This window comes from Delphinus delphis, chromosome 9 (assembly GCF_949987515.2).
Source record: "Delphinus delphis chromosome 9, mDelDel1.2, whole genome shotgun sequence".
Lineage (NCBI taxonomy): Eukaryota > Metazoa > Chordata > Mammalia > Artiodactyla > Delphinidae > Delphinus > Delphinus delphis.
The window spans coordinates 64,639,509-64,711,597 of NC_082691.1; positions in this window are offsets into that span (position 1 = coordinate 64,639,509).

Sequence of the window (72,089 nt, forward strand, 5' to 3'; positions counted from 1 at the left end):
GCCAATTTTGCCCCCTGGAAGATAGTTGCCGGTATCTGGAGACATTTATGGTTGTCAAAAGCTGGGGAGAGGGGATGCTAATGACATCTAGTGAACGGAGGTCAGGGATGCTGCTAAACATCCTACAATGCACAGGATGGTCCCCCACAACAAAGAATTATCCAGCATCTAACGTCAACAGTGCAGAGGCTGAGAAACCCTGATCTAGTTAAGCCTTTTTATCTTGCATATGAGGAGTTTAAGACTCACAGATGTGAAGTGTCTTGTTCAGATTCAGTTAGCTACTTAGTACTGGAATTAAGGCAATAACCTGACTAAGCCTTTTCCACTGCAGCACCCTACCTCCTTAGCAGATGTTCATTTAAAACAAGCCACTGCCTGTATATGTCAGAAAACTTTGCACAGGGCACTCTTTTTCACTGAAGGATGGCAGCAATAGCTTCTTTGCTAGTAAATGTGAGACCACAACTGCTTATTCAACTTTCTGGTTGAATAAGACTAGCTAAAATGTGGGTAGTACTACGAAGCTTCAGTAAATTAGAACAACCACGTGGGCACCAAGCACTTTTGTTTTTCTGCATGATATGAAACGTGAAATACACAGAATTTGAGAGGAGAAAGCTGGCTTAGAGGTCATCTCATTCCACCTCTCATCCATCATAGTGATCTAGACTGTCTCTGCTTAGACGATTTCAGGGAAGCTTAAGATACTCAGATGTAATGGTGATTACTGGAAATGCAAGGTATAATAGAAATCGCAACTGTGATTATGATGACCATAAGGTAACGACTGAATTTATGGTCCTAAATCAATCAGGGAAGAGTTTGTCAAACAGAACGATGTGAGTAATGTTGAGAAAGTGATCCTGAGAGAGTAAGGAGGAAGGTATGAGGTTGGCAAGTGCTTTGGCATGACAGGTGATACAATCAACTTTCCAGGTCCTAAATAGGGTCTCTGTTTCGAAAGACAAAGGAGTCAACCCATTATGAGGACCTAAGTTTCTGGATCAGAATGATTATTCCTTCAGGGAAAACTGTAGGGATAATTTCAAGATTTAAGTCATGACGGCTGACTTCACTGCTGAGTTAATCAATGGCTGCAAGAGGGAGAAGAAAAATTCAAAAGGTTTCTTAGAAAAAGTCAAGCTGATAAGATCTCTGGGAAATTTCTGTCTCCTGTGTGGCAAAGGAAGAGGAGGAGAAAATATTCTTTACTTGGATCAACATTTTGGATGTGGACAGAGATAAGGAAATCACCAAAATTAACATCAAAATCTGCATTTTGGTTTTAAAAATTGTACTATTAATTTCTAAAGGTGGACTTTTCTTCTGTAATTCAATTTTTTCTTTTACTCCCACCTCCAACCTGACCTCCTTCCTTTAGTCTTCCCCAACTCAATTAATGGTACTACCATCTACCCAGATGCTTAAGCCAGAGACCTAGAGGTGATTCTTGATTCCTTGCTCTTCCACATCCTCTCATAACCAGTCTAATACCATATTATATGGATTCTATATCCTAAAGTCATCTCAACTGTAGACACTTGAAACATCTTCACTGCTCTGATCCAGGTACAGGCCACCATAGTCTCCTATTTGGAAAACTGCCATCATTTTTCTGGTTACCCACCTCTTGAGTCCTTTTAATCTATTCTCTACACAGCAGGAAGAGGTTACTGTTTGTTTGTTTGAAAAAAAATGACATCACAGCCCTCTTCCAGGATATGGCCAGATGTCCCATGAGGAAATAGTTTCAGTAATAATAATAAAAATAATAATGCCCTTAATTTATGTACCATTATCAATTGGTCCTGAAACAACACTATGATGCAGTTTTTATTGATCCTCAATCTATGAATGAGGATACTGATGTTCAAAAATGCTAAGTAAGTTGTCCAAGATCACAAAATTAGGGAGTGCCTCAACCTGCAAAGATTGAATCAGGAAGAAATAGAAAATATGAACAGACCAATCACAAGCACTGAAATTGAAACAGTGATTAAAAATCTTCCAACATACAAAAGCCCAGGACCAGATGGCTTCATAGGTGAATTCTATCAAACATTTAGAGAAGAGCTAAAACCTATCTTTCTCAAACTCTTCCAAAATATAGCAGAGGGAGGAACACTCCCAAACTCATTTTACGAGGCCACCATCACCCTGATACCAAAACCAGACAAGGGTGTCACAAAGAAAGAACACGACAGGCCAATATCACTGATGAACATAGATGCAAAAATCCTCAACAAAATACTAGCAAATAGAATCCAACAGCACATTAAAAGCATCATACACCATGATCAAGTGGGGTTTATCCCAGGAATGCAAGGATTCTTCAATATAAGCAAATCAATCAATGTGATACACCATATTAACAAAATGAAGAAGAAAGACCATATGATCATCTCAATAGATGCAGAGAAAGCTTTTGACAAAATTCAGCACCCATTTATGATAAAAAACCCTGCAGAAAGTAGGCATAGAGGGAACTTTCCTCAACATAATAAAGGCCATATATGACAAACCCACAGCCAACATTGTCCTCAGTGGTGAAAAACTGAAAGCATTTCCACTAAGATCAGGAACAAGACAAGGTAACCCACTCTCACCACTCTTATTCAACATAGTTTTGGAAGTTTTAGCCACAGCAATCAGAGAAGAAAAGGAAATAAAGGAATCCAAAGCGGAAAGGAAGTAGTAAAGCTGTCACTGTTTGCAGATGACATGATACTATACATAGAGAATCCTAAAGATGCTACCAGAAAACTACTAGAGCTAATCAATGAATTTGGTAAAGTAGCAGGATACAAAATTAATGCACAGAAATCTCTGGCATTCCTATACACAAATGATGAAAAATCTGAAAGTGAAATGAAGAAAACACTCCCATTTACCATTGCAACAAAAAGAATAAAATATCTAGGAATAAACCTACCTAAGGAGACAAAAAACCTGTATGCAGAAAATTATAAGACACTGATGAAAGAAATTAAAGATGATACAAATAGATGGAGCGATATACCATTTTCTTGGATTGGAAGAATCAACATTGTGAAAATGACTATACTACCCAAAGCAATCTACAGATTCAATGCAATCCCTATCAAACTACCACTGACATTTTTCACAGAACTAGAGTAAAAAATGTCACAATTCGTATGGAAACACAAAAGACCCCGAATAGCCAAAGCAATCTTGAGAACGAAAAACGGAGCTGGAGGAATCAGGCTCCCTGACTTCAGACTATACTACAAAGCTACAGTAAGCACGACAGTACGGTACTGGCACAAAAACAGAAAGACAGATCAATGGAACAGGATAGAAAGCCCAGAGATAAACCCACACACATATGGTCACTTTTTCTTTGATAAAGGTGGCAGGAATGTACAGTGGAGAAAGGACAGCCTCTTCAATAAGTGGTGCTGGGAAAACTGGACAGGTACATGGAGAAGTATGAGATTAGATCACTCCCTAACACCATACACAAAAATAAGCTCAAAATGGAATAAAGACCTAAATGTAAGGCCAGACACTATAAAACTCTTAGAGGAAAACATAGGCAGAACACTCTGACATAAATCACAGCAAGATCCTTTTTGACCCATGTCCTAGAGAAATGGAAATAAAAACAAAAATAAACAAATGGGACCTAATGAAACTTCAAAGCTTTTGCACAGCAAAGGAAACCATAAACAAGACCAAAAGACAACCCTCAGAATGGGAGAAAATATTTGCAAATGAAGCAACTGACAAAGGATTAACCTCCAAAATTTACAAGCAGCTCATGCAGCTCAATAACAAAAAAACAAACAACCCAATCCAAAAATGGGCAGAAGACCTAAACAGATATTTCTCCAAAGAAGATATACAGACTGCCAACAAACACACGAAAGAATGCTCAACATCATTAATCATTAGAGAAATGCAAATCAAAACTACAATGAGATATCATCTCACACCAGTCAGAATGGCCATCATCAAAAAATCTACAAACAATAAATGCTGGAGAGGGTGTGGAGAAAAGGGAACACTCTTGCACTGCTGGTGGGAATGTGAAGTGGTACAGCCACTATGGAGAACGGTATGGAGGTTCCTTAAAAAACTGCAAATAGAACTACCATATGACCCAGCAATCACACTACTGGGCATATACCCTGAGAAAACCATAATTCAAAAAGAGTCATGTACCAAAATGTTCATTGCAGCTCTATTTACAATAGCCTCGAGATGGAAACAAGCTAAGTGTCCATCATCAGATGAATGGATAAAGAAATGTGGCACATATATACAATGGAATATTACTCAGCCATAAAAAGAAACGAAACTGAGCTATTTGTAATGAGGTGGATGGACCTAGAGTCTGTCATACAGAGTGAAGTAAGTCAGAAAGAAAAAAAAAATACCATATGCTATCACATATATATGGAATTTAAGAAAAGAAAAATGTCATGAAGAGCCTAGGGGTAAGACAGGAATAAAGACACAGACCTAGTAGAGAATGGACTTGAGGATATGGGGAGGGGGAAGGGTAAGCTGTGAGAAAGCGAGAGAGTGGCATGGACATATATACACTAACAAACGTAAGGTAGATAGTTAGTGGGAAGCAGCTGCATAGCACAGGGAGATCAGCTCCGTGCTTTGTGACCGCCTGGAGGGGTGAGATAGGGAGGGTGGGAGGGAGGGAGACGCAAGAGGGAAGAGATATGGGAACATATGTATATGTATAACTGATTCACTTTGTTATAAAGCAGAAACTAACACACCATTGTAAAGCAATTATACTCCAATAAAGATGTAAAAAAAAAAAAAAAAATTAGGGAGTGCCTGAACTGTGATTCAGCTCTGTTTGATTTCAAGATTATACTGGCTCTTCTTGCTCTTTGTGTTTGAGAACTGTCCTGTCCTCTTCCTTACAAGGACATGTTTTTAAATGTTTTTAATAGCTGACTCTTCCCACAGGCAGAAGGGAGAATTCTATTTCTTATAGTTTAATACTTTGAATGTAAACTGGATGCTGTGGTTAAATTTTCAGTAGTTCTACGTTATTATTTAAGAAAATAACAGAAGGAACAAGAGAAATAATCATGGCATTTCTGAGGCGAATCTTCAATGATTATTTTCTCACAATGAAACATAATCCTAATTTTTCTTAAACAAATGGGGTTTAACAAAGAATATCAGCTGAGTAATGAAAATGTGAATTTTAAAATACTTTAGCTTGTTTTTCACATACATTTGGGATTTTACTATCAAGAATATTCAGTTTTGAGTGGTATTTTGCATTTCACCTTCAATTAAATTCAATAAAATGTATTCAATAGGTAGATGGGGAGGGCAGGATGTAGAGAAAAGGAAGCTGATGTTCAATGATAGACCAGATTTGGGCCAAAGACCCATGTTTACCACCTACTAAATGTATGAGAGTATAGATCTAAACTACTCTCTCTAAATCTCAGTTAAACTCATCTGAAGAATGGAGGCTAATTTCTACTTCAAAAGGTTATCGTAATGATTAACTGAGACAAAGTATGCTAAAAGGGCTTACCATTGTGCCCAAGCCATGGAAGGTTTCAAAAGAATTGATTTTATCTGAACTGTAAGAGATGTACAAGAAATGTGGGGTTATGGATTGGAGGACATCGTAGTAAATGGGTGATATAGAAAAGAGTTCATGGAGTAGGTTACATTTAAGTTGGCATTTAAAGAATAGATAGAATTTCCAGGAGGTCAAGTGGATTAAACAAGGCAGAAAATTACCGCTCTGATTCAGGAATCACTAGTGGTAAGGACTGGCTTGGGATAAAAGGTTAACAGGGGGAGAGATGAGGAATTAATATGATGATTAGATTGATATGTTCCATTTCAATCAAATCTAAAAACACCATCCACCGTAGGATACACTATTATTTGGAGAAAAAAAAACCCAGCCAACTAAAGAGTGACACAAAATGCTTATTTTGTTGAAAGAGCTCTTTTAGAATTAGTTATACATCATTCTCATGCATACGTAGGGAAGAAAAAGAAATAGAAAAACTAGTTGGTTCAAGAATGACCAAAGCATCTTCACTTTCAGCATCCTGAGTCACGTGTGCATTCAGAACAGTATCGTCCTCTGTGGCACCAAGAGCTCTGAGGACATGGTGTTTCCTAAACAGGTCCTCTGAAATTGTCTCTGGGGTTTCCTCCAAGCTGCTGGCATCTGTTCTGCAAATTCTGATGTGTGTTCTTGGGCAGTGGCAACCACATCCCTCCCTCCCCGCGGCTGCCAGTGATTTTAAGGCACAAACTGATTTCAGAGATGTTAAAATGTGAGGCGAGAGGCGGGTAATGTGCTTTTTAGAAAATCTTTGCAAGTTGGTGCTGTGAAAAGTCTTGGAAATACATTACGCTTAGACTTTAATCTGTAGCCAATTGAGAAGCACAAAATGCTTTTGAATCAGATGGGTGTCTGGGGTGATTCGTTCTGGCAGCAGGATACAGAAGGACGGGAGAATGGGGAGCTCTGAGGTCTGTGGGCTGCTGAGAGAGGAAGATGGTCTCAACTAGGGGAACAGCTGAGACAATGGGAAGAAGACAAAAGAGTTTCCTTGGGAAGGCCACTCTCAAGCAAGTTCATAATATTTCCCTGTGTTATTTATACATAAAATCTAATCTTTAAGTTAAATTTTGTTTTTCAGCAATCATATGTCTGGGTCCTAAAAAAAATGAGAAGATTTACAAAAGAAATGTGGGAAACTTCAGTTATCCAGACTGACAACAAATTGTTTCCACCATTTAAGTTTTTAGTACGTTGCTAGGCCCTAAGCTGGGTATGGAATAGGCAAAGATGGGTATGACTCAATCCCTGCCCTTGAGGAACCCACATTCTTGCAGGGAATCCAGAGAAAACAAGAGTGAGAATACCATGTGATGCATCCTGTGTGGAGTGACTCGGGGAGGAAGAGTGGGCACAGAGGAGAGAGAGGGCATCTAATGCCTCAGGAGCCTGTGGGGACATAAAGGGAGCCTCAGAACTGCTTTTGATCAAGATACATAAAAGCAGAAGCAGAGGCAGGATGGGGGGGGGCTTTCTGCCCAGAATTCACATATTTTTCAGTGGGTAGCTTTATTCCTTCAGGATAGGGTGTGCATACCGTTTCCGAGGTCTATCAGGTCCCATGGAGACAAGCGTGACCAGCATATCATTTGTATAACCTGTCTCCTTGTAGGGACTCAGGAAGTGTCAGGAACCCCAAGTCGCCCTGACAGTGGTTCTTCCCTTTTCCTAAGTGTGAACCAAGTTGGGGACAGAGCACCTCCCCTCACCAGCACACCCACTGCTCTGGGAATGTGCATTCCCTATGGAGGAAGAACATTCAGGCTGTTCTTTTTTCAAGCTGATGTGTCTCTGCCTTTTAAGAAAAAAATTGGCCTCTTGCGATTTTTACTCTGACTTAGCGAGGAAGTAGATAGAATTTTCCTCTAGATCAATATGGGTGACTTGTACCCAGAAAAATTTCCAGGGAGGGAATGCAGTGATGAATGTGGCTCTGCTGTCTTGATTCATTATGCCAGTTATTGGTATTTTCTCTGCAGGATTTGTCTGCCTGAAGGAAATCCCAGGTTGGACATAAAGATGCTGCTTGAGGCTAATGTCCTGTCAATTACTTAGAATAGCTCTGCAAATATATATATATATAATGCCAAAATAGAGAGTATGAACACTGAGGACAGAATCTGCTGAAATTCAGCACCCTGCTGATGCCTGGATATTGGTGAAGGAAATAAATCTCTTTGGTGGAGTTATTATCCATATGTTTATGATGTTTTACATTTAATCTATATTTAATGCTGAAGAGATTTCCTAGCTAGGATGTGTCCAACTGTGGTAATAAACAAATGGTAAAATGCAAAATAGCTCGATGCAAATGATGGGAGAAGTCTATTTCTTACTCACACAGAGTTCAACATGAGTATTTATAATTGACAAGCAGCAATCAGCAACCCAGGCTTACTCCTGCTGTTTCTAAATTCACCATGCTCACTTATAAAACCCAACAAGCAGACAAAGGCATCAAGGATGATGCATGGGTGGTTTCTGGGGGACAGGCTTGAAGGGAGTCCGTATCACTTCTGCTCACATTTTATAGGATAGAACTCAGTCACCTGTATACACTTGACAGCAAGAGAGTTTGGGAGATGTAGATTAGGTGTATGTTTAAGAAGAAGAAGAAATAGGTTATAGGTTAGTGAACAGTTAACCAGTCTCTCTTACAGTCTACATTCTGTTCACCAAACACAGTATCTGTCCTGCTTTTCTTCCCACACAGAAAATACACTCAACTTCCTCATCAAGGGAGGAAACTAAAGTTCCACAGTCACCGCATCCAGTTTTCATCTCTGTGTGATGTACAGTCCTTTCCATTACTTCCCAGTGAAAGTTAAACTATGAATAAATCACTTGAGCTTAACAAACACCATAGACAACAGTGGAACATAAAAAGGACAGCAGCAAAACTCTCATTTAGGAAAAGAAGACACTGTCTTCTCCTGGTCCACAGTCATGATGGAACCCTGCTGGGCAGGCACTGTGAAGGCCACCTAATTTGGAGGTTTCTTGATTAAGCCCTGATTCTGCTTGTAGGAGGAACACCATGGTACCTGTTTCCACCCTCAGGGAGATTCTTTTTTACATTTTTCCTCTTTCACTTTTGAAGTGGGCATTGGAGGATACGCCTTCCTTGAGGGATGTAGGACTTTTCATAGCCCATTTTCTGATATGTTAATCTGATTTTGCATGGACTATTCTAAAGCTTAAACTCTCAAAGATGTTTTCATGCCCAGAGCCATGGTTTCTTTGACAATACAAGTCCCTCAAAAACTGTAGGCTTATATTCCCATGCCACTCTCTCACTTTGTCCCAGTTTACCCTTCCCCCTCCCCGTGTCCTCAAGTCCATTCTCTAGTAGGTCTGCGTCTTTATTCCTGTCCTGCCCCTAGGTTCTTCATGACCATGTTGTTTTTTTCTTTTTTAAGATTCCATATATATGTGTTAGCATACGGTATTTTTTTTCTCTTTCTGACTTACTTCAGTCTGTATGACTGACTCTAGGTCCATCCACCCCACTACAAATAACTCAATTTCATTTCTCTTTATGGCTGAGTAATATTCCATTGTATATATGTGCCACATCTTCTTTATCCATTCATCTGTTGATGGACACTTAGGTTGCTTCTATGTCCTGGCTACTGTAAATAGAGCTGCAATGAACATTTTGGTACATGACTTTTTGAATCATGGTTTTCTCAGGGTATATGCCCAGTAGTGGGATTGCTGGGTCATATGGTAGTTCTATTTGTAGTTTTTTAAGGAACCTCCATACTGTTCTCCATACTGGCTGTATCAATTTACATTCTCACCAACAGTGCAGCAGGACTCCCTTTTCTCCACACCCTCTCCAGCATTTATTGTTCGCAGAGTTTTTGATGATGGCCATTCTGACCGGTGTGAGGTGATACCTCATTGCAGTTTTGATTTGTATATCTCTAATTATTAGTGATGTTAAGCATCCTTTCAAGTGTTTGTTGGCAATCTGTATATCTTTTTTGGAGAAATATCTATTTAGATCTTCTGCCCATTTTTGGATTGCGTTGTTTGTTTTTTTTGATATTGAGCTGCATCAGCTGCTTGTATATTTTGGAGGTTAATCCTTTGTCAGTTGCTTCATTTGCAAATATTTTCTCCCATTCTGAGGGTTGTCTTTTGGTCTTGTTTATGGTTTCCTTTGCTGTGCAAAAGTATTAAGTTTCATTAGGTCCCATTTGTTTATTTTTGTTTTTATTTCCATTTCTCTAGAAGGTGGGTCAAAAAGGATCTTCCTGTGATTTATGTCATAGAGTGTTCTGCCTATGTTTTTCTCTAAGAGTTTTATAGTGTCTGGCCTTACATTTAGGTCTTTATTCCATTTTGAGCTTATTTTTGTGTATGGTGTTAGAGAGTGATCTAATCTCATTCTTTTACATGTAGCTGTCCAGTTTTCCCAGCACCACTTATTGAAGAGGCTGTCTTTTCTCCATTGTATATTCTTGCCTCCTTTATCAAAGATAAAGTGACCATATGTGTGTGGGTTTATCTCTGGCCTTTCTATCCTGTTCCATCGATCTATATTTCTGTTTTTGTGGCAGTACCATACTCTCTTGATTACTGTAGCTTTGTAGTATAGTCTGAAGTCAGGGAGCCTGATTCCTCCAGCTCCCTTTTTCTTTCTCAAGATTGCTTTGGCTATTCAGCTATTCAGGGTCTTCTGTGTTTCCATACAAATTGTGAAATTTTTTATTCTAGTTCTGTGAAAAATGCCATTGGTAGTTTGATAGGGATTGCATTGAATCTATAGATTGCTTTGGGTAGTAGAGTCATTTTCACAACGTTGATTCTTCCAATCCATGAATATGGTGTATCTCTCCATCTGTTTGTATCATCTTTCATTTCTTTCATCAGTGTCTTATAGTTTTCTGCATACAGGTCTTTTGTCTCCTTAGGTAGGTTTATTCCTAGGTATTTTATTCTTTTTGTTGCAATGGTAAATGGGATTGTTTCCTTAATTTCTCTTTCAGATTTTTCATCATTAGTGTATAGGAATGCAAGAGATGTCTATGCATTAACTTTGCATCGTGCTACTTTACCAAATTCATTGATCAGCTCTAGTAGTTTTCTGGTAGCATCCTTAGGATTCTCTATGTATAGTATCATGTCATCTGCAAACAGTAACAACTTTACTTCCTCTTTTCCGATTTGGATTCCTTTTGTTTCTTTTTCTTCTCTGATTGCTGTGGCTAAAACTTCCCAAACTATGTTGAATAATAGTTGTGAGAGTGGGCATCCTTGTCTTGTTCCTGATTTTAGAGGAAATGGTTTCAATTTTTCACCATTGAGAATGATGTTGGCTGCAGGTTTGTCATACATGGCCTTTATTATGTTGAGGCAAGTTCCCTCTATGCCCACTTTCTGGAGAGTTTTTAATCATAAATTGGTGTTGAATTTTGTCGATAGCTTTTTCTGCATCTATTGAGATTATCACATGGTTTTTATCCTTCAGTTTGTTAACATGGTGTATCACACTGATTGATTTGCATATACTGAAGAATCCTTGCATTCCTGGGATAAACCCCACTTGATCATGGTGTATGATCCTTTTAATGTGCTGCTGGAATCTGTTTGCTAGTATTTTGTTGAGGATTTTTGCATCTATGTTCATCAGTGATACTGGTCTGTAATTTTCTTTTTTTGTGACATATTTGTCTGGTTTTGGTATCAGGGTGATGGTGGCCTCACAGAATGAGTTTGGGAGTGTTCCTCCCTCTGCTATATTTTGAGAAGGATAGGTGTTAGCTGTTCTCTGAATGTTTGACAGAATTCGCCTGTGAAGCCATCTGGTTCTGGGCTTTTGTTTGTTGGAAGATTTTTAATCACAGTTTCAATTTCAGCGCTTGTGATTGGTTTGTTTATATTTTCTATTTCTTTCTGGTTCAGTCTCAGAAAGTTGTGCTTTTCTAAAGAATTTGTCCATTTCTTCCAGGTTTTCCATTCTATTGGCATATAATTGCTTGCAGTAATCTCTCATGATTCTTTGTATTTCTGCAGTGTTAGTTGTTACTTCTCCTTTTTCATTTCTATTTCTGTTGATTTGAGTCTTCTCCCATTTTTGCTTAATGAGTCTGGCTAGAGGTTTATCAATTTTGTATATCTTCTCAGAGAACAAGCTTTTAGTTTTACTGATCTTTGCTATTGTTTCCTTCATTTTTCATTTATTTCTGATCTGATCTGTATGATTTCTTTCTTTCTGCTAACTTTACCAACCCACCATTTAGATTTAGAACATAAGTCCTTCATATGTAAATTTTCTCTTTTTGAGTTTAATTTTTTAATGATCTCCCGGAGCATGATGAGTTATTACTTTCTTTATGAACTGGGGACAGTGAAAAGTGGGTATAGATCAGAGTATGAGGAGAATTGATTTCCTCTCCTTAAGTAACTTACTCAGGCAAGAGAAACCCCGTCAATAAAGCAGAGGGGCCAGTTCTACAGGCAAAGAAGGGTTACATTTTATGTATAAAGTGAGATTCTTATAGAGAGCATATCATTTGGCCTGCCATTTTATTTCTCTGTTTTTTCTTTTTCCTGACTTCCTGTGAGATGCTACAACCTTTTCTTAGAATTCTATTTTGATTTTTCTTTACTACATTTTAGTACAGCTCTTTGTATAATATTTTAAGTGATTTTTCTAGGTATTATGCTATACATACATAATTTATCAACAGTCTACTAATGTTGACATTTTACTAGTTCATGTAAACTGTAGAAGCCTTATCTCATTTTAAGTTCCTTTACCCTTTCCCATTTATAATATAATGCCTTACATACTTCCCCTCCATACATCAATAATCACATCAAACAGTGCTACAATTTTTTGCTTCAAACATGGCACCCAATTTAGAAAATTCAAGAGAAAGAAAGTGTATGGTACTTAACCATATTTACTCTTTCCATTGTTCTTTATTCTTTCCTGATGTACCTATGTTCCTTGTTTTGCTATTTCCTTTCTGTTTCAAGAACTTCCTTTAGACTTTTTTTTAAGGTAAGTCTGCAGGTGACAAATTCTCTTAGTCTTCCTTCATCTGAGTATGTTGTGATTTGTCTTTCATGCCTGAAGAATATTTTTTCTGGATATAAAATTTGGGGTTGATAGCTTTTTCCTTTCAGTACTTACAAATTATAATGTGATTTCCTCCTGGTTATTTCTGATAGAATTCTGTTGTCATTTGAATTGATTTTCCCCCTGTAGGTAAGGTGTAACTTCTTTTTCACTGCTTTCAATATTTTTGCCTTTAGTCTTTAAAAGTTTGATTATAATGAGTCTTGGTGTACATTTCTTTGAATTCATCTTCATTGGGTTTCACTATTTTCTTGAATCTAGGTTTATGTAGATTGCCATATTTGGGAAATTTTTACGTATTTATTTGAATATACTTGTCAGTCCCATTCTCTTTCTCCTCTTCTTCAGAGACTCTGATAACACAGGTATTAGATATTTTGTTATATCCAAAGACTCTATTTTATTTTGGTCTACCTTTTCTCTGTAATTCAATCTGGGTAATTTCTATTCTTCTATCTTCTGATTCACTGATTCTTTCTTCTGTCCTTTTTATTCTACTATTGAGCTCATCCACTGAGTTTTTCATTTTGGTTTTGTATCATTCAGTTCTAAACTTTCCATTTGGTTCTTCTTTATAGGTTCCATTTGTCTTCTGAGATTTTCTTCTTTTTCATTTATTTCAAGTGTGTTTGTAATTATTCATTAAAGCAAGTTTATAATATCTGCTTGAAAATCCTTGTACTTGTGTGGACTTGGTGTTATTATCTGTTGATTGCCTTTACTCATTCAAATTGTGCTTTTTCTTAGTGTGACAAGCGGTGTTTGATTGTATCTTGGGAATCCTGGGTATTATGTGATGAAACTCTGGATCTTATTTAAATTATTAAATTTTCTGTTTCAGCATGCCTCTTCTGACACCAGACTAGTGAAGGATGGGGGTTTCCCTTTTGTTACTGCCTTATCTGATCTACATTTGACTATGATTTAAATAATAAATTTTTATTGTGTTAGACCACTAAGGTTTCAAGATTGCAAGAGCAGCTAGTATTAGTTAGCCTAATACTTTAGGAAAACATATATTTGTTTATCTGATCTATACAGATCACTGACTCATTTACCCATTTTGTTTTATTAATGGGCACAATATAATGTGTGAGTAGGAGATGTGGGGATGTGGGTGGGGGAATTTGGAGTGAGGAGATAGCAGCTTCTTTCTGTGCTTCTTCAGGGGTATTTAGTAAATTAACATTTTCATACTGGGCCATAAAGCTCAATGCGATTATTTCCCCAGACACTCCCCCTACTTCCCCAGGAGAAAGCAATCTCCAATTGTACCCTGGTGAGTATTTTGCCTTCTGGGATACACTAGGCCAGTGCAACATCCCTTGTGATCTGAAGAGAATATGCTACACCATACACTGAGAAATGTTCTCTCTTCACTGTAGGATCCAGTCTGCTGTTTGTAATAAACTCTGAAATCTGTGTGTGGCAGGTGCTGCTTACCTAGGGAGCCTGTCGTGAAGCGCATTCAGGCTGCCATGGCACAGTAGAGCGGGTGAAGACTTAAATGACATAATCTGCTTCTCTCTTCCACCGAGATCCTGGTTTCAGGAGAAGGGACCAGTGTCTTCTCCCCAAACTAGATTTTCCTCTTATCCCTGGTTAAAGAGAAAGAGTAAGGTGACTGCCCACCTCCTCTACTGAGGCTGGGGTCCTACTATGAGCAGAGGGCCCTGTGCTTCAGATCAGGGTGATGAAAACATCACCCTGTGCTTCAGATCAGGTGAAAACATTCTGTAACCGGTTACTCTTAAATATGCATGTTGTGAGGTGACATCATGCCAGAGTTCTTGAAGTCAGACCTGCTTGTTTTCAAATTCTGTCCTTACTCCCTCCTAGCCAGTTAATGTTGGGAATGTCTCTTGACTTCTCTGTTTCCTCAGTTCTAAAATGGGACCTATAAGACCTATTCCTCAGGGTGAGATTAAAAGAAATAACATGTGAAGCACTTGGCTCTGTGTCTGGCACATAGTTGATATTCAGTTAGTTTTCTTCCTTTTCCTTTCTTACCCACATAATGTCCTCTGGGTAGAACATAGAGACAACTCTTTCTTGTGCCCCTGCCTGCCCCAGCATGTACATTTCTGGATGTACAGCTAGAGACTTCTTCAATTATGATTAAACAAACTGCAGTAAATAACTTTGGCTACCTTCTTAAGTAAACCCCTTGAATGATGTCCCGATCCTCCTTTACCACAGACTCCATTGAAATAAGACAGAAAGAACGCAGTAGAATGAACAAGGCACTAGACTTGGCATCAGAAGCCTGGGTGCAAATCTACTTTCCAGTTGGTGCAGTGTTGGTTAAATTAGAAATCTCTCCAAAACTCAGTTTACTTGTATGGAAAATGTCAGCGATAGTTTCCACAGGAAACATTGTGAAATGTAAAACCTATCATAAGTATAAAATATTTCAGTAAGCTTCCAGGATACCTTTTTTTTTTTTCCTGTTTGCCCTGTTTTTCTATGCTTCCAGGTGGCTTGGGCTACATGCATCTTCCCCAGACCCACTGAGCAGCTGTGCTTTGCACACAAGGGTGGTGCATTGGCTGGACCAGCCATCCATGCCCCTGGATACACATCATCTTTCTTTGCTCACATTAAGAGTGCTTTGGTTTCAATGTATGCTTCTTTAAAACATTCTCATCAAAGCAGAGCATAGTGAGAACAAACTATCTTTCCATAAGATTTTATTTTTTGTACACTTGTTTCCATTCATCCACAGATCCCCGATGTGGTTTTAAAATCTTTGTTAAGGTTTAGTTAAGTCTCACCCCAATTCAGTGCTGGCCATTTTACAAGTAGAAAAGTCTAAAAGTTAACATAGCCAGCAGACATGAAATACAACGTATGGATAAGTTGTCTGAGATATTGTTACCGGGGGAGTCATCAGTTTGAATTTTCTGACTTTACTTAAAAAGCCTAACCACCTTGATGTTTGTTTAAACTTGAATTCAATTCCATTAAGGGGTAATGTTCCCATTGTCTCACTTATATGTTAACAGAATTTTGTACGTTTGAGAATATATTTTCTTACAGTCGGAGGCTTTCGGATCTCTGCTTTATTTCACAGCTGTCTACACTTGAGGCCATGTTTTTAGACATCTACTTTTAATTTTCCTGCCTCTTTGGAACCAATTCAAGTTCTCCTCCAAGGCTATATGGGGACTCACTTGGGGAGCACAGTATCTATTTCCAAGGAAGAATACTGACTTTTGAAAAGAGAGTAAAATAACATTATGGAAATCTCATGTTCCAACTCTGTTCTGACTCATTAATTTTCTCTGGGTGATACCTCAATGATCTGAATCATCTACCTGCCTTCAAATAGGCTTTGATTTCTTGAGTTGAGTTTGGTTCCTCGTATGTTTCCTCTGCTGTCTAGAGAGTTTCCCTCAGTCCCTGGACTTTGACACAATGCAAGCTGATGTTCAACTCCTGCTGCTGCATTGTTGTTTTTTTTTTCCTCACTTGGGTCTCCTGAGTTAAATGGATCTTGCACAATTTACTTCATGCCTTATTGCAGCTGTTACCACTTTGCTCCAAAAATGTTTTCCTCATATTTGATTACTTTGTCACTCAGGCTTACCGTATGTTGACATATTATTCACTCCTGTGTCTCATTAACTTAACATTCTGATGTGCTGCACAAAATAGCAAATATATTTGATGCCTTGAAGCTGCAGTCCTGTGTGGGAAAAAATGTTTATTTGTAAATTTGTCATTCTAATTGAACACTTTGAAAATCTATTCTACCATCATTTCATTTCTTTTGATTCTGTTTAAGAAGCAAAGAATAGTATATTTCTGGGCACTAGTAAAATTATTTTATACAACGATAGATATTCCAGAAAAAAAAAAGTCCATTTATCTCTGTTTCCTTCCTTGACTTTCTTGTTTTCAAAGGCTTTGTTAGGATGCTGATAGTATTTCATATGCCACGAAATTTGTCAGGATTTATTTTTACATTTCTTTAACCAAGGAGGCTTTCAACTCTCCCCTCTAAGAAAAATTCCTTAGTCCATTAAGCTTTTACTAAGGAAAACTATGTTGTATACTACCCTTAATTTTAATTTTCCTAATTTCATCCTGTTGCTCCTGGTTAGAAACTGGAGGAATTTTAACCTTGTTCTTTTTTTTTTTTTTTTTTTTTTGCTGTACGCGGGCCTCTCACTGTTGTGGCCTCTCCTATTGTGGAGCACAGGATCTGGACGCACAGGCTCAGCGGCCATGGCTCACGGGCCCAGCCGCTCCGCAGCATGTGGTATCTTCCCAGACCAGGGCACGAACCCGTGACCCCTGCATCGGCAGGCGGACTCTCAACCACTGCGCCACCAGGGAATTCCTAACCTTGTTCTTTGTTCATAGAATTTTAGAACTGAAAGGAATGGAGAATGCCTCATTCATCTTCTCAATTTTTCCGATACCAAAGTTCACAGTGGCTGAGCGTCACAAAACTGGTCTTAGCAGAACTGAAATCAAAGTTCAGGTTATCAGATTCCCAGACCAGGTCTTTCAGCCTCTACGATGTTCAAGGACACTGAGTATTTTCACTTGTTATTGTCCAGGTTCTGTGAATCTTCTTCTTAGAATGTATCACTTGGACGTGCTTCAGGCTTCTCAATTTGATAATTTAATTTCACTGATTTAAATTTAATTTGGTTTAATTTCCCTTTTCAGGGTTAGGACATTTGGATAGCAAAAGACTGAGAAGGGTATTCATTGATTCTGTTACTTCTTGAGGTCAGGAATGACATCATATTCATTTCGGTAGTTCTAAGCTGAGTGCCATTCTTCATATATAGAAAGTTCTTCATAAATACTTGTTGAAGAAATGAATGAATAAAAAAAAAACTCTTATCTTACAACTCTGTGTGAATGATGAAGCATGTAAAAAAAAAGAAAAAGATTTACCATCATCAGTGAAAATGTAATCTTGAAGCTGAAAGCACAGGTGGAAAGTAACAAAGTTAGAACTACATTTAACTGCCAGAAAGAAAGGGCTATAAAAGTTCAGAAATGAAAAACTAATATAGCTAGAATCTATAAAATTATAAGGAGGTGGATAAAGTAAACATCAATATATGTTGTGGAAAATGGGGATATAGCTCCAGTTTGAAGCGTATATCTTCTTGAAAAATAAAGAAAGGAGAAATAGAGGGGAAAATTCCTTTCAACAGAGAAAATAGAGAAAAACACCTCTAACCTAGGGAAGAGAGAGAGAGAGAAAGAGAGAGAGAGGAAGAAAGCAGAAATTGTGTGACAAATTCATGAATAATAGATCCATAGTTTTTAATTCATAGTTTAAAAGTATAAATCATTTTATTATGTAGGTTTTAAGAGCATCTCATGAATGCACTCCAGGGCCTTTGTCTCACTGCTAAGAACTTCTACTAAGTAGGACAAATAACTTTCTCAATTAACTCATTTATTATAAGTTAAATTCTCATTAATTCTTTGAAGTGGGTTGGGGAGGGGAAAATGTATTTCTTGGCTATTGATTCAAAACATAATGTTAGTACTTAATTTGATAAGTAGTTTAGATATTTTAGTCACAGATGAAGCATCTCCTTATAGGAGACAGAATATTGAATGGCTTCAATACGGAAGTTTTCCACCTTCAGAGTCTGGGGCTATGGGTGATTTCCAAGGATGGTAACAACACCCCTTCTCTACTGGCTTGACTTCCTTGATTACCTCCATCTGAAAAATGAAAATTCTATCCCAAGTCCTGCTTCCCCAATGGAACAGAGGAAAGTCACTGGACTGAAAGAAAGAAAGCCTGGGCTTTGACTCTGGCTATATACCTGAGCAATGAAATTAAACTTCCTAAGGCCTCAGTTTCCTCACCTGCTAAATTAGAGCTATATTCTGAGGTCACCTTCTCTCAGGATTTATGTATAAGTTAAGGCTCTTTGGTTGCAATCATTAAAGGAATTCACTGAAGGATAAAATTGAAATCTTCAAAGAAGTCATATAACCAGGCTTCAGAAAGAAGACCTAGAAAGAGTCAAGGTTCACAGGAGGAGGATGTAATAGCCCATCCCCTCAGGATGCTTCCATAAGGATGCATGCAGCTCCCATGTCACACCACTGAAGGTTCAAGTTCCCAGAACCGAACATTTGATTGTCCAACACTCATTCCTGGGTAAGGGGTGGGTCTCTAACCCTGGCTAAACCTAACCAATGCTCTCCTGAAATGACTGAAATAATACAAAGGTAATGGCTATGCTCCCAGGGAAGCTGAGGCTATAACTTTTAGAGACCAGGTCCAATATTTTGTCTCCCAGTGACTCTAACATATTTTTTCTTCCCCAGGATACACACATTTTTACTAGAAATAGCAAACAGATTTTGCTTTAGAGAATGTTCTTCCCCCATCAAATACAGGTTTTGGAGATGTTTCAGTAATCTATTACTGCAAAAAAGCCACCCTCAAACTTAGTGGCAGGCTGAGACATAGAGAATGGACTTGAGGACACTGGGAGGGGGAAGAGTAAGCTGGGACGAAGTGAGAGAGTGGCATGGACATATATACACTCCCAAATGTAAAATAGATAGCTAGTGGGAAGCAGCCGCATAGCACAGGGAGATCAGCTCGGTACTCTGTGACCACCTAGAGGGGTGGGATTGGGAGGGTGGGAGGGAGACACAAGAGGGAGGATATATGGGGATATATGTATATGTATAGCTGATTCACTTTGTTATACAGCAGAAACTAACACAACATTGTAAAGCAATTACACTCCAATAAAGATGTTAAAAAAGTCAGCATTGATTCATTGTCTGTTCTAAGAATTATGGAATAGTTATAATTATAAACTGAATTTTCTTAAATATTAGATAAAATAAACTTATGTTCATTAAAAAAAAAATAACTTAGTAGCAGGTTGAAAACAAAAACCATGACATTGGCCATGGTATGTTGGGTCAGGATTTTGGGCAGGGAAGAGTGGAGATGGCTTATGTCTACTCTACATGATGGCAGTCAAGGAGGCTCAGCTGAAGCTGGGGCATCTACAATGGCCTTACTCACATGACTGGAAGTTGATGCTGGCTGTCAGCTGGGGAGCTCAAAACTACACCTATGCTTAGCTTCTTCCCTTGACTAGTGGGCTTCCTCACTCCCTTACACAAATCCCCACCTCAGGCCCTGATGCCAGGGAACTAAGTCTAAATCTCTGGGCCTTAATGTCTTCACCTGCACATGAGAGGGATAGGGTTACACTGTGTGTCAAGGCCCTGCAGGCTGGGCTTGGGCAGCAGATCTCCTGCTCCCCTCTGTCTTCCTCCCTGAGTGAAAGGGGAGTTTTCCCTAAATCCTGAAATTCATAATGTCAACAGGCAGTAGAGAGTTCATAGTCTTTCAAGTCACAGAGATCTAAATTTACTTCTGGCTGTGGGGCCTTGGATCTGCTCCTTAATTTTTCTGAGCTCCATTTCTTCATCAGAAAAATGGGATATCCATATCTATCTCAGAGGATTGTTATGAGAATTAATGACAATAAAACGTAGAGAACTAGTAGAGGGCATGGTACATAAAAGGTGCTTAATAAATATTCTTTTTCTTTTTTTTTCCTTTTGCTCAAAGGCTCCATCTTTCTGGGATATTGAATTCCCCTTGGGACGGAACAGATTAAAAAATCCCAGTACAATGCATTTTCCCATGGCATAGTTTGATGAGTAACACTGCTTAAATGGTGTCCTTGGAGAGTACAGTGATTTGGTGTAAAGTGTCAACAGTTGAGATTTGATCCTGACTCCTAACCCAGGGCTATGGTAGGGTTCTGAGACCCACAATTCTCTAGTATGTAAAGGAATAAAAACTATGTAATTTGAGCTGTTTGTTGACAAGGTCACAGAATTCAAAAACGAAACATAGATGAGATAAGACTTTTTTCGTATTCATTAAAGAAACACATGTCTATCAACCCCATACCTGCCTCAATTTAGGCTGTGCAGGATTAAAAGCAAAAGCTATTCAGATTCCAAGTTAGAACCCCATTGAATAATGTACCTATTTGCTCCTGAGTCAATAAAACTTGAGACTAACCTTCAGAAATGAAAACCACAAATTTGTTCATTTATTGTACTACCCGCCTCTCAGCTTTTCTATCCGCTAACTGATAAGATCTCTATAAATTCTTACGTTTTTAATGTTTTGCCAATTAAAAGTGAGCATGACCCCTTTCTTCCTACAGGTAGCAAGCCTCAGCTACATTTAAGTGAAGGTTCAGACTGCATGGCTCCATGGTTGAATTCATCCAAACCCGGTACCATTGCAAAGAATGGCCTTTGAGAGTCATTTTCTATAACATGTCTTCTGGAGACACTGATTTCTCACTCACATGGCTTGCCTGACAATTTGAGTTCCCCTCCTTCACTAGAGAGCCACAAACCCTGACTGTTCAATTAATTTTACACTAAGACTGCATGGGATTCGCAAGAGAGTTCTAGGATCATTTGGTAAGCACCATGCTTCACACACCAGGAAGCAACTAGAACCAACTTTCAAAGCATTTACTTTTATTTACAGACTAGCTCAGCAAGTCAGATAGCATGCAGCAATGGAGATTTCATACAGACAAGAAATAGCCTATTTTATTCTTATAAGTTAAGAGTAAAACACAGAGAATTTACCGACTGGTGCAAGTTTTTGTATATAATTTACATTCTTATATCCACAGTTCAAGGAACCTTCATTCTCCTCAACTCTCTGCTCTACTTCAATGACAATGCACGGAAAAATAAGTTTAAAAGACACTATATATATTTAGCCTCACTAATATTCAAAGAATATATTAATTAAAATAACTTCAGTATTTCTGTCCATTAACTTGGGAAATTTAAATTATAAGGGGAGAGTTTGTGGAAATGGGCACCATCATACACTTCTGACACGGGTATAAATTAGGAAAACCTTTGTGGACGGCAGTTTGACATTCTATATCAAAATCCTTAAAAAAGAAAATATTTGACCACTTCATATAGTTTATTTCTAATAATACCCCTGAAAAAATCATCAGAGACAGCTCAACAACCTCTTGGCAAAGGTATTTTTAAAAGTATCATCTTTAACAAATAAAAAATGCAAAGAAATGACCAACACCAAGAAATTAGTTCAATAAATGGTGACACATCCATTCAATGAAGTACTGTCAAAAGTAATTTTTCCAGGGGCTTCCCTGGCGGCGCAGTGGTTAAGAATCCGCCTGCCAATGCAGGGGACACGGGTTCAAGCCCTGGTCCGGGAAGATCCCCCATGCCGCGGAGCAACTAAGCCCGTGTGCCACAACTACTGAGCCTGCGCTCTAGAGCCCGTGAGCCACAACTACTGAGCCCATGCGCCATATCTACTGAAGCTTGCTCACTCTAGAGCCCGTGCTCTGCAACAAGAGAAGCTACCACAGTGAGAAGCCCGTGCACCGCAACGAAGAGTAGCCCCTGCTCGCGGCAACGAGAGAAAGCCCGCGCACAGCAACGAAGACCCAACACAGTCAAAACTAATAAATAAATAAACAAAAATAATAAAATAAATAAATACATTTTTTTTTAAAAAGTAATTTTTCCAGAGAATAGATGAGAAAAATAATTATTACAAGAAAAAAAATGACATGAAGGCACACTATGGAAGCCATTTCATTTAAAGTAATCAGAAGCATTTATATATAGATATTTCTATGTGGGTAGGTATACATGTATACATATGTATATATTTATACATGTATGTGTGTGAGTGTAACACATGATCTCCTCCCATCTTCACTAAACTGCTCCTGTTTCTACTCTGTGTCACTCCAGGTAATTCTCCACAAGGTAGTGAGAGTGACCTTCTTAACCAGATCATCTCACTGCCTTGATTTAAATCTCTAACACCTTCTTTTTACATTTAGAATAAAGCTAAACTCCTTACAAACACCTTCAAGGCCATGTGTGGTATGACTCCTTTCCGTCTTACTGGCCTCATCTCTTTAACTCACTAATCTAACTTGGGGGTGGGGCTGTGGACCAAGCCTCCATATTCCAGAGTTGACCTTTTCTTTTTAACGTATAAATGTTACATGTTGTGTTGGATCCTGGGGTGCGAGGGGCTAGGAAACAGATTACTGAGGAGGGGAGTGGAAGAAACCTCAGGATCTACCCTGCTGGGGAGGGACTAGACCCCACTGGAGAAAGGCCAGAGCACAACATACTTTTGTTGTTTAATATCCTGGCAGAAAAAGTAAAGGAAACACAGCAGAGTGGTCACTAGCTACAAATAGTTGAAGAAAGAACTTTACTGGCTTCTCAAAGTTCTGAGTATAATTGCAAAAGGAAGAAATCCATCATTGGAAGCACCAATTTACCAAGCACTTATGAGGTGTCAGCTTTAAGTACTAAACATATATCACCTTGTACAATTCTTTATAATATCACATGGATAATCATTAACCCCATTTTAAAGATGAGGTAACTGTGGTTCAGAAAAGTTAAGTAACTTTGTCATAGTCACTTAGCTAAATCTTAGCAAGCTGGGATTTGAACCCCACGGTCTTAACCATTTGGTTACACTGACTCCCGGTGGAGATGGGAGTGGCAGAAGTTTGGCAATACTTCCTGGGAAGAGGGAGGGAGGGAGGGAGGTAACTTGATCCAAGATAGGCAGTGACCAGTCTGGAGCAGGACACCCCTCCTTGCTGCACTGCTGGGGTGTGTGTGTGTGTGTGTGTGCGTGTGTGCGCGTGTGTGTGTGTGTGTGTGTGTGTGTGTGTGTGTGTGTGTGTGTAGGGGAGGACAGAGTAAAAGAGCCCTCGTAGCAGCTCTGTTCTGACACTTTATCAAGGAACACAACCACTTCTTGAGGACATAGCCCAGGAGACTCGAGGACTGTGGCTAGTGAGAAGGAAGTTTGGGACTCAGCTGGACCCAGTCCAGTGACAATAGCAATGGCTGTCAGGCCATTGGCCGTGTCAATAGGAAGAGGAACTCTGGTCATGAAGACAGGGGAAATTGGAGTCTCACTAATACAGGGGAGGTGCCAGCTCATGCTCGAGCCAGGAGCCAGGTGGTGTGGAAAACTGAGGCAGGGAAAGGGCCACAGTTCCAGGAAGCTACTGGGGAGAAGGGATTTGGCAGGAGAACTCTGGTTCTTGCTGCTAAGTTGGTGAGTTGAGCTCAAATAACTAGTTTTGTGTTGTTCTTACCCTTTAAACTGTGCTTCTCAATCTTTGATTTTGGGGCCTTTTGTACAGGGTCTATGTAAATATCTATATTGAAAGAGGGTGAAAAGCCCTCACCTCCCTGGGGTTTACTTTGGAACAGAAGAGAATAAAGATTCCCATGTGACCTCCTGCTCTTGCACACCACTTTGCACTTATATTGTGGTTAGGTGAAGGAAAGCTGTCCTACTTTGAGTTGAGCCCATCCTAAAAATTTAATTATAGGTTTGGGAAGTTGTTAAAGGAAAGCTAAAGTGGAGAACCAGGAGACTACTCATCCAGTTCAGGAAAACGTATTAATAATTCTTTGACTATGAAATGGCAGCAATGGGAGAGGATGAAACACTGGAGACTAAGTTGCTCTACCTAACAAATTAATAGGAATTTTGAGTGTTTCCCCAGGTCAGCAGACATGAGAGGGATTTATGACCCTGGGGCATGGAGATAAAAGAAGTAGAAGAAAGATCTCAATAGAGAGAGTAAAAGTGGGCCCCCGTATAGCGAATAGGGATAGCAGGGGCATAGGGAGGAAGATGTTACCAGTAAGGGTCTCTTTCTAATCGTGAAAGTTGGTGAACTTAAACATCGTTGTCTGGTATTGTATTTAAGCTGTTTCTTATCCTGTGCTTTTGTAGCAAGTATGAATTGCAGAAGCTATAAAGTCAAACGTGCAAAAAAAAAATCCTTTATTTTTTTCTAAAGTGAAAATTTTTATTATATTTTTCTTGAGCCTGCATCTCACCAAGGGCCAGAAATGTAGTCTAATTCAATCTGGTAATCAAGAGAGAAAACCAGACTTTTTTTCCTCTCTTTCTAGGTTTGCATCTAAGTTTTAGGAGACTTATGGAACCTCAAATCATCAGGAGAAGGGACATGGCATCGTAGGCATTGCATGTGGTAGCAAGCATGAGAAAACCCAGTTAACTTGTGACTAATGATAATCAGAGATGTAATTTTTCTCATATGGTAAAAAGAGTGGAATCAAGGAGTCCAGGGCTGATATGACGGCTCTATGATGCCATCAAGGGCCAAAGTATTTTCTGTCTTTTTGATGAGTCATCATTTGCATGTGAATTTTGCCCCCATGCATGTCTCCTTGTAGACACAAGGTACCTGCTGCATCTTCAACATCTTGATTCCATTCCAGGAAGAAAGAAAAGAAATAGCAAAGGTCAAAAGGCACATATTAGCTGACTCAGCACCTTTTGGGAAATTTTCCCAACTTCTGCTTACGTCTCAGTGACCTGAAATGTGTCACGTAGTCATTGCTAGCTTGAACAAAGTTGGAAAATGTAATCGTTTTCTTTAACATTTCCAAACACAATGGCTGTCTGGTGGTAAAGAAGAAGAGATCATGGCTATTAGGCAGGCAACCAGCCATGTCTCTCATGGGCATCACACTACCATATCAGCAACCTTTGAGACACTGTTTCTACTCAAGTCCTCAGGGAATGGTTTTTATTTCCACCGACGTTTACTTTCTTTCTCCATTGAGACACAGTGATCTGAGATTATGACAGATTTTGTTCAGAAGTCTGGGTAGATGGAAGGGTGATGTTGCTGATTTGGGCATCTAAGGCAAGAGAGGACTCAAATGCCCCATTTCAAAAGCTGCTCATTTGAGTAAGAAAATCTCAGTAGTGTTTAAGCCAATCTCTTCGATTGTTACTCTTGGGACCCGGGCATTGCAGTAACATTTGCAATTTACTACAGGCTAGAATAGATCTAAATCCCATGGAAAATAGATTGTTCCCTCACTTGCTACTTACAGATAACTTTTAGTGTTTAATTAACCTCAGAACCTCAAACAACACTCTGTAAATTCTCTGTCTTTGAGTAGCACAACCTTGATGATATCCCATTGTTCTGGGATGTGAGTTTCTTTGGTCAAAAAGACAAACACATGACCCAGTTTTCTCCAGCTATTGAAAAGCAGGTCTCCAGATAATTTAAAGATAAAATGAGGCAAGTTGTTTCTGCCCTCTGTCAGGATCAGAACCTGATTTGAAAAGGAATAAATCGCTATTCTTCATACCCTAATGATTATCGGTCTACACATTACCCCAAACTTTCCTTAAGCTACAGTCTGCTGTGTCAAAGGAATGCTTTGGGATCAATACGTTTGTACTGTGCTTCATGCGTTTCTCTTGGGCTCGTGATTCCTTAGGCTCCTTTAGTAATTACTAAAGGCATTTAGTGATCATTCTCAGGCAGTCTGGCGTCCTCTTCTGATAGCACTGGATTAACGGCAACTTCAGGGAATCCTCCCCAAAAGACTGGTGTCTGTAGGTCCTGGTTTATGACACAGGGGAAGACTGTCCAGGGAATGGATTCAAAAGAATTGTTGTTCTTAGAACTTGTAAAGGAACACGATTCTTCTGGGAGGGTTTGGAGAGCTGTGAAGACTTGAGAGACTAGAGCAACTACCATTTACCTCTTTGCAGTCACAGACATCACAGAGAAGCTCAGGAAACTTACAAATCCTCTATCCAGACACACAAATGCTCTAGGGCTCCTTTACTGAGTACTCTTTCAGGGAAGTTAGAGAACAATTTAAGGTCAGGTTAAAAGGCCTTGGCTCCTACACACTTGTTGCACTGGCAGAAAGTGTGACCATGTCTCACCTATCGTGGCATGATTTGAGGTGCAGTAAGGAAGAAAGGCTGAGAAACAGCAGAAGACAACACTGGGGGGACTGGGGTCCGACCTGACTTCTGCCCTCAAGGCTTTCATCTTCAAAGCTAGGGATTTCACCTCCTCCTTCAGTTCCTGCCCAATCTCAGATGTATGGACCAAGCCTGGCACTTGGTCTGCTTTGTTCTTTCACTTGAGGTTTAGATCTAGGATCAAAGTCTAGGAACCAAACTTTGCCCTGCTCTTATGAGCACGTCCACACCATATATTCTATTTTTCAGGCCTGACTCTCACATTTTGCCCTTTTGAAGTTTTAGAGTCCTGTCCCCAAGATGTGATTAGGTCTTGGATTTTTTCCTACAGTTCACCTCTAGCCTTTCTGTGCTGTTAACCCTGATCACAGGCTGATTACAGTTCCTATTGCTTCCAGATGACTCCAGAAGAAAGTGTCAGCAATGAGCAATGGACTTTTCCTAGGTCCCCTGGAGTTTTTCAGGTTCAAGTTTATCAGTGAAATAGATGCTCTTCCAACCCCTTTGAACCTTCTATCCTTCCCTTCATGAAACATTATTTTGTCTAATTCTATTAGATGCAAGCTCATAGCTCCTGTCTTCAAGAAGTTTATACTCTAATGGGACAAAAAAGAGACACATAATGTGATATGCATTGTGAGACTAAGATAGATGGTGAGGAGACTGTAATATGCAGAATTCTCAGAAGAAGAAAAAAAAGAACCTGGCTGTGAGCCAGAGGGTCCAGGAAGCCAGGGATTTGAGCAGAGTCCTGATGGATGGTGATGTTTCCCACAAGACAGCCATTCTCAATCTTTTCTTTTATAGACCTTTAAGAACATGATGAAATGGAGGAAAAAAGGCTAAAAATGTCTTTGAGAGCTGTGGTAAAACCAGCTCAGAATTAAAAGTTAGGGTCCTGAATTGCAGTCACAAAGAGTGACCTGAGCAAGTCCTTTTCCAAAATGCATCATGATTATTTTATCTACAAAATATCATTGAAGGAGATATGACTGGATAATAATTCAGGTCTCTACTTGCTTTAAAATTATATAATTCTATGACCTAGTTCATCACCCTGGATAGAGCCATACTTAGTTTCTTTCAAAGAAATAACCCTTTTCTATCAAAAGACAAAAATAACCTTTCTACCTCATCCAAAAGATTGTAAAATTATTGGAACATATATGATGCACACAGTGTGATTTTAACAAACCTAACATTTTGCACGTTTGAAGTTTAGCATAATAATGAAGACCAACCTTTACTGAGCAATTAATATAGGTCAAGCAAGTTGCTTAGTACATGCATGCATTACATCATTTAATTCTTGCATTAATTCAATGGATTAAGTGCTCTTGTTATTATTCTTATTTTACAGAAGAGGAAACTAAGGCTTGGAGAGACTAAATTACTTTCCTAAGGAATCTCAGTTGGATTTGAATTTTGGCATTCTGACTCCACAACCAAGGTACCCCATCTCTGTGATGGCTTATTTTTCCAGTGGAATGAGATTTTTCATCAGTAGTTTATAATCTTTCTTAAGCCACAGATACTTTGAAAATCCAATGAATTTCCAGTCTGTAAACTTCCATCCAGAAATATAAATACTTACACACACACACAAGTACATATGCACATGTACACATAGGCAGATATATTTTCTATATATATTAGGATCCTGAAAACTCTTTTGAGGTCTATTCCATAGACTTCAAGTTTTCTTACTGAAAGTCAAGAATAGCTGGAGGAGACTGAGAAAGGTCAAGATTAGTCAAGAGCACAGATAACTTGCCACTTCTATTTTCTCTGAAGAGTATAGGGCCATGGATGCTGGTTCAAACAAGGGTAGAGCTGGCAGAAGATGCTGATCCAAGGACCCCCATGAGGAACTGTCAGCCTGGTGAGGTTGCTGACATGCTGTTCAAGGGGCAAGGACATTGGGACTCATTTTGTCCATAAAAACGGAATCTCCAATCACTCTTTTTTACCATGAACTTTCTTAGCTTGTTCCCAAATACGATGCGTCCTCAGAAGTGACTTAGGCCTTTCAAAACCAGTCCTAGAAAATGGTATTGTCTCTGCTTATTCTTCCTTACGGGGAGACATGGAGTCATACTCAAGGGATTAATAACCAACACTCTAAAGGTAAAAATTCATAAATGATACGTAAAATCTTCAACTCAGTTTTACTTGTCCACTAAAAAGAACCCCTTAGAAATCAAGACTGAAATACGTGTCATAATAACACGTTTTCTTTTCTTCCGGTTCTTCTCTGAATTGTTTGTTTCACGCCAACGAGGCACAATCTTTGCAAGTGCGACGTGATGCCATTTGTCCACTAGGGGGAGACTTGCCCACACTTATAACCTAGACTTCCTCCGGCGCCCTTTCCCTTGCTTTAGATAAGAACTGGAACTTGATTACAGCAGCAGCTCATTTACCCCGTTTCCTTTGCTACGCAAGGCATTTTAGTTCGATTAACAAAATTTTCTAGTTAATGTTCAACTCTCATTTCAGGAAGTGATGAGGAAGGGGAGAAATGACTATCATGCAAATGAGGTAGTGACTTCCCTCCTTTTCCGTGACCTCTGAGATGAGTGGTTCTCTGGAAGGACCCTGGAAGGCGCCGGCAGCCCGTGCCTCACGCGAGAAAAAGTACAGCTGCAGCGTCGCCAGCTCCAGCGTGGGCAGGGCAGCGGACCCAAAATACGCAGTCTGCAGCCAGCCCTGCCCGTGCCTTTTTTAGATTGTTTCCGGCCAGGCTGACTCACGCAGCTAAGACAGCAAAATGTACCTGAGGCTGTTGCTGACGGTATTCAAACATCCTTATTATCTTCTCTATTTTTTTCTCCTATACTCTACCCGGCTCCCTTCCCTTTCCATTACCTCTGCCAACTTATGCCTCAGGTCTCTGAGCAGCCCTTGGCAATGGCCAGTCCTGTGACTGGCTCTCAGCAGTAAAGAAGCAAGTGACTCCGACCTTGTCTGAAGGTCACTCCCCAAGTTCATGAATTTTCTGAGCAACGTGCATCCAATTTATGTCTGGAATATATCTGTTCTATTAAGGTTTGAAATACACATTTATGCACACACACATCATTGAGTTTTATTTTTCTGACTTCTGAAATCATTTGAATTGGAAGAATTTTCTTTGTTAACCCAGAAGATGGATGGCATGAAAGTCACAACATGTGCCCACCATTCTTACTCCTTTAATTTGAATTTGTAGGAGACATATACACTAGAGAATAGCCAGGGAGCAGAGCTACATATCTCTGTTTTCTTTTATTACCCTTAAAAATGTAGTATTTGATTCCGAAGCAAGAAGATTACCCTTACATGTCACTGAGGACACATTCCTAATTTTATATCTACCTAATATCTACTTTTTAAAAAAGTTGTTTTAAACCAAAACAAATTGTAGGTATTTTGCCTTCTAAGGGGAGAAGTATAGTTCATATCAGTGGGGAAATAAACTCAGTCTGCCGCTGCCTTCCTATGGCAGAGGGGTGGGGAGGGGAGGTTCAGAGCAGCAGTCTGCACGGGGGGAACACTAATAAGGGGTAGATACACAAAGGTGAGACCTGAGCTGAATCTGGGTGTGGGACTGGGGAGGAGAAGACTGTTGTGGTTGATGGATGAATTTTGGTAGGTGTGCTCTGAAGGGAGGTGGTGCAGAGGGGACTGGAAGAGGAGAGAACGGAGAGTGAAGAGTGGCGTGTCTGAAAGGCATAAGGAGATACTGATACTTAGGTGTAAACTTTTTCCATCTCCCCCAACCATCAGTAAAGTCAGTACGACCCAAAGGAATCCTACTGATAATTTTTTTTGAAACCAAGAAAAGTGCTTAGGTCTCATTTTCATGTGTGTCCATTCTTGCAACAAATATCTATTGAACATCTGCTAGGAAGCAGGGTTTATTCTAGATGTTGTGACACAGAGGTGAGTAAGGCAGCCGGAGACTGACCCCTCCTCCCTTAATCCTTGCCTTTGAGTGGGGGAAGAGAGACAATAACCAAGTGAACAAAAGTTAGTAAGATCACTTCTGAGAGCACTAAGTCCTATAAAGACTAGAACAATGGTACCAGTTACAGAGGAAGGTGCCAGTGTATATGTCAACATCCAATCAGGAAAACCGGAAACCACTCCAGGATATTCAAACAAAGAAACTGTAATACAAGGCATTCATTATAAAGTTATTGGAAGGACTGGAGGGACAAAGGGAAGATTCTGACAGTGGGAGGCGAGCAGGAGATTGGAAGGTAGAGGGAAGGGAGAAGGCATGTCTTCTCCAGAATTTGGTGGAGACGTCAGCAGCGGCAGCAGCTTCATAGACAGCGGTGCTTGGTCCCTGCTCAGTCATCAAAGTTTCAAATAACAGCAGAGGACTTTTACTTTTGCTTCTGCATCCCAATGAGTGACAGCAGCTTCTTGTTAATCTCTAAGTTCATCCACCCAGAGGCATGGGACTTGCTTGAATTTCCATACAGAGAACAGTTAAGCTCTCCCCTGCCCAGGTTCCTTTCCACTTTCCACACAGCTAGATGACAATTTGAGACTTTTTTTTTTCAGGTTTTAAAACTTTTAATTTGCATATTAAAAAGATTGTGCATTCCAATGATTAAAATCATTTGAACAACAACCAAAAAATGGCACTCTAATTAAACTGCATTTTACAGCCCGCAAGACACCGTGGACCAGCTCGCTCTTTACTCTAGATTTCACTGTCGTCCCAGCCTCCTCCTTCACCAACATGCAAGTTCTTTTCCTTCCCTGCCAGCCAGACAGGCGGGCAGATGGGAGAGGCAGGCACCGCCTTCGCTGTCAGTAGTTCTCCATTCTTTGATGTGAAAAGGGGCAGCACAGTCATTTAAACTTGATCTGACCTCTTTGCATCTTACAAAGTTAAACAGCTAAAAGAAGTAAAATAAGAAGGCAGTGCTTGTGGAACGTACAGTGCATATTGGCGGCGCACGCCTCATTATGACTAGCCTGCTTGCTTCTCCCGTTCAGTCGTTTCTTTTGAAGGCAGTGGATTTTTCTCTTGCGTTTCTGTTTTCTTCAGTTTCGACTTACGGAATTTCTCAATCTCAGCTCAAATTGACAATCTGAGACAACACACCCCGTAGAAGAAGAAAAGATTTTTGTTTCTCAAGAAATAAGACCAGAGAGACTCTAAAATAAGGAACACTAGGCAACTTGGAGGGCTGAAAACAAGAGGGTTTGGTGCCAGTCTACAAACGGAACGGGGATCCTGTCTGCCTTCCGTAGCCTGTTTCCAGATAAAAAATTATCCCACTGCCCTGCCTCAGACATAGGGTTACAGTCATGTTCTCAAAAAACCTGAGCATCTGAACCCCAGACACTGACATTTAGGGGTGTCCCAGTGAGAAGGTATTTCGGCTGTTTAATTTCTTTAAACTATATGCATCTATTATTCTAAATTTTGAATATTTTTCAATGAATGGGAGCACAGAATTAGGCCAGTAGCTGGAGTAGGACATGAGGTCGAGGGGTTTCAAGTTTGAAGGTACTGTAGTATTGTTAGAATAGACACAGGAATGACTGGAAAGTTGCATGAGCCTAGTTCTTGAGGAGATGAGAAGAGATGGCTGGAGGGGTGTGCAAGAGACATAATGGAATAGCTTCAAGACACGATATGCAAACAAGGATTCAGGGGCAGCAGAAAATCAGAGCAGAAATGAAGGTGACTAAGTACCCCAGGAATTAGCAAACCTCTCAAGGAAGTCATTGGACATTTAAAAGGGAATGATGGCTTGAGCAAATCTTAACTAGATCTTATGGAGCAGGGTGACCCATTTCACATCTGGGTTCATTCCTTTCTCAAGTGGAAGTAAACCATTTCAAAGCTGTTTCTAATTAAAAAATTGTCTATCCAGTGTTTTCACTTTAGCCTTCCCTGTTTTAGTTTTGTCTTTTATATATACCTTATGTGCTAGCCAAATTGGCCCAAAGGAAGCCTCCAACAAATATTTATTGAATGATAACCGTATCAGACTTACTATCTCTTTGGCCCTGCTGGAGCACCCCATTCCTGCAGTCCATGTTTTCCTGGGTCTGCACTTCTGTGCCCAGGGTTACAGTTACTTACAAAGTTGCTAGTATGTTCTCTAATAACCTGTGAACACATTGAGGCCAGTAACCATATTTTATTCACCTCATTTACCTTGAAAGGCCTGACATATCATCATGTGTATAGGTAGTGCTAAGAAAATAAAAGTTTACTTTTAATTTAATCTCCCCACTCAAGTGTTGGGACTCATTAGTGCACTGACCAGCTGGTGTCCTATTGCACTGGGGCCTCCTTCTTTAGCTATGAAACAACCTCCCAAATCAGCCCAGATTGCAAACAGATACCTACTTTTATCACTCCACTTTCATGATTAAGGATTTTTTTCAAACTCACCCACCTTCCTCACATCCTCTGCAGAAACACACACACCTGCAAAGGCACACGTGGCATAAAGGCACAAGTGCACTAACTCACACACATGTTCATTTGCACACGCACACACACACGTTTTCTCTATATATCCTAAAACTGAATCCTGACTAGTATTCTGAATCAGTTTTTTAAATTTAAATCAGGGTTATTGTGGTATACTTTACATATAGTAAAATTTATCATTTTTAGGTGAATATTTCTATAAATTTTGATAAACTCATTGTATGAGTTATGTTCTCCAGAGAAACAAAACCATACATATATGAAGGGATTTATTCCAAGAAACTGGTTTACACAGCTGTGGGAGCTGACAAGTCCAAAATCCACAGAGGAAGTCCAGCAGCCTGGAAATTTGGGGGCAGGAGTTGATGCTGCAGTCTTTTTTTATTTAATATAATTTTTATTAGGGTATAGTTGATTTACAATGTTGTGTTAGTTTCAGGTGTACAGCAAAATGAATCTGTTATACATATACATATATCCACTCTTTTTTAGATTCTTTTCTCATATAGGCCATTACAGAGTATTGAGTAGAGTTCCCTGTGCTATACAGTAGGTCCTTATTAATTATTTATTTTATATATAGCAGTGTGTATGTGTCAATCCCAATCCTCCAGTTTATCCCTCCCCCCCTTACCTACTCCCACCCTGTAACCATAAGTTTATTTTCTACATCTGCAACTCTATTTCTGTTTTGTAGATAAGTTCATTTGTAGCCTTTTTTTTAGATTCCACATGTAAGCGATATTATATGATATTTGTCTTTCAATGCTGCAGTCCTGAGGCTGTTTTTTCGTTCCTAGGGGAAATCTCAGTTTTGCTCTTCCACTGATTGGTTGAGGCCCACCCACATTATCAAGGATCATCTCCTTCATTGAAAGTCAACTGATTGTAGGTGTTAGCCACATCTACAAAATACCTTCACGACAACACCTAGATGAGTGTTGTTGAGTAGCTAGGTACCGTAGCCTAGCCAGGTTGACACAAAAAACTTACCATAGTTGGCATGTAGCTGTGTAACCACAACCATAATGAAGATACAGAACAGTTCCACCGTCCCAGAGAATTCCCTCATGCTTCGTTGTGATCAATCCTCCCTGTACCACCCACCCCCAGCCCTGTCAACCCCTGATCTGTTTTCTCCCTGTATTTTTGTCTTTTCCAGAATATCATATAAATGGAATCACACGATGTGTGGTCTTTTGAATCTGGCTTCTTTTGCTTAGTGTGTTGCAAATGAGATTCACCCACATCGCTGCATGTATCAGTATTTTGTTATTTTTTATTGCTGAGAAAATTCCCTTGTATGGAGTACCATGATTCTAAATTAATTTTGTTAATGGGAGAGGTATTATCTCTCAAAATTCTATAAATCAGACACTTTACAGGAGTTTGAAAATTTATAGGCATGTATGTTGAATAAAAAAGACTAGGAAGTTGTCCTAGACATAACCCAATGAGAAATCATGTGTGAAGCACACTCCTCCATGACCGCACAGGTATTTTTCCTTGAAAACAATGATTTCATTGGCCACAGAGAGGCAAGGCCAAGGTGGACCTTAAAAGCATCAGTCATTATAATCTTCTAATTGGCCATATGGCACAGCAAACTATTTCAGGGCAGACTCAGGTGACACTGATTGTCATAATGGTTAAAGGCTGAGCCACAGAATCAGATCAGGGAAGGGCTGGATCCCTGAACTAGTCAGGAAGATGCTATAAGGCGTAACACTGATGAGCAGAGATGACAGAGAGTCACACATGACAGACCTACATAGGTTACAGCATAGGTGCCAATCACTCTGCATTAAATGGAAGTATGACTTTCATCCACATGATCTGACGTAACAGAACTCCCTGGGATCTGTGCTTAAGAAGTCAAGGAGGTCCACAGTCTAGTCTGGTCCAGTGGGGCCAGCCCCTCTGTATCTAATGGACCCTCAGTGTGCTATGACTAAACTCCCTCCCTGTCTACGAAGTAGAAGTGGACTGCTTTAGATAGAATCTGGAGCAAGATCTGAGTGTCCCATAAGCTCAATACCAAAGCTGAACTCCTATTTTCCATTGTTTATCTGCTGAGTGTTGGGCTTGGGTTCTTCTTTCGCAGTCAACACAAATTTATCCAGAAGTTTCTATGGGCCCCTCATGGTGCTCAGCACTGGGGATATGAGAAACAACAAGACTCTCCTTGTCCCTGTCTTCATGAAACACAAATTCTATTGTGGAAATGTGTACAATCAAGTATTTAAACACAGGCCTGAAAAATCTTTGACTGTGATAAGTCCAAAGAAGGAAGCAAATGAGAAACTGAGGTTCAGAACATTCTAGATGGGTGGCAAGGAAGTCCTCTCTGAGAAAAGACAGCCAGAGGATGAGTTAGGGGAAGACAAAATCACGGACAGAAGGAACAGCATGAACAGAGGCCCTGATGGAGGTTGGGTGTAACTGGAACAGGCAGAGAGAGTGTGAGAGGGACATGGGACAGGATCAGGAGATGTCAGATCACTGGCAGCTTGTGGGATGTGAGGAGTTTGGGTTTCCTTTAGTGAAGAGAGAAGATTTTGGAGGGTTCAGAACACAAAGGTCAGATGATCTGATTGTGTTTAAGAGGATTATTTTTGCGGCTATGCTGCAGTGCGTTGCAGTGAGACAGAATTAGGAGGGGCAAGAGCAGTTAGGGTGCAGATGCACAAGTCCAGATGAGAGGTCATAGTGATAACAGAGATAGGAGAGCTAGAGAGAGGAAGACAGACTGGAAATTTGGGAGATACATATAGGCCCTATTGAAGGATTTGTGAATGAGTAAAGGTGAGGGAGAAAACAGACTGATTGAAAACTGTGGTAAAGACTTTTGACATTTAATTAAGTGGGGAAAAACTGGTTCAATCCGTGTCTGGAGGTCAAACAAAGCTGAATTACTATTTTGGGATTCAAATATATAATCACTAATATTTAAAGTTATGGGAATTGATGAGCTTACCCTCACAAAAAATGTCAGAGAAGAGAAAAAGGGCCCAGAAAGAATGTTGAGAGAAGGCAATATTGTATTCAGGTACAAAAAAAAAAAAAAAGAATACTGAGGCCCATAAGATAAGAGAAAATCCAGGAGAATGTGGTGGAAAGGAAGTCAAGGGAGTAGTACTCCAAGAATGAGGGCATCACCTGTGGGGTTGAATTCTGCTGAAGGAACAAAGGGCTAGCAGAATAAGAGGGGGCAGCTTCCTTGATGAAGGGAGGAATGCACAGAGCCTTAGAAGAAGCCTGAGAGCAGCCGGGTAAGAAAATCCCTATTAAACTGATCCCACAGTGACCCTGAGAACCTGTGATTGAGGTCCAATTTTGTTAACTATGGCTTAAATTAGTGCTATTCTGTGATTTATAAGAAACACATATTTGGTCATTCAGATCACAGAAATATACTTTTCATGTACAACTGGTCTTCCTCCTGGTTCCTGGCTCATAGCTCCCCAAACCCATGGAATTTCCTGAGTGATAAGAGCAATGGAATCACCTTTTGTTATAATCTTTGGTCTCTAGTCCTCAGTTCCTGAAATCGTTTCAGAGCCATAAAGGTGAAATGGGTGTCTCATTATTCATAACAAGACCCTTTCCTCTACAAATGGGCTTATGTTAATGAGGTGATTTTGGAAAGCACCTAAAGATGGGGTGAGGGTACTGGTTGCCCAGGAACCAACCATGAATAGAGAGGGTTGAAACTTTGTCTCACTTCCTGATTTCTGGGGAGGGGAGAGGAGTTGGAAGTTAATCAATCACCAATGGCCAGTGATTTAATCAATCATGCTCATGTAATGTAGCCTCCATAAAAACCCCAAAGGCAGGGGTCTGGAGAGCTTCCAGGCTGGGGAATCAGAATGCCTCCACGTGCCACCATGCTGAACCTCAAACTCCAAGAGGACAGAAGCTCCTTTGTTCAGGAGCTCGTCCTATGTATCTCTTCATCTGGCTGTTGATTCATATCCTTTAATATCCTTTGTAATAAACCAGAAATCTAGTGAGTAAACTTTTTGAGTCCTGTGAGCAGCTCTAACAAATTAATTGAACCCAAGGAGGGGGTTGTGGGAACCTCTCATTTATAGCCAGTGGATCAGAAGCACAGGTAATAACACTGACTTGTGATTGGCAACTAAACTGGAGGGCAGTCATGTGGGACTGAGTCCTCAGCCTGTGGGATCTGATACTATTTCCAGGTAAATAGTGTTAGAATTGAGCTGAACTGTAAGATACCTAGCTGGTATTGCTTGGTGGATATCAGAACCCTTAATTAACAATTTAGTTATACTTAAATAACTCCAACCATCCCCTCAATAGTACCTAATGAGTGATATTAGTTACTCTATTAGAAAGGCAGCATAGTATATTGAAAATAATATGAAACTTAGGGGTAGGTGGATGTGACCTTAATTCCTGACTCTGCCACTAGTAGGTTCTGTATCTTAGGCAAATTGTTCAAATTCTCTGACTCTCAATTCCCTGATCTGTAAAGCAAGGGCAATATTAATGTTTATCTACATACTTATTCTAAGGTAAGTAAACAGTTTTGAAAATTGAAAAGTTATATGCAATGTTAGTATAGTAGGAATGAATCCTAGACCACAAACAGATAGGTAAGAAAAATTGTGTTTTATGATTTTACTTTATATCATTTAATTCTGAATTTGGGTACCCACCCACCTCTGAAAGGGTTGAAAATTCAATTTCAGCCATTATTTAACTTCCATCTCCTCCTACTCGAATACTTAGTCAAGATTCTTAAGGTTTTCCATAATACCACAACATTGCTTTGGTACCACAGACCCCACTAGTTACTATGGAAACACCATATGATTCCTTCAGGCCCATCATCTTCTATGCTACACTTGAGTGAAGGGCAGCTTCCCCTGCCCTTCCCCAGATAAACTGTGCAGCCATCCTTCTAGAGGGGCTCCTCCAAGGCGGAAAGCCCAGGCCTACTTGAGGAAGTAAGGGACCTCTTTTCTTCCTCAGCCTTGGGCAATCTTCCTTTTCTTTCCTTGCCCTTAAAAACCTTTCAATTACTATGCTTGTTCTTCTGGGACACTTAACATTTTCTTCTACCGTTTCAGGAAATGCCATTACTTGAGAGTCATTCTGCTTTCAGTTCTACCAAGATTCCTAAGATAAGGAAGCCCCAAGGGACCTGGATATCTCTGTGAAAAGAATTAGGAGTTGGGAAGGTAAAGAAAGGACAACCAAAGCTATTTTAATAAATTACGTTCTATGATTGTTACTTTTATTAATTTGCATGGGATCTTTGGTAGTCTTGTTGGACCATCTGCTTCATAAAGGGATTGGCCAGTTCGAGAACTTGGAAAACATTGGCTTTAAGAGTAAAGGACACATATGTGAAAATTTCAATACTTTAAAGGAAGATGCTGCTTAGATAACAAACATTGAAGAGGAGAAACTAGCCTGCTTGCTAATGCAGGTACTGCCTTCTCTCAATTGGGAAAAGTGCTAAGTAACTAGGCACCATTTGAGGAATCAGTACATATTAACACATAAATGGGTACTTACAAGCCAACTTCTTCCAAGAATGGCTGTGGAGCAATGAAGCGAATTTCCTGGTGAGGGCCTGGTTGGATTTTCAGCCAATCCAGGAAATGAGCATCACTTGTCCCACTTGACTGACCACACAGTTCCATCCTCACCCAAGTTTCTGTGCCTGAAACAGCAATAATAGAGACCTCATTTAAAACATTGGTCTGTGAGTTCAGAACAGTGACAAATTAAGTGTCACTATAAGGATGTATGCAATTCATCAGCATAAAGTCCCCAAGGAGATGCCAGACATCAGCAGAAAAGCCATCTTCCCGAATTGCTATATAATAATGAAAATTCTTGCTCGTTATTCTAAGATCAAAATAAGAAACCTTGAAATATTATCTAGTTTTATTCCCTGCCTCCATGCACCCTGAGCCTACCATAGCCTTACCAACATTAATCCCAGATCTCTGAACAAAGGAAGTTGGGTGAGGTACAAAAACCCTCCTTTTGCCTGTTGCCATCCCTGTCTAGTCCTATAGTCTGTTTGAGTGCTGAGTGAAAGATCCCCAAACTTATCAATGTAGGAGATAACATCATGTGGCTGATAAGTGAGATAAAGGTCTAACAAGCCAGCATTCATATTTGGAGAGTTTAATTATATATTTTGCAGGTAGATTATTTAATTTGCAAAGAAAACAACATCGTACTACATTTATCTTGCAAAATAATGGAACACTCTTCTCTTTTTGCCTCATTTTAAAAATCTGGGATTGCATATCATAAAATGTTTAAATATACGCCAATAATACATTGTCTCACGAAATAGAACAACGTTATTGAGGTAAGTTTTAAAAGAGTACCACCCAGAGTGGTAAAGAAAATGTCCCAAGGTCACACAGTCAGATGTGGGAAAGTCTTGATTTAAACCCAGCAGTGATCAAATGCTTTATGATGACAGAGCATTTTAAGAATATTTCAGAATGCTTTCTTGGTTTCTGTCTCTCCCTGTTTGTCTTTAGTTTTCATTAATCAGATTTTGAATACTGTAAAGTACTCCATTATACTTGCTCAAAGAAAGAATGAATCTCTTGGCTTCCCTTTTGGTTCCTGAACTGGTGGCTGGGGTCCTCAAGGCTGTGCCAGCTCTGGGACATTGAGGGCCACCAGGCTTATGACTTCAGCCTGAATTTGACAACTTTTAGTCCCCAATTTCTCCTTTAATTCTTTAAAGCTCAAAACACTTTAGCTGAACCAGTGGGTTAATCCCATCTATGAGAATAAATAAAAACAGTGTGAAATTTCATTTCACATTGACGAAATGGTGGTGTCTAGGTGGGAGAAAGGAAAGCATAATCAGAACCCGTTTCTTAGGAAGAATAAGGACCCCACATACACACCTAAGGTATTCCACATATGCACCTAAATTATTCTACATACGCACCTAAGGTATTCCACATACACACCTAAATTATTCCACATATGCACCTATATTATTCCACATATGCACCTAAATTATTCCACATACGCACCTAAGGTATTCCACATATGCACCTAAATTATTCCACATACACAACTAAATTATTCCACATATACACCTAAATCTATGGCTCTCAGCCCTCACTTGCCTCATTTTACACAGTCCATTAGCACCTCTTCCTATAGCAGAAGACTGGTCTGGTCTAGATGCAGTGGGCATCCTCACCAACATTGTCTTACTACCATCCTAGAATCCCTTGCCTTCCAAACTTCAGTGACCTGCTTTGCTAATCCCTGGATCTGTATCCTTCAATGGACATCTGTCTCCAGTGCTAGGGAAAGATTCAGTAACATGCAGCTTTTTCTACCCCAAGCAAACATTGTCAAAGATGAGGCACTTAATGGCTCAGCAATACTTCATATCATCTTTGGTTGATTCCCTGGTATAATGATCTTGTCCTCCACCCTATCTCGGCCACTCATAACCAGAGACAAACCTTAGACATTGTAGAATAATAATTGTAAAACCTCAACTTCCATCATCCCAATTTCTGATTATCTCTACTCCCTAAGTTTCCCTGTCCACTTCCTCTACTACTTCTACTCTAATAAGTTTTCAACCCCCCACCCAGACATAATCAATCCATTAACCTTAACACACTTTCTCTATAAATCTCCTCACATCCTTGCTTCCCACTTAGTAGTTATCCCACTTAGATTCCATAGCTCATGATAATAATCACGCTTGTACATGCTCTCAAGAGTACATTAAACTCACTTGAAAAACACAAACCCTGGTTAAATCTCCGTTTACATAAATGCCTTGAACCAATGAGTCTCCCAGCTTTCATTAAGCGACTCTATGTGTTTGGGGCACAACTCCATTACTCCACAGTCAGTTTACAGTTCTATTTTAGCCTTCACTTCCTGTTTGTGCACAGCCTCAAGGTTAGGTAAGAGGTTAGGACCTTCTCAGATTTTTCCTGAGCATGTGCACAACCCAGCATATGTGTGAAGTCTGTTAGATTCTCTAGAATATGTCAAAGCTTTTCAAACTATTGAAATCTCATTTCCAAGCTTTTCCTTTTAAGAGTTTTGATCAGCTTTCTTTTTAAGTGTTCCTAATCAGTTATTGCACTTTAGGCAGCTGTGATATTAAACAATCACCACTGGTTGTTTTGAAAAAATGCTGTAGGGAACATGTTGGTAGCAGTGTAAGTTCAAGTCAGGTGAGATAAAGACAAGCCCTGTAAGTTGGGGTTCCTAGGTAGCTGTCACACAAATCAGATAATAACAATTCTTGGGAATGGGGCCTTTTTTTGTGGCTTCTGATTTGCTCTACCCCTCTCCAGGGGCTCAGTGCTAGGTTTTCACAGCTACCATGAGTGGGGGAGAAGGAGATGAGAATAAGGCAAGTTAAAACATCATAAAACTCCCTCTTTTTACTGAGATTTATCTGTTTTTCTTGAATAAACATTCCTCAGATTTTTGCAGGAATTTTCCAGAATTCTGAAAAAGCTGAATTTGATTTTTGCAAGTGTTCTCATTGCTTTTATGGAGGAGCAGATATTCAGAGGTTCTTACACTGTCATTCTGAGCACTGTATTACTTTGTGTGTGTGTGTGTGTGTGTGTATTACTTTTTATATCATACAAACCCAATGTTTATCTCCCATCTTAAAAATTAAATCCCTTAACACCATATCCTCACTGAGGAACACTGGGAAATGTTGACGTCACATATTTGTATTTTCCCAGAATTCTTAGGTGACAATGTTTTACCTTAAAGCAATGGATACACACAGCGGTACTGCAGTAGATTGTTAAGAGAGTTATTTGGAAACAGACAATCCTTTCTTCAATCTTGTATTTGAAAACCTAGGCCATTTCATCTCAGAAACCTCTTAAATATGTAAGCCCCATTTTCATGTTCCTTTGAAGGAGACCTATTAAGTAATTATTAATTTCAATCAAAACATTCTTTCTCTGTAATCTGTTTTGTTGTTTTTAACTAAACACAAGATAGGTTTTAAAAGACCTTTAAGCATGTCAGAGGAAAATGTAATAAACTAGATAAAAGAGGCTCTCTGAGATATATTAATGTCTAAATTCTTCTGAATCCATGCTACTAAATACAAGTTGTACTTTAAATAGCCTCAGGTTACAAGGACCATTGACTAATGCATTACAGAGGAAGGTAATTAACTTCCTACACTCTCTAAAAGTTTGCTTTGTGAGACCCTCTCTGACACTTAGAGAAGACCGCAATGTCTGATTAGTATTGTTAGGAAAACTGCCCACTTCTCTTCTATTTTCAGACTCCTTTCAGACTGGGGGTGTAGCTACAGCAGACTGTGGAAATTTTGGAGTGGATCAGAAAAGGAAGCATGGCACGTCAGAAGCTGTTTTGCTATTAACCAGCAGTGGTGTTCGGGGCAAGTCATTTAAACTCTCTATGCCAGGGTTCCCTTATTTGTAAAATGAAGGGTTAAGACACAATGACACAGAGAACTCTGCTCAATATTATGTGACAACCTAAGTGGGAAGAGAATTTGAAAAGGAGTGGATACATGTATATGTATAACTAAATCACTTTGATGTACACCTGAAACTATAACAACATTGTTAATCAACTATACTCCAATACAAAATAAAAAGTTAAAAAAAAAAAGACACAATGACCTATGAGTTTCCATCCCCACCTTATGATCAATGATCCAAACTTTATCATCCAAAAGCATATGAAATATGGCAGGATGTTCCACAATTCATGAGGGTTTAAATAATATTTAAAATAAAAATCAAAACTGAACAAACTTTGTGACCTGGATGACTTATTTCTATGATTTACTGGAGCATTAAGGAAGGAGAATGACTGCTTTTCCTTATGCAACTGACATATTGAACAAGCTCAGTGTGTAGTTTGGAATCAGAACACAATTTAGTTTTTATCTCCCACCATCCCTTTAAGCATTACCCCATGGTGTCATCTTTTATCTGTGGTAATCTTTCTTCTGCAGGCTTGCGACTTTTCCTTTACTCTTAGGAAACAGTTCAACATTTGCTTTCAGTAACAAACACTCTCAATTCAGAATATATGAAGTCCGGCTTCCTGTAATTATCAAAATGTCAAAATTGGTATAACATGTTCTTCCCTTCACCAGCTTGGACCTGCTTCTCAGAACAGGAAGCCCGGTCCTGCTGACTTCCCCTACCACTTGTGTTACTCTTCAGCAAGGTCCTCGTGGGGAAGGCTTAGAAGGATAAGAGGTAGAGGACAATACTGTCTAGGTGGGCAGTACTGTGCTTTATGGGCCCTGCAGTTGATGAAAGCTGACTGTTTCCCGTTTTTCCCATAAAGTGCTTCTGAGAACCCCTTAGAGGTTTCCTGTTAGGCTCCTTCCCTTGCATTTTCCTCGATTCAAGCAGAAACATATTCTACCTGAGTTGCCAAGACTCCTTTCTCAGCCCGTGGTCGCCAGTTTCCCCCCACCACTCCGACACACCAACACTTCTAACTTCTCTCTGCTGAGGTTTCCTTATCCCTCCAGCTGGACAGGACCTTGAACAATTCCATTCCAGCTTAGTTCCACCCCTTCTCTCACTGTGGGAAAACTCGTACGTCCTTTGCCCCTACAACCCCTGGGAAATCAGTCTAATCTCAACAAAGCAACTATTCAGACCCTCTCTTCTCTTAAGATTTCTGGGGTAAGCTCAGACCACATTCCACAGCTGGCTTTACTTCATCAATTTTACATCAGCGACCAGTCTTCTATGTTTCCTAATGTCAGGGAACAGAATTTCAATGCTTTACAGTGGTGACCTTGGAGACAACCCCCTGTCTACTCTAAGGGCTACCGCCTTGCAGGTCTTGAGGCTAGTGGCTCATTTTTGCCCTCTAATGCCCTATGTGCTCCCCCAAAGAGGAGACTGGGGAAACAGAGCAAGACAACAGATCTTTCCAGGAAAAAAAAGCCTTACTGAACTCCTCCCCAAAGCTTCTCTCTGATGTTTTATATACCTTTGATATCATGGAAGTGTTCCAAAATTTAGGGATTCCTATTAACTATAAATTCTGCATTTGGGAGTGGTGGATAGATTTGTCTCTCTGTCATTGTAATCCAATATTTACTGTAGTGGTGCTTCAGCTGAAACTGATTATAGGAAGATTCTCATTCTAACATCCTGTAACAGTTACATTAAGCCCAAGGATGACATGCTACGAGAAAAAAAAAATTGTAAAGGTAATGAAACAATGGAAAATATTTTAATGACCCTAGCATAAACATATACTTTTATTTTGGGGTAAATAAAACCATACTTCTTTTTTTATAACTGTAATCTCATTGTACATATGCTTTTGCAATGTATTTTTTTATTTTTTAATTTATTTTTTTGCGGTACGCGGGCCTCTCACTGTTGTGGCCTCTCCCGTTGCAGAGCACAGGCTCCGGACGCGCAGGCTCAGCGGCCATGGCTCACGGGTCCAGCCGCTCCGCGGCATGTGGGATCTTCCCAGACCGGGGCACGAACCCGCGTCCCCTGCATCGGCAGGCGGACTCTCAACCACTGCGCCACCAGGGAAGCCCTGTAATGTATTTTTTTTAAAAAACTTATTTTCACAAACATTCTGTGAAACCATGCTTGGAATTTTAATGTGTGTGTATTATCCTGGATACTGATGTGTCATTCATTCATCAAAGACCCTTTGAATGCCTACTCTGTGGCCAATACTGGTTCAGGTGCTGGGATTGCAAAGGTTAAAAGAACTGAGTAAACACTCTGTTTAGGAAAGTACAAATTATTATAATGCCATACTGTATTTGTCACAAGACAGTTACCCACATAAAGTGGGGGTAGAGAATAGAATGTATTTATGTTTTTTAAAGGAAATTAGAAAGGAATCACAAAGGAAGCACTGAGTTGAGTGTTTATGGAGGGTGTGTGGGAGTTTGCTGGGTAGGCAAGCAGGAGGAAGTCACCCTTGGTGGTTGGAACAGCTTGTGCAAAGGCATGGAATTTATTTTGATCTTGTATAAGGTATGAATGTTTTCCTTTTTTTTTTTCAAAACTGTTATTGAATCGTTCTAAAATTACTCATTAAATAATCCTTTCTCCTCAAGTGTAGAGTTATACTGGAAAGCTAGTTTTATTGTATATTAAGTTTATTGTGTTGCTTGGTCTACATATATTCTCTCTATGCAATTCCAAGGATTTATTCTCTTTTGGGAGGGCCAATACCACACTTCTTAAAGGATTGTTGCTTTTTAATGGTTTCAAATACCAAATAAGCTAATCTACCATCATAGCTTCTTTGCCAAACAATTCTTTTCTGAATTGCTCTAATTCTAATATTTCCTTGAAGGAACCTAGCTCTCTTTTGATATTTTAAGATGTCAAAAATATTTTTAATATTTCAAACACTTGAAGACAAAACCGCTTCAAATTTGTAGCTGAATTAATCATCAATTTTATTACATTCTCTCTGCCTTTGGCTTTAGATAAAAACCTTACACAAAAGGCTTGCAAACCCTATAGATATTTTGAAAATGTTTTGTTGCTATTATTGCTGGTGTTTTCTTTATATTTTTTTTCTTCACACAAGCCTAAATGCATATACTTTCATAATCTTCTAAATAATTTCAAAATATCTTTTTTTTTTTGAAAGCATGGGGTTTAGTCTGAATCTTCCAAACTGTGTAATTTGATCTATTGAGCAAAATCACCAGATAGCTGCCAACTTCTCTGCTTTACTTTACATACAGTGGCATTGTTATAAACATTTGAAGATGGTTAGGCCGTTATTTTTATGCTTGGTGTTAGGTTTATATAAATTTAGCTCCACAAATTTCTCCTTGCTCCTAAAGCTTAGAAGAAAATATACCTTAAAATAACACATACAGAGTAGAGGACCCATTCTGGCTAAAGTTTGGGTTCAGATGTGCTCCCAAAATACCTGATCAACAGATGGGATGGGTCCCTAGTCATTGACTTGCATGAGGACTATAGGCTACAGGAGAGTGAGGAGGAGGTGGTGAGCATTCCCTGAGGGAATGGCACAGAAATCCGAGAGTCTTGCCCTGATTTTAGAAAGTGGGTAGGATAATTTCAAAAGGTATATGCTGTGCAATATGTGGAATTATTGCCCAAATGACAGAAATATTGCCCAAATGACAGAATGGCCCTGGAGCTTCAACACTGCAACCAGGGAATATTTGCAACACTTACTGCCTTTTTTACTTTACTTCCTCACCTCCCCCTCTTTGTTCTATAAAAGAAATTAGCATCCAAGGCTGGGCAATATGGTTTTTCGGGACACTAGTCCACCACCCTCTTGGTCTGCTCGCTTTCCCAATAAAGTCCCTATTCCTTGCCCCCAAATATTGCCTCTTGATTTATTGGCCTGTCATGCATCAAGCACTATAAGCTTGGTCTCAGTAACACTTAGCTAATGAGGGTGACACCTTCAAGAATGAAACTGGTGCCCTTATAAAACTGATCCCACAGAGCTCCCCAGACCTTTCCACCATGAGAAGGGAGCACAGTGAGAAGGCAGCATCTATGAACCAGGAAGCAGGCCCTCACTAGACACAGAATCTGCCAACATCTTGATTTTGGATTTTCCAGACTCCACAACTGTGAGAAATACATTTCTCTTGTTTATAAGCTACCTAGTAGCTTGTATTTTATCATACCAGCCCAAACAGACTAAGACAAAAGGTTTACTTCAGACATGGAAGAAGGGTTCAATGTTAGGAATTCTCTTAATGGAATTCATTACATAAATATTTAGAGGAGATAACCATAGGGTTATCTTTATAAATTCCAAATTATATTTGACACTATTCAGCACCCATTGTGATAAACAAAAGAAAACAAACCTCTGTGCATGGTAGGTCCCTCCTTATCTTGATAAAAGCTAGAAACCAACAACAAATATCAATGAAGAGCCTAAGACATTCTTGTCTCCAGGACAAAGACAAGAATGTCCACTGAGGCCGTTAGTCTGCAAAGATACCACGCAATGGACACAACTTCTGGTATTCACACTCCTGTGCAGTCACTCCTACATTGAATCTAACCAGCCTGTGACTTGCTTGACAAACAGAACACTGCAGAAGTAATGTGGTGCCAGTTAGAGGACTATGCCTTAAAAAGACCTGACAGCACAAACTTCAGTGTGCTTGGAAGCCATCCACCATGTAAGCATCTGACTACCCTTCGAGAGAGAGAGGTCACTGGGAGAGGACCTAGAGGATGAGATGCCACATGGACAGAGGCTCATGGAAGGGCACCAGGCCTGTGAGCGAAGAAGCCAAAATATTAGGCGAAACCTACTATTGTGAAATTTACATTTCAGTGACTACACTGAAGGCTAATCAGCTACAGTAATTAAGTCATCACAACATTGGTATAAGACTAGATATATAAATAAGAGAAACTTAATAGGGAACCCAGGCACAAATCCAAGTATCTAGGGGAGTCTAAGGCATATATATATAGACACACACACATACAAACACATATGTAAGTGTATATATACGTATTTAAAAGGAAATCAAATTGGTGCAAAAAAGATGACTCTTGCATGGGACACACTGTTGCTTGGACAATTGGCATTCAGATGTACAAAAGAAAAAAAAAAGACTTAGATTGTGCCTACCACAAATAAAAATAAATTACAGATATATAGAAGATTTTTAATGTTAAAAATGGAACTCTGAAAATACTAGAGAAAATCATAAGCAGATATTTTTTATACTTTTGGAATGCAACAGCTATTATAAACAAAAAGTTCAGAAACCATAAATGAAAAATATGAGGAAATTGATGAAATAAAAATTAAAACTTTGGTACTATAAAGTACCAAAATTTTATGACAAAATTAAATGACAAACTGAGGAAAATATTTACAACCTGATTGACAGATGGATAATGTCCTTACTATACAGTGTTCTCATAAATCATTATAAAAATGATAAGTGCCCCATAAAAAATGAGAAAAGGCTACAAATAAGCATTTTAGGGAAAATGAATAAAATACTTCATAAAGTCATTATTAAAAATGTAAAATTTTAAATGAGGGATTTATTTATTCATTCATTCATGCCAATGTTAGCAAACAATTTAAGGAATGAGAGCATTTGCTTTAGGAAATGGTCACTTCTGATTGTTCTCTGGATTCAAGATCTCTTTCTTAAAAATGTTTTTTTATTGAAGAATAACAGACAGTGAAAAGTGTTCAAAACCTAAATGTAATTATTCATATTATTCATATATATTCTACATATAAGCCCTTTCTTTTAAAGGTGTTGCTAATATCTTTTCCTATTCTGTGTTTTCTTTTCTACTCTTTTAATGGTAGCATGTCATAAAATGTTCTTAATTTTAATATAATACAAATTATTGATATTTTCTTTTATGTTCTGCTTTTTGTGTCCTGTTTAAGGACTCTTTCCCTGCCTCAGGTCATGAAAATAATCTATATTATCTTTTAGAATAGAGGTGCTCATTACAGTAGCAACTAACCACATGTGGTTAATTTAAAGTTAAATTAATTGAAATTAAACAAAAGGAAAAGTTTTGTTTCCTTGTTCATTCTAGCCATGTCTTTAAGGGCTCAATAGCCAAAGATCTAGAGCATTTCCAACGCTGCAGAAAGTTCTATTGGTCAAATATGTCCCAGAAGGTCATTTTGTTTTGTCTTTTTTTGTAACAGCAATAAGAATGTGGGTGGGAAGTTTGTGGGAGGAAATGTGAGAACGTTAATTTTCTCATCATTAGCAAGAAGGTATCAATGTTCTCTAAAATGAAAGCAAGTAGAAAAAGTTGTTTTTATGACTTTTTACCATTTTAAAAAAATTATGGATTCCCTTAGCTTTGGAAGGAATCTTTTAGAATATATTTCTGTTGTGAGGAAATATTGATATAAAATTTATTAATTGTTTTCATTTTAGCTCGTCTCTTTTATATTTTAATTCAGGTACAATTAAATTTATAATTAAGTTAAGATGACCTCTGTAAATGAGTTAAATCAGACCCCTGTTTTCCTTGCTTTGACCCTGGCCTCCTTTCCTTTGTTTTTCCTTCTGCTATTTCCCTCTTTTCCTCTCCCTCATCTGAACCGTGACAAACCACAAAGCTTGCAAAAATAGCTCTTAAAAGAACGGCTCTGACAGTTGCTTGAAAGGGATTGTACAAAAGATCCCGAGCAAGAAGCATAGGAAACCAGTACATTCTCTAACTCTTGCAACCACAAGTTTCAGCAGTTAGAGATTTTCCCAAAAATGCAATCCAGGCCAGACCACGAGGAAACATAGCCCTCTCTTCTGTAAAACTCCAATCCTGCTTTGTCTGGGGAGTTACGTGGTTTTCAGGTTGTCTCGGATGTGCGTTAACTAATGAAGACTTTATCCTTTATTTGAATCACTTAAACTATTTTTTCCTTGACTTAATGTCTGGGACTTGAAAAAAAAAATCAGCTTGGGAGTAGAATGTCTTTTGCCAGAACACAAAGATGCCATCAGAAAACCCCTGAGTGTTGCTTACAGGGCACACATTCACCAAGCTGTGGCAACATTGTCACCAAAAAGCTTAAAAGCAGGTGCCATCTAATAAAATGTATTAAAAGATAGCTGTAAAAAAAAAACAATGACTGTAATAGTATATGCTTGTTTTTTATTCATTTTAATGCATGTGGAATAGTTGATACAGGTGGGTAAGTGCTGTTTCTATGAAGTATATATTGAATTTTTATCTATGTAGGCAGGAATGGGTACAATTTGGGAATTGTCAGCAAACAAAATATTTCTGGGTCAAGAAAGGATTTTATTAAGAATAGGAAGGACTGAGGAAACCCAGTGCTCATACACTCTAACCAGGTAGAAATGGAGTTCCAGAGAATGCATCAAGATGATGGGCCAGCCAGAGGACCCAGGGGAAAGCGGACTGCACAGACCAAATTCTCATCTCATGAATTACAAAACCCTGGATAACACTTTTAATCATAAAAAGATGTGAATAAAACATACTCAAATTTCCAAAAGTTCTAACAGACTATATCAAAATTATGAAAAAACTTGAGAAGATAATGGGTTTTTCAATGTAGGGTATAATAAGTCAATCTTTTCTTCTGGCAGGCGGTGGTATTGGGGGTTGTTTTGTTTAAAGGGATGAGCTTGAAAAGTTCCATTTGCAACTGAGGGTTGATTTTAAGAAGAGGGTCCTAGGTGCACCCATCTAGGTTTGAAAGAGCTTAGACACAACCAGATCTTGTGCCATGACCAAGAAACAGTTATTTAGTACTCCAGAACTCATCATCTTAGCAGATATGTATGAGATCATGTTTTCTTTTGAGTGTGGCAAGATTACTATACCTCTGGGGAGGTATAATATAAATACAGTAAAAAGTGAAGAAATAAATCAAAATCACAGTGTCATCACTTTTGTATTAGGGTAAGTAAAAACTAGAAAAGTAAATTATGAAATCATTCTGATACTCCGTGAATGTTGTCTATTTCCCAGGTGACTGGATCAATTAAAGAGTTGACTAATTAGAATCCATTTTTATTGCAATGTTTTGGAGAATTTAATTAATTACATTTAAAATCAAGGTTTAAATATTTAAAAGAATTCATGAAATGTGTAAATGTTTATGTGTTTGTGATGTTTAAAGGTTTAGAAACATTGTATTAAGTGTATTTATAGATATTAACAAAAATAAAATAGAGAAGCTGGAAATAGAAATATTCTTCATATCCAGGTTTGAAATGTTCATAAAACAAAAGCTGACTTTCAACACAACAAAAGATAACATGAGAGGGTCTCTTTGTAGTGATGGGACAGTCTGTACCCTGATTATGGTGATAGTTACTTGGATCTGCACTTGGGATAAAATTTCATAGTACTATCCGCTCCCCCCAAATAAATAATTTAAGGAGAAAGCATGTAAAAACTGATCAAATCCAAATGAGGTCTGTACCTAAGTTAATAATATTATATAGATGTCAATGTCCTGGTTTTACATGTTCTATGTATTACGTAAGATATTATCATTGGGGGAAGCTGGGCAAAGGGTACCTGGGAATTCTTTATACTATTGTTGAAACTTCTTGTGAATCTTGAACTATTTCAAAATAAAAATCTTATAAAATATATAGAGAGATATTAGTTTTTGCATAAAGAACAGTCATAGGCTGTCTTAGACAGGTGGGTCAGCAGAACCTGTGTCAGATTCCCATTGTCCTTTTGCCTCATTTGGATGCTCTGCCTATGAACTCAGGTATTGGCATGATGTAGGAAGTAGATCTTGCTGAGTCTGCTAAGGCAGCTTACTAATTTTTACTGTTATTAATATTCTTGTAGGCTTTAAAGAAACAGGAAACAGCTATAAGCATAAACACTACACAAAAATCATGTACAGTAATTCTTCCCTCTGGACAATGCCTCCTTTTTTTTTTTTTATAAGTTTATTTATTTATTTTTGGCTGCATTGGGTCTTGCTGCACACGGGCTTTCTCTAGTTGCGGGGAGCGGGGGTTACTCTTCATTGCGGTGCGTGGGCTTTTCACTGCTGTGGTTTCTGTTGTTGCGGAGCAAGGGCTCTGGGCACTCGGGCTTCAGTAGTTGTGGCATGCAGGCTCAGTAGTTGTGGCTCGCGGACTCTAGAGCGCAGGCTCAGTAGTTGTGGTGCCCGGCTTAGCTGCTCCGCGGCATGTGGGATCTTCCCGGACCAGGGCTCGAACCCGTGTCCCCTGCATTGGCAGGTGGATTCTCAACCACTGTACCACTAGGGAAGCCCTGGATGATGCCTCCTTGAAAATTAATCTTCAGGCATCCCCCTAGATCATTTCTCCCCACACAAAAATTTTTTGGCTATTAAAGATGCCATTCTCCCATTTAAAACCACCCAATCGTTTCTCCTGGCACTTAGAAAAAACAAATCTCCTTATAATGTCTCAAGCACTTAAAAAATCTGCCTACTGTTGACATTTCTAACCTCATCCTGTACACGTTCCCTCTTCCTCAGAGCATCTTAGCTACCTCGGACCTTTGGCTGTTCCTAGTGCACTCCCAGCTCACTCCTGCTGGACTTGCATCTGCCTCTCCCTTTGCGATGTAGTCACATTTTACCCAAAGAGACCTCACTTGTCACTCTAGAGTCTACTCTAGACCACTGTACTTTATTTTTCTTTGTAGCACTTATGACTAACTGATATTATTTTCTATATCTATTTATTTATTTTTGTCTCCTGTCTTGATCCACAGAGCCTAAGACATAATTGGTGCTCAATAAATATTTTTGAATGAATGAATAAATGAATGAATGAATGCAAGCTCCTATTAATGGCGCTTAGTCTGAGAAGTATGACTAGGGATGATCAGACTTACATTCTACTTCTTATATTTCAGGGCAATTTTATATTCTTATTTTTCAAGCATAAGCTAATTCTGCAACTAAGTTTAAGAAAACATATACTGACATACACACATTTATGTTTGGAACAACTGATGACTACAAAGGTCTTTACAGCTTTAGCAGTCTATGATCCTAGATTTTCCAAATTTTTTTGGTAAGATTTAAGGAAGGATGCATAGCACAGCTTAGCTCTAAATGGTAAGGTATTAAGATGGAATCAGTGAATTCCACTTTTCAATTATGAATTAATATAAAAGCATGAATCATAGTCAGTATGTAAGAGTCTGTCCAGATATCCCTTAATACAGAAATTAATATGTACACCTGTGTTCTCACCCTTAATTCCTACAAAGAGTACGTCAGGGACATCAATTACCTCTAAACACCAGTCATACTTGGGAGAAAATAGAGGCGGTATCATTTTGGAAGGTGGAGGTGGGTATCGTGGGAGTGTGATGACTCTTTGCCAAATGATTTCTTTCCTTCTCCATCTGGCCTGTAGAGATGGGGAAGCAAAACATGTGCTCCTATATCTTGGCCCTCGCTTTGAGTGTAATCACTGTTATATTTGAATGATTTGACTTACCTGCCTGAGGTAGGAAGGTAAGAGTTCAAATAAAGTAATCCTTAAATTTTTGGTATGCCCTTTCCTTTTCCATAAAGTTTATAGCCATCTTGCAAAGATACAGAAGATATATCAAGACAAGATTAAGGCAGAAGACAAAGAAAGGGCTAGAGAGGCCTAAATAAGAAATGGAAGCAGAAGTGAGGGTTAAACAAAACTGTGCCTCTCAGAGGCCTACGCTCTTTGCAAACGGGATGCAAACATTGGCTAACCTTTCACAAATCCAGTATAGAAACGGGAACTGAATCAGTGACGCCTTTTGCAATATTTCTAACATAAGTTAAATCAAATCAATTGCTTTGTCAATTCACAGCCATTCCCTGTAGCGAAGCAGAAAGATTTCTGAAAGTTTCTGTAAAGAAGATGTTATTTTGAATCTCCTTGCCATGATGTTTAACTTCATTTCTTTTAATATAGGGCAATGGCATAACTCCAAGATGCAATTAGGTTGAAACAATTAGCTGGTGGTGGAAGTGATGGTGGAGTGTGAAGTGGGGGGTGGAGGTTGTGAATGGCACTTTAATATAAATATACGTGCCTTTACCATAATGATGTATATTTTCTTTCTTCAGCAGTTCCAGGATGGAAATTGGCAGGCATACTTTTTTTTTTTTTTTTTTCTGTACCAAATTAGAATTGGCCCCTAGGACTAAGGGAAACAGACCTGGGGAGACTGATAGTTAAAAGCCAGTAAGAATCATTATTTCTGCCTCACTGGTCAGGCATATTTTGGGCAAATGAATCAGCATAGTGCGAGAGGAATGTTGGGGTTAGACTTTATGAGAAGTTACATAAATTTTTCAGAGTGACTAAAGCCGTTCTGGCTAGTTATTTCAAGCTTTGGGGAACAGAAGGACTGAGGAGGTTGGAGGGGTACTGACCTTATTTTGTCACGGGGATAGCTCTGACTGGGCAACTTCTCTGTTCTAGTTCTCTCTGAAATGCCCTCTTTCTGGGGTTTATAATGTCACTGTCTTAAGTCTAAGTTGCTCAAATTGGCCAAAACCCATGGGTTCTCTACTCTGAAATATCTGACAAAGATCCCTGCTTGTCAAACCATTCTTCCACATCAGATCAGTTGCCCAAGGCATTTGCTGGTCCTCAGGGGTAAGACTATCTTGGTAATTTGCTTTGATTCCTCAGGCATTAACTAAGTACATGCTATGTACTGATATGTACGTGGTTCTCAAGGAGATGGCAAAGATCAAAACATATTTTCTGTTCTCAGGAATCTCATGATAAAGGGGCAAAGATGGGCATGAAGGTAACACTCAGAGTGCAAAGGAGAATGTGATCAAGCAGAATCAGGGCAGGGATTCTAGAGCTAGAAGAGAAGAGAGTGGATTTTTAGGGAAGGCTCTCGTATGTCTCTTTCATTGAGCCATCTGGCATGAAGCAGACACTCAAGATTTAGCAGACAATAAAAATTGGCTAGGTAGATGAATTAATAGGAGAGGTGTTAACTGGCAAGAAAGAATAGGGTATGAAGAGATGGAGATGGGCAGAAAAGACATCCAAGGTGAGAAAGCTACATGGATCCGTGAAAAAGCATGATGAGTAACAGAGTTGGATGAATTTAGATAAAGAATAGCCCAGAACATTGTCAACACCCAGAAGAACCTGTTCGTTTTTAAAGAAACACTCTCCTGTACTTCAGTAGTCTAAAAAGTGAGTTTTGGAGCACATATAAACCCTCAGAAATAAAGGCAGACAAATGCTGTTATAAGATTGAAGTTGGTTAATCTAAGTAATATAATATTGTAATGTGATATGGTATGATATAAAGCCAGGATTTTCTAAGGAAGACTCTGTTACAAGTGCTAGGTCTACCTCTTTACTGCTACCTACCTTTTGTAGGCACAGCACTGCAGGGGAATCTAAGGGTAATATGTTATATCATCAGGGTGTTTGTACACTGAAATGGGGGTAACTGAGGAGAGATTAATAAAGAGACTATTTATACAATTGTGGGTAGGGTGAGAGAAAACCAGGAAGGGGTGGTGAGGCCCTGAGACCCTTAATGTTTGGGAGCTATTTCTCCCCTTAGAGCTGACCAGGCAAGGGGATGGAGTGGTCGCCAAAACCCACAAGGAGCTGTGGCTCTGGGTGAAACAGGAGGTCACCAACAGGAGCTGTGGCGTTCTATGGAGGAACACACCCACTGCCGACCTGTGACCCAGAAGGTAGCCAAGGGAATAAGCCCCCCAGTCTCTCCCTCCTCTCAATTTCCTGCTGGTGTCCCCTCCGTGCAACTGTCTCCCCCCAACCGGAAACCAGAGCGCAAGGAGGCCCATGATGCAGTCCCTAGAGCTCAGTCCCTTGGTGGGGCAGGCAGAGAAAGATAGAGGAGCACCCTGGAGGAGAACATAGAGCCAAACCAGCCCACACGGGGAAGGCCAGAGCTCATCTTCCTCACCTTGGGAGGTCCCATTTTATTCGCCTCTTAACACCTTTGATTATCATGAAATCGCAGGGGTGAAATTACGGACACCTGTGTAGAGCTTAAAGGGTCAAACTCCCACATTTCAACAGGCTAGACTGTCCATGATACAGAATTGTCTGCAAGCTCTAGCTAACTCGTTCTTCCACATCCTAAGCACTCCTCTCCCGTAGCAGTCAGGCCTATCATTATCTTCTCAAGTGTTGGTGACATGTGTAGCTACAATATCACTAATTAGGTGGTTAAACCACCAGATGACATGGATGCTTCCCAAGACAGGTGGCTCTTGTTAAGATGCTGCAAATCTGTTTTTCTCCTTCACCCCAAAACAGCATTCATTTACCCAAACCCCTAAATCCCAAACATTTTATCAAACCTGCAAAGGGGTAAAGAGTAACCTGTCTTTAGTTATAAGGCAAGCTGTAAATAAAGCTCCAAGTAATATATTCAGATGTGCACTTCCAAGGTCAGTATAATACGCCGGACGTGGGGAAGGGCATTTTATATGAGAAAAATGTTTTACGAGAACAAAGGGAGTGGAGGAGGTTGTCAAGCCTTGGAGAAAATATTACTCATCACAGAGGCCTCTAGCTAGGATGACGAGAGAGTCGGGCAGTTAAAGAAATACGCTTACTTTCAGAGAAGTTCATTCTAGTTTGTTTCGAGTATTAATTTATTAAGGGTGAATTCTAAACCATAATCTCTTATATAAGAAATGTTACAATATCTCCAAAATAAATAAAATCTGGCCTTGCATTTCTATGATGATGGGCCGACAGGACATAAAATATCAACACTGATTGCTCTGCATTCTCCCCACCTCCAAGAGTCCACATTCTGGGCTTTAGTCCTCCTCAGGCACCATGGCCAGACCCCCTCCCCCTCTGGCTGCCAGGGATGGAACCACAGGTTCCAGTATTTGGGGAAACCAATGCCTCCATTCACTCCTATGTACTGGGAATCTTTCAAAGGCACCCCCATCTCCCCTTCTATATAGCATAACCTCAGTGAGTTTAGATTTCCTTAAACACTCGAAAGAGCAACTTAGAGTTCTGATAAATGGTGAGAATAAAAATTTGAGGAAACAAGATAAAATACCTCTCATCCTTTCCAAATCTTTCAAGACAGAAAGAAAAAATCCAAATAAATATCTACAAAAGTTATCCTGCTCTAGTGGTCTTCCCCAAAGCCCTCCATGCCCAGTGAGCACTGGAGAGCACTGTTCTCTCCAGCTCTCATGAGCACTGAACTGTAAGGCATTTTGTTAAGCCCCGGGCTGACAAAGAGGACTCCTATCTACTGTTGATGAGTTACTGTCTAAGGGGTAGCAGTCATGCCCACAGCTACAATTCCTGGGATAAATGCTATGATGGAAGGAGGCAAAAGTGAGAAGGGGGTACATCTGGAACCATCCATCAGAGGAGCAGCAGAGATGGAGAACATAATATTTGGACAGCAGATGGCGTCAATGACCAATGATTGGCTCAGCAGGCATCTGGGTTGGGGGAGCAGAATTGTTCAGAGCAGAAGGGACAGCATAGGTCAAGCTATCAAACAAAGGAGAACCCAGCATGTTATGGGAATAAGAGGTACCACTGGTCGGGTTCCCTAGGAAACAGACTCTGAGTCAGAGATTTGCATGCAGGAAGGTTGTTAGGGAATCATCAAAATGGGAACCAGACTCATGAGGGAATATGGAAGCAGGATAGAGCAAGTTAAACTGCAACTTAGTTGCAGCAGGGGCCTTGGAAGACCCCATGGAGAGTCTAGAGCTGGGATGGCTCTGCAGAGGGGTCTCAAATTGAATCAAGGAGCCAAGTCTTTATAGGCCTTTAACTGTCAAACACAGGACAGGGCTGTTCTTGGCCGGGGGTTAGTGGGGTGGTACGTGTGGAGTCGGGGGAGAGGATGTAACCTTGGGAGGGGAAATTCCCTTTGGCTGAAGGCAATGCCTGGGGAAGGACTCAGCTGTGAGCCCTTAGCAGGCAACACTCCTGGAAGCTGGGGGAGGGAGTTCCTCCGTCCTGAAGGAGGGGATCTGGGTGGTGACCTACTGCATCCGCTGCAGCAGCCTTAGCCCAGCATTGCTGTGTCATGTCTGGTGGGGCAAGAGAGGAGTAAGTATAAGTTAAGGTATGCTCAGCTATGCTGCAGTAACAGAAACTCCCAAATCTCATGACATAACAAAGCTTTCTTGTGCACGACACTCTTTTCTGAGGGTTGGGCAGTTACTTGTGGTAACTTAGGGATTCACGCTCCTTCGGTCTATCCAGAACTGCAGTAAAAGAGAAGGAGGGAAACAGGAGAATCATGCAAGGGGCTTTATGTCCTGGTCTGCAAGTCATGTATCTTGCTTCCTCCTACATTCCACTGGTGAGACCCAGCCACATGAGAACAGCTTAACTGCAAGAGAGACTAGGGAATATGCTCTTCTACGTGTCCAGAAAAATGAAATGGTGTTGGTGGTGTCTATCCAATCTCTGGCTCAGGCAAGCTTGCTTGGCATCCAGTATACAGCAAGATCACTGGGTAGCGTGCACTTGCTAACATCCAGTATTGAACAGGACAATTCGGGATTTTTCCTTTGTTTATAAGTATGAATATTTTAAAATTGTTCAAATTTGTGTTTTCTTCAGCAACACCAAGAATTGCTCTAAAATTATAGAAGTTTTCCTAAAACTTGAAAAATCTCATCAAGCATACATTGCAAATGATTTATTAAAATGAGCAAAGTGGTATTTTTAAGCTATAACCAATGCCCCCTTCCTGGCTGGTATTTTGATATTTTTGTGCAGAACATCTGTCAACCTAGAAGTGCAGGAAGGTAGGAGGGATGCCAGGAATGGACCTCTTGGGTGCAGGGAGTTCATCCAGAGACTCTTGAGCCTTTCCAAGGGGGTTGAACATTATTCTGAGGGCAATGATAAGTTGGAAGGTTCAAGCAGGATGATAACCTGACACATCCTATTTGGAATACTGTCACCCATAGAAGCAGGCAACACATGGTGATTATCTGCTCAAACATGAGATCAGAATGTATGTTTGCAAGAAATTTATTTGTAGTTTAAATCAAGATATCAGGTTATCGCTATTTATAACAGTTCAACTTAATCCAAAGGAAAATTCCTTTTGTGTAACCCTCTTACTTGAGTTACTTCCAGAATTAAATTTGATCAGAAGAAGCCACTTCCCTTCAAGAGAAAATTTGAAAAGTATCTGCCCAGCATGCAGTCCTCCTAACAACTTTTCTCAATGAAGAGAGATGATGTTCCACCCTCTTCTAGACAGCCTTTAGGAATCTCTTACCCTGTTGGAAATCCGGGACTACAAGGCTCTTCCAACAGTGATTTGATGGCAAAGGAGAGGCCAGGTGGACCTGTGCCCTGACAGGAGAGAGCAATGCTTCCTGAATCATGACATAGGCAAAGCCCTAGGTGAGCAGCTTTCTTCTTATTGTTAGACTTAGCTGGATGACATTTGGCAAGAAGCCTTTCTGTGTCTTCCTCCTTCCTCCCACTCCTGAAGCATTCTGATGGGGGCCAGTACTTTACAGCTGTTGGTTCTTTATTTTTCTGCAGGCAATAACTGCCTAAGAGCAGGGGCCCCACCTTCTACACGTTATAGGCACCATAGTATTTGGTGGATTTCCTTACCCTCTGCAGAGGATAGATAATTATTTGTTGCAAGTGCAGGAGTGGGAGCCAGGTTTGCCCATTAACTGTTTCCTATTGCTACCCCATTGAGTAGACCACTTATCATTTTTGTTCCTTTCTAAAAGATGAAGAGGTCAGACGTTCTCTAGGCACCTTCTAGCTCACAAGTTCATGAATACAACAGTTCAGTTTTGGGAGAGACTGTGGTGCAATGCTAGCTCTGGAGTCAAGGAAGATCTGTATTTGAATCCCAACTTTGTTACCAGCTGGGTGAACAGGTAAGTCAGTTAACCCTCCTAAGGAAAACATTTTCAGTTTTACGACTTTCTGGTGAGGGATGTAAGACATTTAGGCAGAGAATCTGGCTCACAGCTGGCATGAAACAAACAGGTTTAATAACATGAGACTAAAAGTTATACCAGATTAATACTAGATGTCACCAAGTCCAGAAGTTCTAAATGCAGATTAATGATGTTGTTAAAGGTATTTTCTGGGTTTTGGCACCTACTGTGGCTAAGCTCTGAAGTTGATGATGGGCATAACAGATGCTAAGTTTACTGAGAAACCAATTAAATGGATGATTATAATAAATTATGATGAAAATGCAACAGATCACTTTATTGGTGTTGCCTTCTTCAGGAAACGGGTAACACAAGGCAAAAGAGAAAACAGTTCTGAAAAGTAGGAACTGTTTTACCAAGAAGAAAGCCAGAAAGCTGTACTTTAAAATATCTGGACAAGATTTTGTAAGGTTGATCCTGGTCTAGACCTCACTAATCCAGTGATGCTGCATGTGCTGGTGTGTGTGTGTGTGCGTGTGTGTGTGTGTGTGCACGGTCACACATGCTCACACACTTGCCCCTTTCCGGCAAACACCCCCAGGTTTTGCAGACATGTTCACACACTCAGATGGCAAGAGCATTAGCATCTGTCATCTTTTCACACCAAGAGCAGTAGAGCACATTGATGTAACAAGAAAACACATCCCTCAGTCAGCTCTGGGTAAAGGACAGATGACAAATAACTATATTTCTAAAGTTGGGAACACTGTCTGCCTCTTCCAAGCAATGCTGGTAAAAGGTTCACTTGTTCATAAATATAGGGACTCAGCTAGAAGAAAGGGATGGATTTTCCCAGCAAGATGCCCCTAAATGGCAACTGCCTGCCAGAAAAAGGTAAGTGAGGCACTGAGTCAATTTAGCTGTTGGTTGTACCCTGCTTGGCCCCCTAGTTGGGTCCAGCCCTGGAATATAAATGTGGGCTAGAGGCAGCAGGCTCACATGTATGGTCTCCACATATGGAAAGCCTGGGCATCGCAACCCCCTCTTTGGGACTGAGCTGCTGAAGATCATGGGCAGGGTCTTTAGGAGGTCACAATCCTACCTGCCCTCCATCTTGTGTGTTGGGAACTTTGTAGGACTGGATTTTTATATATATATATATATATATATATATATATATATATATATATATATATATATATATATATATATATATATAAATATATATAAAAAAGGGTTTTTTTGGCAGTGCCACATGGCATGTGGGATCTTAGTTTCCCAACCAGGGATTGAACCCATGCCCCCTGAGGTGGAAGCACAGAGTCTCAAACACTGGACCATCAGGGAAGTCCCTGGATAATATCTTGAGATGTTATTTCATTTGTTTTGTCTTCACTGTCTCTGATTTTCCCTTTTTCTCTTTGGCCCATTCCCACAGGCTGTTTGTGCTTCATTGCACAGATAAGGTATATGTGGCAGGACAGAAAGCAGAAGTCACTGGCAATAGTACCTGGTAGTTTCTTTACAAACACTTATAGAGAGTCTAGGGGTTTGTGGAAGAAGTAAAGGGATGAAGGGTATTCAGCGGCAGAGGCAGAGTGACCTGGAGAAGCAGAAGGGAGAGTCGGGCTCACCCATGTCCTACCCCCATAAAGACTTGGGCTGCATTAAGAGAAAGGTGGAGTACAGGCATCCTGGCACATCGGGGATCAGCCTGGCTTCCCATTAGCATCCTGATGAGGGGCCGAGACCCCAGAAAGGAATGCTGTGTGCAGTGTCTCAGCAGATAGGGCCACAGGTGATGTTTCCGAAGGATCCAAGCAGAAAGGGATGATTGGCATCACAGCATAACCCGGGTGTGCCCAGGACCAAAGACCAGATGCCCCTACCCATCACTCACCAATCCATCCAGGGTTTACCCTGAGGATGACTAAGGTCAAGTTTCACAATAGCTTCTGTAGAATAAAGAAATGCAATATATACATATTTTTTGCACACCTGAGTTTGTGAGCGGGCATTTCTACATACTATATATGGATGACTAATGTTTTCCAGATTAGCAACTGGTCTTTATTGGAATGCTCATATATATCACCCAATGCTCAGAATCTCATAGAAAGGGCAGGAAACTTGTCCATGGGAAGGGTGAGAACCAAGAAAAGTTTCCTAAAGGAAATAATTACTAAATTAACACTAGCCCTAAGTAAGGAGTTCAAGGTAGGAGAGGAGTGTTAGGAGAGAGAGAATGGCAGAGCTGGGAAGACAGGGAAGGCGTGAAGTGTTAGAGGTATTTTCTAAAAAGAATATGTTTAATAAACCTATTGTGTTTACTATAACCAACCCTATGGAGTAGACAGTATTATTATCTATACTACACAGACAGGGAAACTGAGGCACGTGGACATTAAGAAATTTACCCAAGAAGTTCAGTATGGCTGCCCCTGCCTTAGAGTGATTGCCTGTACCATGGCTTCACAGGCACTGTTGGGTCAGGAGAGCCACGATTCCAAGTAGCAGAAATCCAGAAACAGGATTCAACAGATCAACTATCAAGATGGGGCCTCAATGGAAAACCAGAACCCTTTGGCCAGGATCATTGAGTACTGCTCTGTCCTCAGGTCCTGGGCCCAGAGTCAATTTTCCTCAAAAATCCCCTTTGCTCCAAGCAGTTCTCATTCCCTTGATCCTTTATTTATGCCAATGGTTTTCTGAGCAAGGCTTTTTCAGAGAGAACTTAAATGGGAAACTGCAATCAAAACTACTCAATTTATCATACACTTTGAGTAAAAAATATCTAAAAAACAACCCTTGATTTGCAGATACATCATGATCCTCTCATGAATGGATTAAATAAAGCATAGTTTGGAGAATGATAGCCAACTTGAAAATAATTTATGTTTCAAATTTGGTAATTATGGCAACCCACCCCAACGGCTACCAACTTTGTTAGCTTTTGTCTTACAGCTTCCCTGTCCCCCTCCCTTTTCTGGTTGATGTTCTCTTGCTTTGCAATTTCCCTGAGTTTTTATTTGGTTTACTTGACAAGTTTTGGTGAGATGAGGACATATTTAAAAATAAATTCTTGCAAATAATATCTTGGTAACTTTTGAATTTTGTGCTCATACTCCTCTACTGGAATTTTGTAATTAAGATGCTTGTAAGCAGGATCACACCAAGCAAAGTTTGCATGGAGCCAACTCAAGCTATGTACTTCCTACTCCTGTCATCTATTTATAGGAGGGAATTTGGTTTATGATGACCATCCTGAGACTTATCCTGAAGTCTCAGACGGCAAATGAGAATTACAGGCCATCAAAGTACTTTGGCGTCATGATAAGCATTCATTCATTCATCCAGCACTTTTGAGTGGCAACTCTATGCCAGTCCCGAAGTGTCCTTGACCTGCCATCAGAGGACTAACAAATACACAGACACATAAGCTCTAAAACAGATATATGTGTGAAGTACTGTCTTTAAGTGTTGGCAATGCTTTCAGAGGAAGGGAACTTTGGGCTGGCCCTTGAAAGAGAAGAAAAGGCAGCAGAAAATTTATGTAAAGGGAACATGCAAAGTCATGGAGGTATGGCAGGGAGGTAACAGTTTATGGGACACTTAGAGACTGTGGTAGCCAGCTTCTAAGTTGGCCCCCAACGATCCTCATCTCTGATATTCATGCCCTTGTGTAGTCCCCTCTCACATTGAAGCAAGGCTAGCAGAACACTGTAGAAGTGAGGGTGTGTGACCAACAAGACCAGTCATGAAAGACATTATATCTTCCACCTTGGTCTTTGGATTGCTCACTCTAGAGGAAGTCAGTTGCCATATTTTAAGTACCTCATGGAAGGAAGGCAAGCGGAGGAAATAGGGCCTCCCACCAATAGCCAACACACACTTGCCAGCCATGAGAGTGGGCCACGTTGGAGGATTTACAGCCTCCAGCGCTAGGCAAGGCTTCACATGACTGCAGGCCCAGCCGACCTCTGACTACAGCTTTATAAGAGATGCTGAGCCAGAATTCCCAAGCTAAGCTGATCCTCAGTTCATGACATACAGAAACCATAAGATAATAAATAATTATTGTTGTTTTAAGCCACTAAGCTTGGGTATGATTTGTTGGACATTAATGAATAGGTAATACAAAATACTTCAGTGTTTTTCAGCTCTACCAGTACTTCACACCCTTCTCCCCTACTGATTGACCCAATATGCTAGTGCAATAGAGTGTTCTTAAGTTGTGAATCCTTGGGTCCTTCATGAGGTGATTCTTCCTGCATATTCTATGCCAGAAAAAAAGTCTCCAGCTTTGTATCCTCTGGGAATCTGGCCCATTTAAGTCATGTGTCAACATTCCTCCTTTGTTCCAAACTTTATAAGAGATGTAAACTATTTCAGAAAATTTCTTCTCTTCTTTCCCCTCATTTGTGATTTGAATAAGCAATGGTACCCAGAGGCTGAGTAAAAAAAACAAAAGAAGAAGGAACTATGGCTATGACTAATGTGTAGACTGGAAAATCTACTCTGAATCACTAAGAAGGAATGTGTTCAGGGCATGGAAGCTCAATCCTAGTGCTCTGTTTCTTGTGCATTACTGTGCTGTGTCCCTCAGCATTCCTGCCTGGAGCCTCCAACCGTGTCCCAGGAGAATGGCAGTCCAAGCAGTGGTGGTTCCCAAGACAGGCTCCCAGGCATAGCCTGCTAGACCTCAGCTTACTTGCTGCTGCTCCTATACAGTTGTGCCTACATGGCATTCTGAGATCATTGCTCCTTTCCTCTGCCTCCTTCTGGCCCTTCCAGGTTATTTCCACTCCCACCAGGGCACACCCAGACACAGGCACATTTATTCCTAAAGCCAGTCCCAACCAGAACAGAAATCCTATTAGAGCCTGAAGCTTATAAGCTCATGCGATATGTCAGGCAGGGCAAGTTCTGGGCACGCTTGAAGCCATTAATATGTATCATTCCACTGTCTCTTTTCTCCTTGTCCTATGCCAATCTATTTTCAGGACTGGGCTCATGCCTCAGTTTCCCTGACATGCACTCTTGATCTCTACTTAGACTGGTGCTCTGTCCTGTACTGTGGAAGTATGCAAGGCGGCCATGTTGCTGGCTAGATCCCAATAACCTCTTTCTCTGCTTGATGACTAGATGCTGTTTCTCATCATCTCTTTCACAAATTGCTGTCTTATAAGTAGAAGGAATACTACCTGGATCCACCGTCAGGCTATCTGCCTGCTTTCTTTCTATGGCATATACCAACCGTCACTCAGGATTCTTCTTGGAAACAAGAACTGCCTAGGTCATATTTGAGCTCCTCAAAAGTTTTAGACACTGGACAAGACCATCTCCATCCTATCAGCTTTCCTCACTGGTCCCTCAATATACATATTTCTTTTGCTATGTGTTTCTCAAACAAGCCTCCCTATGTCCCCGCCTGCCCTGCACTGGCACTCCATGAGTGATAACATCTTGACTGCCTTGGTTTCTTTGGGAAAGAAAATAATTGTGTTTAAAGTTTAATTCTTGCTTCCCTAAGGAGGCCTTTATTCCAAGACCCCTCTGCTGGAAGATGAAACAAGAGCGGTGGTAAGAAACTCCAGAGACCCTCTGAACTCGATGAGGGGCTGTGGAACCAGGCTTCTTAGTGGGACATGCCCTTGCTATCTGTCCTGGGGAAAGATGGCTCCACAGCTCTAAAGAACTCTAGTTCTGTGATGAATGGAGCCTTGGAGAGGGAGTAGGTAGATTTTACTTCTCCCACAATCTCCACGTGCGCCTCTACACAAGCCACTCAAAATAAATATAAAACCTACATAAGGTAGTGTGACGGAAACATAACTTCAAACATAACAAGTTCCCTGGTCTCCTTTGAAAGGTCAGTTTGTGATTCTCCTGCCAGGCCCCCCAAGCCTGTCCTGGAGAATGCACTGCTCCAGACCTTTCCCCCCTTCGAGAAAACGAATTCTCCAGTTTCACACTGCCTGCAATCCGTGCCTTCTTCACTTGAGAAATTCTTTATTTGCCAAGTCCCTGCTCAAAAGCCATCTCCTTTATAAAATTGTCACTAATCTGGGTTTTCACCTCTTCCTTGGGACTTCCACAGACTTTTGTTCATACCTCCATGATGGTGATTTTTATAGTTATTTTAATTCCTTTTGCTACAGGATTATATTTTATAAGCGGGTGGGCTTCATGCCTTATCCTGTTTTGTAACCCCAAATGTTTGCAAGTGCCTAAGGTAATAGTAGGTGCTCACTTTGTAAAATGGTAATTGAAACTGGGCGGGTTAAAGTAAAGCAGCGCTCTCCTGCCTTTTGAGAGACTGTATGAATTTTTCCTGTATCACAGGTTGCTTCACACTCTGTCAGCTCATTCAGCCCCTGAACCTGGAATGTTTCACTTCCCACTCCTTTGCCTGGTGAATTCCCGCACATCCTTTAAGACTTGGCTTAGATATCACACACCAAATTTAGGAGGCTTCCTTGACGCTTCCTGGTAGTTTTAGACATTCCTTGTTAGGAATTTCCATAGAACTCCATGAACGTACTTCGAATACTACCGTACATTGTTCTAGATTATCTATACATGGCTGCATCCTTCGTGAGACTGTGAGCCTCAGTGTAGCAATTTCCAACACACAGTTAAGCAACAAGGAAACGTTTATGGAATGAATGAATGAATGAGTAGACAATTTTTGCTGACTACCACATTTGACCCGTACTGTTAAAATTCTGGGGAAACCTGTCCATAGGGAGGACCATTATCTTGAGACGATTTTATAAAGCTCTGATCCTTAAACACCTCCCAATTAAAAATCACAAAGGGAAGCTGAAGGGAGGAACAGGATTCCTTATAGAACTCTCACCCTTGCCTTTCGGCTCCTGCATTTACAATTCTAGGCTTGAATTTAGAATGAGGTGACTAGAATGCATTGTGTCACATGCTGCCTGCACTCAGTTGTAGTTCAATTATAATTTATGGATCGCTTTGGTCGTCAGGGACCACTATCATAACCAAATGTTATGGCCTTATTATGGCACCTGCACTCATCCATCTTCCTCAAATGGACAATCAGACACTAAGCGCCTATTGAGAAGGCCATTCCCAAGCTGTGCAGGTTAACGCTGATCTCTGATTAGTCCCAGATTACGTCTCTGGACTGACATAATTTGCATTCCCTTTTAGGGAAAAGATGACAACACAACCTGGTATAGGATTTGCATTTTTTTTAAACCTTCTCAGTTTGTTTCAAGAGCCCTTTCACTTTCCTCTAAGACTGAGATCATTTCTTCCTCTTTTATCACATTGGTTTTTCCTCTTTTCAAAAATCTGGCTAGCGTTGGGTATGGATCCCTATTGTGCCCTAAATTTTATTGTCATCTTAAAATGGGATTACTTGTGGGTTTTTTCCTCTTCTTTTAAAAAAACTACAATAGCAAAAGTGAGATTTTCAAAATCACTTTATGAGGTATGATCGAAATATAAAGAGCTGTACCTATTATTTCATAGAACTTGATGAATTTGGGGGTAAGTATACACCCATAAAACCATCATCACCATCAAGGCCATACATGTATCCATCACCTTCCAAAGATTTCTCCTGCCACAAAAATAAGATTTATGAACTATCTAATAGCATACAAAGATGTTATATTTATCAAAAATACCAGTATTCACAGAGGGAAAAGAATCATTTAATTAAGAAATAGCACTGAGAGTTGTTTGCTCCCTGTAAACATTAATAGATGATTAACAGCTGGTTTGGAATTTACATTTTGCAAGTTGATGTTCCTTTCTAGGAAGCTTTGTCATCTAAAAATCACTTCCTGTTTTGTTTTTAGTTAAAATGTCACAGTCTGGGGCTCTACCCATGATAAGCAGATTAGTCCCAGATCTCATTGAACATGTTCCAGGTGGCCCTGTTGGGTTGGGAAAGTTGGACGCTAACCTCAATATAACTCAGGGGAAGGAAGTTCTATTTTACTTAGCATCATTGCACCTCCTGAGAATAGGACTGTAACTCACTCAGCTGCATGGCCTCTCTCATGGCACCTGCTTCTCACTTCTAAGTGCTTCTCTGCTGACCAACTGGCTTCTTCTTCCCCGATCTCCTTTCTTTTATATTGTACACATACACTTCAAATTGCCGTGTCCTCAACTCAACATCATGAGTTTGATTTACTATCTACCCCTACTTCTAACTCATGTTCAAAATTGCCAAATTCCAGGGCTTCCCTGGTGACGCAGTGGTTAAGAGTCCATCTGCCGATGCAGGGGACACGGGTTTGTGTCCCGGTCCAGGAATATCCCACATGCCACGGAGCGGCTGGGCCCGTGAGCCATGGCCACTGAGCCTTGCGCGTCCGGAGCCTGTGCTCCGCAACGGGAGAGGCCACAACAGTGAGAGGCCCGCGTACCGCAAACATTTAAAAAAAGTTGCCAAATTCCAAATTCCCAAGGATGGAATCTGAGCAGTCCAGCCCATCTTTCTGAGCCAGACATCACAAGGGATTGGTCACTGGCCAGTCTGTACATGCTTCTCTTTGAGTAAGATGTCCAGCCTTGTTCCAATCAGCTAACAGTAATGAGGGTCAAATACTATAAACCTGACCTATTTAAGCAGAGGGTCTGAAGATGGCAGAGTGCATTACAACAGAGGTGTCTGAAGCATACATTTATCTTTAGCATTTGTTTAGGCATGAAAACAGTATTTGCTCAGGCCCATATAGTTTTTCTACATGGGAAACAAGGACAGTCATCACTCCCCATGAATAATCCTCCAACCAATAATCAAGAGAGTCACTCAGAAAAAAAACAGAACTGGAACTCCAGTACTGACTTCTTGCAAGAAAGGAGTTACAGCTGACCTCAGAATACCCTGGGTCAGGGTTTAGGTGTTCTCTGTCTGTTGAGATGCTCTGTCTCCATCTCTGACTTTTGCATCTTTGCATATTGGCTTCATTGCTCTCAAACCAGCCGACCCTATATTTGCTCACGGCTCTACCACATCCTTGAAAATTCATGTTCAGAGATAAAAGGGGATTTAAAAAATCCTGGGGAAGGATTCTGATTGAGTCAAAGCTCAGTCACATACTGTATCAGTCAGAGTTCTCTAGAGAAACAGAACAACTAGGATGCATATATACACTACACACATTGTAGGGAAGGCTGGCAGGCTGAAAACTCAAGCAAGAATTAATGCTGCAATCTTGGGGCAGGGTTTCTTCCTTGGGAAATTCCAGATTTTGCTCTTAAAGCCTGCAAATGATTTAATGAGGCTTACCCACATTGTCAAAGGTAATGGTTACTTAAGGTCAGCTGATTTTAGATGTAACCACGTCTACAAAATAGCTTCACAGAAACATACAGATTAGTGTTTGATTAAATAACTGGGCCCTATAAACTAGCCAAGTGGACACATAAAAACTAATCACAGAACATGCCCACCCCTTCGTCCAGTTAATGGGGCAACAGGGGGACTGGAACACTTTAGACCATTTGCCTACCCATAGGGTCATAGATGGGGACTCGAGTAACAGAAACAAGATTAGATATGAACACCTGTAAGCTCATGACCCACCTCACTGGTCTATCCATAGGTACATGAAGTGGCCTAGAAGCCAGGCGGTGCACATGGATGAACAGTGCCACATGGGTAGGAAGTGAGACAAGAGAATACTTGATTTACTCAATTTGTAATGGCAATGCAAGTCTCAACATACGTTTCTTTTTCTTTTTGTCTTGCCTTTGGACAATACATTGCTTCTCATGGTCCCCAAGGATTAATGAAATGTGCAGGAAGAACAACACAAATAAATTCATAAAGCAAAGTATTTATTATTAATAGATAAAACATACATTAATAATCAGCAAAAATTAAACACTGTTGCAATTTCCAAACAGTGTTTGTGATTCATGCTATCTTCTTTTTCATCTCAGAGTTATATATTACTAATTCATTTAAAGGATACATTTTGAGTGCAGCTGTGTGACAGTGGTGGTGAACAAGGCAGTTAACATCCTTTATGTATTTCTATCCTGTCCCCTCTTCCCTTTATTGCTTATTTATCTTTTATCTACGTAAGTATCCCATTCTACTTAAAATGGAAAATAATAGGGTTTAAGTGAATTGCCCGAAGTCAGGGTCTTTTGACTTTGAGCCCAAGGCTACTTAAAGGGTGGCTCACAAACCCACAGCATCGGCATCATCTAGGAGATCATGAGAAATGCAAAGCATTGGGCTTATTGAATCAGGTTCATCAGGACATCAGAATTACTGAATCAGACTTGCTGAGGGTGGGATTCAGGCATCTGTTTTAAGCAAGCTCTCTAGGTGACTCTTATGTACCACCAAAGTCCGAGAAAAGTTTTAGGCTACTTATCTTTACCTACTGCACATATGTGGAGTATTAGTAAACCTTGCTTTAATTTGACTGTTTCACTGTCTCAGATCTTCTCAGAAGAACCTCATTCTAAGACCTTGAACCCCTCTGTTCTGTGTGGAGGACCTCCCAACACACCAGTCAATCAGCATCTGCATTGTCCTAAAGCAGTGTTTCTCAACTGGGAAAGATTTTGTTCCACAGTGAACACTTAGCAATGTCTGTAGACATTTTTTGTTGTCATGGCTTGGATGGGGGTGATACTACTGGAATCTAGTGGGCCAAGCCCACAGATGCTGCTAAACAACCAATAATGTACAGGACAGCTCCTTGCAACAAAAATTATCCAGCAGAGAGACAGCAATAGTGCTGAGGTTGAAAAACCCTGCCCTAGAGGATCCTAAGCAATCAATGACCAATATGCCCACTATGACATTTTGGCCTGCTCTCTTCCTTCTCCACTCCCCAAATTATTAATAGTCACTAAGAAATGGCAACGTTTGCTTGCTAGGCAGAGAAGTATTCTGATTTTAAACTTGAGTCAGCAAAAGAAACTGCCACATGACAGTGGAATCACAATATATCATCCCACACTCATCCATCCTCCTCCTCATTTGTTTTCATTTCGAATGAGCCCAACAACACCCTCACTAATATTTTACATAGCTATGTTATACATTTAATAAAATGCATGCCCTTTAAAAGTCATAATGTTCCCACCAGGACTTGTATATGATACCATATAATATTTCTTGAAACAGGGATCTGGCTTGGAGAATGACTTCAATTTGTTTTCCAGATACATGTGACATAAATCACTATTTCATAGACTGATCACCAGACCATTGCTGGCTTGAAATAATGTTTCACAGCCTGCAACCTGTTACCACAGAAAGTTCTTATTTTTAAAATCTATAAACTGAAATGATGACCCTTGACAGGCAATGAAACCTACAGCGTTACTTGTTGAAGTTCTAATTTTTACTATATCTTAGCAATATAATAAATAATTGAATAGAGAAAATATAACTTAAATAGTGCTCATCTTAGCCTGGGAGCCCCCAAAGCAAAATCTGAGGTGAAGGTTTATGATGAGTGGTTAATTCGAGAATGTGATTGCAAAAAGGAGAAGCAAGGGATAGGGGAATGAAGCAGGAAAGGAGGGAAATCCAACTGCACCGTAAGTTGGCCACCCAATGGGTGGCTGGTCACTTCATACTGTGCATGAGCCTTTGGGAAACTTTATGAAATGTATCTCAGAATCATCAGTCTGGGGAAGAAAGGGAGAAGCAGTTTTCTGTTAGCTGCCAGTCTCATGGGTCAGCATTGTTGTACAGAATGTCTGCTTCCCCAGATTTCATTTGTGAGTGCTAACTGTTCCAGAGATGCCCAAAGATAGGAAGTGAGAGGGGTCTAAAACAGGAAAATATTAGGCTGCACCTGTCAGAAATTTCTGGAAGACTATAGAACTTGCCCCTGTAGAGGTAATTACAATGAGAGGTATGGCCAAGAGTACCGGAAGAGATGAACAAGAGGTGTTTGCAACATAACCCTTTAATAACATACTTAAATTAGGTTGAGTTATATTACTCATACATCTATAGTATATACGATGAATATATAGATGTCTGAGACATGTGCTATACATCCATATAATATATATATCTCTCACTATATAGCCCTGTAAGTATAGGTACATATGATACACACATGCACACATGTGCATGTACACATACAATTTATAAGTATATAATTCAAATAAATATTTATGAACATTTTAAATGCTTATATAATATTTAATAATGATGACAATAAAGATTTTCAATATTTTTCTTGTCTAAGCTTAGCGTTGCCTAAGATGTATGGTTCCTCTTGTTCTGGCCTCATTTGAAAGGAATTATTTGACATTGAAATGTATGGCTACACTTCTTATTGGAAGTTCATGACAAGTGTGCCTTTCCAGTGGATGTTAGCTTCTTGTATCCTTTGGATAATACATTTGATATTGACTATTTCTGGTGTTTAAACTTAGAATCTGACTACTTCTGTTTAAATCCTGTCTATACAACATACCAGTTGTGTGACCTTGGGCAAGTTATTTAAACCTTCTGTGCACCAATTTCCTCAATTATAAAATGGAGACAATGACAGCACCTGCCCTATGAGACTATTATAGAAACAAATAGTTAAACATGAAAAACCTTTAGGTTGGGGCCTGGCACATAGCAGGAGCTCCTAGTATCTTAGCCATTCATAGCTAATAAATGTTAGCTATCCTTATTATTTTTATA